The 68,835-nt window shown below is 45.8% G+C and overlaps 6 protein-coding genes and 1 non-coding gene across 12 annotated transcripts in view; 3 read left to right on the forward strand and 4 right to left on the reverse strand.

The window, feature by feature from the left end:
- Positions 1-1,566, reverse strand: part of coro1b (coronin, actin binding protein, 1B) — a 12,339-nt gene extending 10,773 nt beyond the window's left edge. The window contains exon 1 of one of the 2 annotated variants that reach the window (XM_030338150.1): positions 1,026-1,563. The gene's annotated coding sequence lies outside the window, so the exon portion shown is untranslated. Of the gene's footprint in view, positions 1-1,025 lie in introns of both variants that reach the window. The other variant, XM_030338151.1, reaches the window with a different exon arrangement.
- Positions 1,567-4,656: 3,090 nt separating this feature from the next.
- Positions 4,657-4,748, forward strand: trnar-ucu (transfer RNA arginine (anticodon UCU)). Its single transcript is given in 2 exon segments — positions 4,657-4,693; positions 4,713-4,748. It is a non-coding gene; the product is annotated as a tRNA-Arg (tRNA).
- A 345-nt stretch (positions 4,749-5,093) lies between these two features.
- Positions 5,094-29,941, forward strand: LOC115529385 (oxysterol-binding protein 1). 3 transcript variants are annotated; one of them, XM_030338073.1, is made up of 17 exons: positions 5,094-5,450; positions 6,051-6,224; positions 6,388-6,596; positions 7,038-7,212; positions 7,344-7,455; positions 8,303-8,486; positions 10,233-10,350; positions 10,727-10,784; positions 10,893-11,057; positions 11,996-12,241; positions 14,407-14,527; positions 14,760-14,863; positions 17,922-18,017; positions 21,650-21,864; positions 24,953-25,194; positions 25,879-25,917; positions 26,057-29,941. In XM_030338073.1, exons 2-17 carry the CDS (start codon positions 6,088-6,090, stop codon positions 26,197-26,199), a joined length of 2,364 nt encoding a protein of 787 aa, XP_030193933.1. In that variant the 5' UTR covers positions 5,094-5,450; positions 6,051-6,087; the 3' UTR covers positions 26,200-29,941. The 3 variants fall into 3 exon arrangements, with proteins under 3 accessions (XP_030193933.1, XP_030193934.1, XP_030193935.1); XM_030338074.1 differs by having other exon boundaries at positions 5,094-5,407; XM_030338075.1 differs by lacking the exon at positions 25,879-25,917.
- Positions 29,942-30,594: 653 nt separating this feature from the next.
- LOC115529452 (N-acyl-aromatic-L-amino acid amidohydrolase (carboxylate-forming) B) lies at positions 30,595-34,060 on the forward strand. The gene is made up of 7 exons (XM_030338196.1): positions 30,595-31,022; positions 31,372-31,635; positions 32,138-32,333; positions 32,507-32,600; positions 32,713-32,820; positions 33,190-33,302; positions 33,688-34,060. Exons 2-7 carry the CDS (start codon positions 31,379-31,381, stop codon positions 33,934-33,936), a joined length of 1,017 nt encoding a protein of 338 aa, XP_030194056.1. The 5' UTR covers positions 30,595-31,022; positions 31,372-31,378; the 3' UTR covers positions 33,937-34,060.
- Positions 34,061-38,227, reverse strand: LOC115529487 (claudin domain-containing protein 1). The gene is made up of 4 exons (XM_030338255.1): positions 37,368-38,227; positions 37,128-37,235; positions 36,732-36,869; positions 34,061-35,683 (listed from the first exon to the last, which is right to left on the reverse strand). Exons 1-4 carry the CDS (start codon positions 37,660-37,662, stop codon positions 35,463-35,465), a joined length of 762 nt encoding a protein of 253 aa, XP_030194115.1. The 5' UTR covers positions 37,663-38,227; the 3' UTR covers positions 34,061-35,462.
- Positions 38,228-38,355: 128 nt separating this feature from the next.
- On the reverse strand, positions 38,356-44,609 carry LOC115529394 (mucin-5AC). Of its 3 annotated transcripts, none has more exons than XR_003973521.1 (8): positions 41,626-41,860; positions 41,460-41,524; positions 41,156-41,334; positions 40,491-40,655; positions 39,989-40,179; positions 39,263-39,324; positions 38,960-39,111; positions 38,356-38,869 (listed from the first exon to the last, which is right to left on the reverse strand). XR_003973521.1 is itself a non-coding variant. In XM_030338091.1 (8 exons), the coding sequence occupies exons 1-8, from the start codon at positions 44,459-44,461 to the stop codon at positions 38,781-38,783; spliced, it is 2,148 nt and encodes a 715-aa protein (XP_030193951.1). In that variant the 5' UTR covers positions 44,462-44,609; the 3' UTR covers positions 38,356-38,780. The 3 variants fall into 3 exon arrangements, 2 of the variants coding, with proteins under 2 accessions (XP_030193951.1, XP_030193950.1); XM_030338091.1 differs by lacking the exons at positions 40,491-40,655; positions 41,156-41,334; positions 41,460-41,524; positions 41,626-41,860 and adding exons at positions 42,090-42,158; positions 42,654-42,832; positions 42,958-43,022; positions 43,115-44,609 and having other exon boundaries at positions 38,356-38,863; XM_030338090.1 differs by lacking the exons at positions 40,491-40,655; positions 41,156-41,334; positions 41,460-41,524; positions 41,626-41,860 and adding exons at positions 42,090-42,158; positions 42,654-42,832; positions 42,958-43,022; positions 43,115-44,607.
- On the reverse strand, positions 44,494-58,351 carry LOC115529918 (sericin 1-like). Its single transcript, XM_030339065.1, has 5 exons — positions 58,263-58,351; positions 46,835-47,046; positions 45,779-45,987; positions 45,052-45,613; positions 44,494-44,513 (listed from the first exon to the last, which is right to left on the reverse strand). Exons 1-5 carry the CDS (start codon positions 58,349-58,351, stop codon positions 44,494-44,496), a joined length of 1,092 nt encoding a protein of 363 aa, XP_030194925.1.
- Between the last annotated feature and the right edge of the window lie 10,484 nt (positions 58,352-68,835).

Raw genomic sequence — 68,835 nt, forward strand, 5'->3', positions numbered from 1 at the left:
ACTGCCTGAACCAGATGGTGGAGAAATGGTACTCATTTAGGCGTCTCTACCTGGTTACAACTCACAATGGCGCCATTCAAAGAGGCGTGTAATAGTAGACTTGTTTACGAGCTGAGACTACCACATGTGGCCCGTTATATAAAAGTAGCAGTGTTTGGAGAAACACCTGTGTGGGTCGTGCCATGGCGCCTCTTTGAAAAGGGTCCATTATGAGCTACCTACTGTGCTCTACTTGAGTTTATACACACAGCCAGCGTTGAGGGGATTTCTCGTTATGTCACTCTGCTTCCAATGTAAACAGATGTAGTTAAAGCTAACTTGTATAATTGTAAAAAATAAATGTACAAGCAATGTTCATTTTCATTGCTATCCATTGGGCCTTAGGGAAACTAGACCATCAACATTATTAGCTAAACAGGTTACTGTGCCACGGGCGGAATGCGTCTATACCACAGAGGGTACGGTAACACAATATTAAACCAAGAATAGGAGGGATACTTCAATCACACTTTGTACCATGTAGGATCACTTAAATTATTGCACTTTGTTGTTATTAACATTAATGTAACATACACATGATGTCACATACAGTAGATATGAGTTTATTTTCCTGAACATAAAATAGAACCAGAGGGAGGGCAGGGCATCGCACATGAGCAAATGAGGGAGGAGTGTAACGCCAGAACCAGGGGATGCTGCTGTAATGCTTGGTAATGTAAAAACTGTGGCAACATATTGTGCCTAAGCTTTGGCACAAGGCGGCCATTTCCATAATTGCAAATTCCTAGTATTTGGAGAGGTGCAACAGTGGAAAAAACATGAGACATAGGAAGGAATTTGTACATTAGACTACACACGAACGTGGGGGGGGGGGGGGCGGGCGGTGGTTGCAAAGAAGGGGTCCTTCAGGAAATTCCAATGCCAGTAACAAAAGAAGACGAATGTGTGATATTTTGTCTAGGGCTGGTTAATCAAGGCACACAACAAAAGCCACACAACGCACGCACATCACTCAAATACAATACCTTGATTGAAAGTAGCTTATCTCTGTTCAGAGAAAAAAAGAGAGAGAGGACGAGGAGGAATGTGTGGCTGTGCACAGGGGAAGGCCAAATCAAATAATCCAATGTCGCAACCACCAGCAGTAACTTAATCCCTTCCTATGTGGTGCAGACTACAGGCTCCCACCGACCCGACGCGACCGATGTTAACACAGATACCCCGGTCAGCGGCGCGCGTCTAGCCGATCAAACTGCGCTCCGAAAAACACGAATTCCTCCGCTGCGCGATCCGATTTAGCACGTATCCTCCCGCGATAGGTCTGTCGGGAATAAGGCATGTGTGGTCGGGGCTGGACAAGCTGACCTTACGGGGGTGCGTGTCGCGGTGTAAGAACCTACAAGCAGGGTGTGCGGTGGCGGGATAGACGCGGACCGAAGGATGGGTGTGCACCGAGGGGTTGGTTGATGCTGACGGTACGCACTTCGCCTTCGTTCTGGTTGAATTGGCGTCGGGTTGTTATGGATGGACAAAAAAAAAAATCCCGGAGACTTCCGCTCATGACAGGATATTCTTTGTTGAGGAGGACGGCGTTGTTTATCTCACCGGTGGCTCTGCAGATTGGCTGGGGGTGGGAACAAAAGGATACCTGTAGTGCGGAATCCCATGGTATTACAGACCTAAATAAACAATCCTTAATCTAATTATACATAAGACTAGACCTTATAGACCCGTTTTGGGTGATATATTTGTACTCTTGTAAAACCTTATGTAATGTGTTTTTATTTACATTCTATTTCATTTAGATAAGGCAGCTGAACAAATTCGGAATGAGGTTATTCTCAACATAGTGCCCTTATAGTAAATCATTGCGTATCTAACGTTTTATACGAATGATTGGGGAACCCTTTCACATGGGTGCTTTTGCAGATTTGCATTTTCTGTACAATGTGATGGAATGTCTCTAATCCTTATACCATATCGCCCCCTGGTGGTGGATAAAAAAATACAACGATTTCCCAAACCAAAGCCTAATAACAGAACGTTTACACTTTAATAATTGTCTAAAGTACTAAAAACAGCAAATGAAGCTCGTACAATGCCGTTCAATCTTGAAAATAACTGCCCATCATTTATGTTTTTGTATATTTCGAAATTAATATTTGATAGTTAATAGATGATGAAATCTGGCTACAAATTGAAACCGCTCCTCCCAATGCAACAGGTGGCGCGCCAAGGAAGCTGCGTGTTCGTCGAGGTAAAGCATCAAGATATAGAGGCGAAGTCACGCCCCTTCCGGTAGAGCTCATGGGATTTATGAGATTGAAAAATATGAATGGGTGTCAATGGAGAGAAAATAATTATTTTCTGGTCCCAGTCTTTATATGCCCTGGATTACACATATGTTGTTTGTGGATTTAAAGGATAATTTTTCATGCAAAGAAAACTAAAAATTTTCGTGAAGAAGTTTGATAATTTTAGGTTTTATGTGAGGCCGCTTTGTGAACTACAGCTCTTCGCTGCTCTCGACGCATATGATATACGTCACCACACCCGCATTTGTAACTCGGCACAGAGATGGCACATAGAGATGGCACATAACTAAAACTCTCCACATGCCCCGACTTATAGTGGTTTTCACCTCTTTCTATGCTTTTATCCTCGCCTTGAAAAAAAGTGGTGAAGTGGAGCAGAGAGATCGCCGTCTCTGTGCCGAGTTCCAAGTGCGGGTGTGGTGACGTATATCATATGCGTCGAGAGCAGCGAAGAGCTGTAGTTCACAAAGCAGCCTCACATAAAACCTAAAATTATCAATCTTCTTCACGAAAATTTTAAGTTTTCTTTGCATGAAAAATTATCATTCAAATCCACAAACAACATATGTGTAATCCAGGTCATATAAAGACTGGGACCAGAAAATAATTATTTTCTCTCCATTGACAACCATTCATATTTTTCGATCTCATAGGTCCCATGAGCTCTACCGGAAGAGGTGTGACTTCGCCACTCAAAAAACATGCTGATTTTCATCGTATCGAATCCTGGTAGATCCTAATTTGTTATGATCATAATATGACTAATGTACATTCATATTGTCAGAAACATGTCCAGATCCTTATGCAAACGAATAATAATGTTGTATCAAATATATATCGTATTGTAATAAAGAATGATAAATAAAGTTAGTCGACGTAAAGTGCCATAAATACCGTAATATAAATCCTGATCTCGTCGTAATGAGTCCCGGTCGTTCCTAATTCGTTATGATCATAATATGACTACTGTACATTCATATTGTCAGAAAAATATCCAGATCCTTATGAAAATGAATAATAATGTTGCATCAAATATATATCGTTGCCGGTCGTCGCTGCGTTCACCAATGAAACTAAACCATGCCGGTGTGTTTAGTGCCCGTTTTATTAAAGCATTAAGAGGCCATGTTAACAGTGATTATAGAGACGTTAATATCACTGTAAAACATAGTGTCTAAGTGATCAGGTTCCTTATAAATGCTGTCCAAGCAATAATGATTAATACTGTCTGTTGTGCTTTGTTTGTTATGCATGGTAATATGAACGCATTTTACGCTCTGCATTTAAATTCCATACCATTTTGATTATCAAAAGCATTGACAATTAATAGGAAGTTATGTAAAATGTATAAGCTAACCATTGTGATTAAGTAGGCTGGTATTATGATAAAGGGTATATAACTTGATTTGATTTTTTGTAACTTCAAGCTCCCCAGTGGTATATTGTATTTGAATAAACAACATTTGTATTTTTTCATATTAATACAACTTGATTATAAATAAAAAACAGCACAATCAACTCTCACTCAAGTGGTTTTCGTGCATTTTTGTGACTGGAACTGTACAAAAATGCAAAGCAGTTGCAACATATTGTTTATTTGATTCAAATGAGACTTTACACCAGCAAGAGCAGTTTGTCTTCTGATGGCCCCTCGTCTCTCTAATAGCCCTTGCTGGGAAACAGTTTTCTTTGCACTCGGCTCTTCCCCCGTCTCTCCCGCTCCGATCTGTTGCCCTGCTGTTGGATTCAGAGCCAGCGGGACCGATCTGAGGTTTCAGAAGATAAATTGTTATAAATTCAAATTACCTATCGTCGAAGCAGACTTTTGGCATTTGTCGGATATGTTAACGTGACATCTGCCAATTTATTTGTATTGAAAATAGTTAGAAAGGACTGACTTACCTCGGAAATGTTGGTAAGAAGTGAAGTGAAGTTAAGTGAAGTAATGTAGGCTAATCAAATGAAAGGTGTGAAGATTTTCGTAATTTCGTAATTTTGTAATGTCACTCTTCAAATCAAAGTACTGAAGTGAAGTGAAGATTTTCGTAATGTCACGCTTGAAAAATGCAATTTTTGGTAGCGATACGAGCGCTGATTGGCCAGCGCTCGTATGGCCACGAGGTCATTCTTCGTAATAACAGCGATATACGATTGCTGATTGGCCAATTTTTGGTAGATGATACGAGCGCTGATTGGCCAATTTTTGGTAGATGATAAGAGCGCTGATTGGCCAATTCTTGGTAGATGATACGAGCGCTGATTGGCCAATTCTTGGTAGATTCGAGCTCGACTCACAGGCGACTGGCTACAAATAGAAACCTCTCCTTCCAATGCAACAGGTGGCTCCGTGGCGCAATGGATAGCGCATTGGACTTCTAGGCATTCACTAGCGTTGTGATTCAAAGGTTGTGGGTTCGAGTCCCACCGGAGTCGCATTTTTTGTTTTTTGTTTTTCAGTGCTTAGCAAAATACAACAATGTCATTATATGAGGTTACCGAGAAATCCGCCCCCATCCAAAGTATCGCATCTACCTTTTAAAGATAAAAAAAAAAGTATGCACGCTATAATTCCCAGTCAGTTCAATGCACATTTATTTTGACCTAATCATTGGATTTTTAAATGTACGAATTCGTTTTTAAAATGACTACGTATTACGGGAGCTCTTTTTCCACAATTTATTGTAAAATAAAAAAAGGTCTTTATTACAGTCTCTTTTGGATCTCAATGCTCCGGTTAGGATGATGATGACGTGGAACCTAAAGCTGACGGTCGGTTTCCAGCCCGGGCGGAATAGTCGAGCACCGGGTGTAGCCGAGCTAACATTAGCATAGTTAGATCTAGCTAGCATGTAGGTTGTACCATTGCGCACTGTTCTGTGTGTTTGTCTTAGGAAATTCGTGTTCAACGCGATTCCTTCCGACCCGAGGCGTCGCGGTGCATGTCGGCGGACGCCTTATGACAGTTGTCCTCCAAGTCGTCGATTTGATCCGTGCAGTGTTCGCCGATGAGCTAGCTAGCCTATGGGTGTCAAAGTTAGCCGTGCCTTCACCGGGTGCCTGGTTGCCTGAGCTCGAATTACGGACACGTCAAGGTAAACAGCGCTGGGCCTGAGCTCACATTACGGACACGTCAAGGTAAACAGCGCTGGGCCAGGAGGAGGGAGGCTAGCCAGGGAAGCTAGCATGGATTTGAAACGTCGGATAACTTTTACAAATCTCTAGCGATAGCGGGTGTTTAGTCGGCACTTGTTAACTTTGGCTGATGTTGAAGTAAAGGTCATTCGTGTGTTTTCTACCACGACTGCTTGCGTTGACAAATCGTTACAATCAATAGCGACTTCATTCAAGTATAAGGCTACATCGTCTCTGTAATGGATGACACACTGTTTTAAGTCCACTCGGTCTTTATTAAAGATGTTGTGGTCTAGTATGAGAGAAACCAATAACCATGTATTACGAGTAACTAACGAGCATCGATGTGTACGTTTTAACCATATTTGAGAGAACAGAAGCACTTGGTTTATACTTCAACTCCATTTGTGTTACAGGGACAGTACTGGTAAATGCATTATAGTAATCAATACCGATCCTTACCCTTTTGACTCGTCTAAGTGCACTGGTCGATAATGGGCTGTCAAAAGCCTCCTGTCATGTTCATGTCTGCTGTGTCAAATGGCCCTATTACTCGTAACCTGTTCAACCTCCTCATATGTAAAATGTGTTTCTTTATCAAAGGTTCCCCAACCTGTCTTTATAGTACCTGGGGGCAGTGATGTCGGAACCGAAGCCCCCCACTCCCACTCCAGCCGGCGACACATACAAAGGCTGGGTGTTCAAATGGACCAATTATATCAAAGGTTATCAGCGGCGGTGGTTCGTTCTGAGCAATGGACTGTTGTCATATTACAGGTGAGCAACAGCTCTAGTTCACACCTTTTCAGCATTTAAGCTTTTTTTTTTTTTGATTTTGTGAGTTTGACCCAAGGTACACATTTGACGAGTTGGACGGGTGACCATATCGCTAACCCTCTTGAGGTCAACGGTATTTAACGGTTCCTTTACGGCGACCCAGGACCCAGGCCGAAATGGGGCACACGTGCCGGGGCACCATCAACCTGGCGACGGCCTCCATCGCCGTGGACGACGCCTGCAACTTTGTCATCTCCAACGGCGGCACGCAGACCTACCACCTGAAGGCCAGCTGCGAGGTGGAGCGCCAGCGCTGGATCACAGCCCTGGAGCTGGCCAAAGCCAAGGCGGCCCGCATGCAGGCTGAGTCAGGTAGGGAAGGCCTTGTTGTCCCTCAGAGAGCGACGTGTGCACGCACGCAGGTCGAGGCTGCGAGGGAAAGGCCTTTTCCTGCACACAAACACACTTTCACCTGTACAAACACTTTCACCTACACACACACACACACACACACACACACACACACACACACACACACACACACACTGCGTTCACTTACGCCAAACCTGTTTGTCTATAAATATTCAACGTCTGACTCACATGTACTAGTCAGCTGAGGCGGACCATAACACTCGTGTAACCTCGTTATGCGATGAGTCACCTAAAAGGGAAACGGGGCCTTTCTCTAAACGTCTGAAGCAAGCAAAATTGGAGGAACCCTAACGACCAAAGGCGCCCTAACGTGGCTCCGCCACGGCCGGATGTCGAGGTCCTCTTCCTCATTTCCTCTTCCGATCGCCCGCAATCCCGCAGACGACTCCGGCGACGACTTCTCCCTGTCCTGCCCCCCCGCGCCCCACGGGCAGAGCGCCGCCGCCGCGTCGCAGAACTCCGAGGTCCAGTCCACGCTGCGCACCCTGGCCAGCAAGGTGGAGGATCTGAGCACGTGCAATGACCTCATCTCCAAGCACGGCTCCGCCCTCCAGAGGTTCCTTTTTAGATCTCTTTGTATCTCTGAGATGTGTGTGTGTGTGTGTGTGTGTGTGTGTGGAGATGCATTATATATACATAGCGGGGACCAGAGGACGTCCCTAATGAGACTCGTACATTTGTCTTCAGATCTTTGTCGGAGCTGGACAGCCTACGTCTCACTGGAGAGGCCGGCGACAAGATTCGACAGGTCACTGAGAGAGCCACGCTGTTTCGCATTACCTCCAACGCCATGATTAATGTGAGTGCATGACCCCCCCGCCATCCCCATCTATATATAGGTCAGCAGTTTTCTCAAGTGGCTGGCCTCTCTTCCAAGACTTCATGCCTCATCTGCATTTTAAACTACTGCCGTAGGATTTGGGTATCGGGTCACACCCAGGGCAGGTTGGGTTTAAAGGCGTGCTCAGCATAATCAGGCTCTGCTGACTTCAGACCTGCGACGCAGTGTGTTCTATGTAGCTCTCGCTTTGTTTCTCAAATCCAAGTGGACGTAGCCCTTTTATTTTTCTCTGCCCAAATCAATTTGGTCCTTCAAGAAAACCTTGTTTCGTTATCTGGAAATTCACCTTTGAATGTCCTCCGTTTATCCCAAGGTAAGACGATAAAGAGATAAGTCAACCGCAATAAACGGTGTGTATGCGCAGCATTAGCTATCCTTGCTACACCTGTACATATATTTTGGTTCTCTGGACGCAAAAAGACAAAAAACGTGAACTGCATGCTCACCGCACACACACAGACGTCACATTTACATTTAGGGCACTTAGCAGATGCTTTCATCCAATGCGACTTACAATAAGTAAATTTGACCGAAGTAGGAGAAATTAAATATTTCGCTCTCGGTAAAGTAAGGACGTTCATAGAACCAAGTGCCAAGCACTAACGATTACTGGGTTAACCCATTCCCCGTACACAACAAAGACAGCTAGGATAAGACGCTAAGCACTATTTTTAAGTGCCTGGACGTACAACATACAGAAAGCTTATAAAAGGTGTGGGCGGGTTAGGGGGAGGGGGTAGGCAGAGTCTGCAGAGTCTAGGTGAACTCCGGACACGTGGCTAACGGTTGTGATTGGTGGGCGCAGGCGTGCCGGGACTTCCTGGCGCTGTCGCAGGCCCACAGCAAGCGGTGGCAGAAGGCCCTGCAGGCGGAGCGTGACCAGCGGATCCGCCTGGAGGAGACCCTGGAGCAGCTGGCCAAGCAGCACAACAACCTCGAGCGGGCCTTCCGCGGGAACTCGCAGTCCAACACCACGCTGGACAGCAAGGGTAGGCCCGCCCTCACCGGTCGGCCCTGACCATGGCTCTTGTCTCTCGCGCTCGCTCCCGTTCGTGCGTCATTTCTCTGTCGCTGGTATCCCGCTCTCTTCTCTCTCGCTCTGTCTCGCCCTTTGCCTCTGTCTCTCCTTTATCTTGCTCTCTGTCTCGCCCTCAGCCTCTATCTCTTTTTTATCTCGCCTTGCTCTCTCTGTCTCTAGCGCTCTCTTTTCTTTCGCTCTGTCTCGTGTCTCTCGCTCTCTTGCGTCTCTCGCTCCCTTGTCTCTCACTCCCTTTTCTCTCGCTCTTTTGCGTCTTGCTCTTGTCTCACTCCCTTTTCTCTCGCTCTTTTGCGTCTCTCGCTCTCTTGCGTCTCTGGCTCTCGTCTCACTCCCTTTTCTCTCGCTCTCTTGCGTCTCTCGCTCTCGTCTCACTCCCTTTTCTCTCGCTCTCTTGCGTCTCTCGCTCTCGTCTCACTCCCTTTTCTCTCGCTCTCTTGCGTCTCTCACTCTCTCGTCTCTCACTCCCTTATCTCTCGCTCTCCTGCGTCTCTCGCTCTCGTCTCTCACTCCCTTTTCTCTCGCTCTCTTATCTCGCTCTCTGTCTCGCCCTCTCTGTATCTTTGTTCCTCACTCTCTCTCTGGTGCCATCTTGCTCTCTGTCTCTTGCTCTTTGCTGTCTTGTCGCTCGCTCTCTGTCTCTCTCACACAGTTTCTGTCGCATTCTCTCCTGCTCCGATCTGTCTTGCATTGATATGTTATGTGTCCACACAGCGAAATGAAATGGAAGCAATACAAAGTCAACATTCATCAGAGAGGTTTTATTTGCCCCCTGCAAACATTGTTAATTGTATGTGTAAACAAGTGACTGTCATGCATATGTTGTTACACAGAGTCTGCGTCTTGTCAAGCGAGACGGACCCTCCCGCTCATGTAAATCGCTCTCCAGATAGGGCTCAAGGCAACAGGCAGGGTGATTGAATCAGGCCATAATGGCCTTGATTTTGGTGGGCCTGCAGGCCTTCCGACCATTCAGTTGTTATCAGTTGAGCTGGAGGCCCGCCTCCCATCAGCAGTCAAGCTCGGTGCGTCCGCTCGAGTCTCTGTTTGCTTTGGCTACAGACGTGATTATAGCTGTCTCTGCCTGCTCTCGCCATTTTCAACACATTCTAGAAACTGGTCATGGTCAGGTCAATAGATATGCTCCCTCTGATTTAAAAGACTTCATATGAAAACTTCATTAGTTTTAATAATAATTGCTCGACACTTAACTGCTTGGTAGGGGTGTGCTTTTAGTTTCTGATTAGACGAAAGAAACGGCAATGTGAACAGCGAGGCCACGTCTGGGAATTTAATCCTCTGATCTGGATTCAGCTTCTTTACTCCTTGAAGTGGAGGGCATCTGTCACCAGATGTATATCCACCCAGTGAGCGCACGAGACAAGCACCGACATATTGAACTCCTCCATAGACCTGAGGTGACCTCGTTCATCTCCTACTCCTTTCTCCTCGTCCTCCTTCTCCTCCTCCTCCTCCTCCTCCTTCATCTTCTATTCCTTTCTCCTCCTCCTTCATCTTCTACTCCTTTCTTCTCCTCCTCCTTCTTCATCATCTCCTCCTCCTCCTTTATCATCTCCTCCTCCTCATCCTCCTCCTCCTCCTCCTCCTCCTCCTCCTCCTCCTCCATCATCATCATCATCATCATCATCATCTCCTCCTCCTTCTCATTCTCCTCCTCCTCCTCCTCCTCCCCCCCCAGGTTCGGCGGGGCCCGGGAAGGGCGAGGCGAGCGACGACGACGACGACAACGAGTTCTTCGACGCCATGGAGGAGGCCCCGGAGTTCATCACCGTTCCCGCCGACCCCCAGTTCCACAAGTCAGTGTAGACCCCCTCTCGCCCCCCTCACCCACGCCCCGCCCACCTCGAGACGTGTTTAGACTCACATTGACGCCGCCCCCTCTGAGACGGGTTTAGATGCTAGCGGTCGCTCGGCCAGCCGCCAAAGTGAAAGATCTAACGGAGATAGAGCCCGCTCACAATGCCCGGGTTTAGGCAAGACGTTCAGTCACACGTTTAGGTGTTTATTTCCTGGAGAGGCCGTTTCCTCCTCGCGTTTTCATGGTGGCCTAGATTCTGATCAGAAATATATCCTCGGATGACCTCGTCTTCGCTATTCGTGGGCCTGATGTGTACCGTTTGTTCTAAATTGAGTATAAACCCCAAAACGTGTTGTTTTGTTCTTTCCCTGAAGACGCTCTAGCAGTAACGTCAGCGGCTTCAACAGTGAAATGGGTTCAGATGACCAGTCGGTAGGTAACACCCTCCCTCCCCCCCCTCCCACCAGTCCCACCTGAATCTATGGCCTCTCACCGGCTGCGTGGGTCACACTAAAACCCTGCCCTTTGATTGCTCCACAGCTCAACGAGGAGCCCCTCTCGGCCAACCAGGACTCGCCGTCGCTGGACCTGGTGCCGGTGAAGAAGAGGCGCAGCCGCATCCCGGATAAACCCAACTACTCCCTGAACCTCTGGAGCATCATGAAGAACTGCATCGGCAAGGAGCTGTCCAAGATCCCCATGCCGGTCAGTCCCCCCCCCCGCCCCCGGGTGGCGCTCTTTGAGTTAACGATGGGTGTGTCTGAAGGCCGAGATGAATGACACACCCGCGTTCGCCCCTGTTGTTCTACTTCTGGGAGAAGTCGTTAGTTGTTGTCCGATGAGGGTTGTGTGGTAATCATTTGCTAATGGCCTGCAATTAAGGACCGCACCCCTATGCGCAATATTTCTAGCAAGCAAGCTTTTTTTCCTATTGTAATGTAATCTGCGGCGGGACTATTAACTGCGAGGTACATGTACAGTTGTTCATCCTTCCATTTATTTTCTTCATTTTGCTGCTGTGATGATTGCACTGCGTTTCTACCAATCTTAACTCTCTCCCGTCTTCTCTGTCCTTGTCTTCTGTTCTGTCTCCTTCGCTCCCTGTCTCCTGTCTCTGTCTCACGCTTGCCCTCTCCCTCTGTCTCTCGATCTCTGTCTCTCGATCTCTGTCTCTCTTCCGTCTCTTCTCTCTCCTATCCGTTTCTCCCCTCCCCTCTCACTCTCCCCTTTTTCCTCCCGCCCCCCTCTCTCTCTCGCCCCCCCCTCTCTCTCTCGCCCCTCTCTCTCTCGCCTCCCTCTCCTCTCTCTCTCTCGCCTCTCTCTCTCCTCTCTCTCGCCTCCCTCTCGCCCCTCTTTCTCTCGCCTCCCTCTCTCCTCTCTCTCTCTCGCCTCCCTCTCGCCCCTCTTTCTCTCGCCACCCTCTCTCCTCTCCCTCTCTCGCCTCCCACTCACCCCTCTTTCTCTCGCCTCCCTCTCTCCTCTCTCTCTCTCTCTCGCCTCCCTCTCTCCTCTCTCTCTCTCGCTCCTCTTTCTCTCGCCTCCCTCTCTCCTCCCGCTCGTCCTCTCCTCTCCTCCCTCCCTCCCTCCCTCCCTCCCTCCCTCCCTCACCCACCCACCCACCCTGCCCTCTCCCCGTCCCTCAGGTGAACTTCAACGAGCCCATCTCCATGCTGCAGCGGCTGTCCGAGGACCTGGAGTACCACGAGCTGCTGGACAAGGGCGCCAAGTGCGGCAGCGCCCTGGAGCAGCTGTGCTACGTGGCGGCCTTCTCCATCTCCTCCTACTCCACCACGGTGCACCGCACGGGCAAGCCCTTCAACCCCCTGCTGGGGGAGACCTACGAGCTGGACCGCGGCCGGGAGAGTGGCTACCGCTCCCTCTGCGAGCAGGTGGGGGCGAGAGGGGGAGAGGGGGGCTGGGGGGGGGGGGCTGGGGGGGTCGGTTCATGGAGTGCAGATTCACCGTTTGGTTGCACGGTAGATTCATCTCGAGGGCGTCCCTCGGTCTTTTGCGATGTTTGCACACGCGGCTTTTTCGTTAACCTGAAAGCGTTCGTATTGGTAGGGCCCTATCGTTTAAAAGATGCTGAAATCCTGGACGGATTCGTGGAATTTGGAACTACAATGGAATTAACTGTCAAACTTTGAATGCGGTAGAATTCTAACTCTTCTTAAAAACAAAGATTCAACCTTAACGCCTATATTCAGAGCAGGGCAATTCAGACTATGTACAGGACTATGATGAGTCAGGAGATATCTTTTTTTGCCAATTCTGTCAACATACTATTGGTTTAATCTGTAAAAAAATGTGGGCTGACCACTTAAAGTCTAAAGACCATGGGAAGATCAAGGAGAAGCATCGTGTTGGCCAGAGCATGCCTCCTCAAATGTCTGTACATGTCCCATTGTGAATGTTCATATGGAAATACACCTTAGCAGCAGCAGGGGGCAGTGTACACCAATACAGTAGCAGCGTTGGAGGCAGTGGCGGCTGGTGATCAAAAATGTTGGTGGGGCACAGTAATAGACTGGGGGTTTGGGGTCCCCCCCCCCCCCCCCCCCCCCCCCCATAAAAAAATTGAATTTAATAGATTTGATTTCCTGTATTCTGGTGCATTTTGGGGATGGCCACTACCTATTTATCTACTATTCATTCAGATTCATAGCGTACATCCTGACTTGCAGGGCCTGGACAAGCTTACACTGCATATACAGACCTACTTTATGGCCATTCCACCAGCCATTGCTATTTGACCCATTGTTGTTATTCTGATATTGAGACAAATCATGATCACTGTCCTATAGCGTCCATTTTTTGTGAGTCTCACTCTCAATGTCTACTTCAAATGCAGTTAGAAATATGGGACAGTTGCTTCCTTTTATTTATTTGTTAGAGGCCGAAAGACTAAATTAATATGTAACTTACTTGCTCCTTTTAAGTATAACATTGCTTTGGGAGTCCAATTCCTCCACTGAAAAGGGTGGAAAGTGCTTACAACTCTCTGCTAGTTAGCGATCTATCTATCCTCTACATGTAGTTGTGTTGCGTGAATGCTGCTGAGGGAGGTAGCCTATTTGATTGATTCGCTGAATTGTCCAATCATGTGGTGATAACAAAAAAGAAAAGCGATACCATTGGCCCGGGGCGCACACTGGTGCGACCCGATGGCGAATTTTCTTGCGCCAATGAAAAGCTGTCTCTCCTTGATATACAGCAAAAAGTTAGCGAGCTTACATTGACTTCAACGTGGCCGGCACCCCTGACTTGGATGAGGGCTTTATTTCAAATGACCAATAACTAGCCTAGCCCAGATCATTGACGTTCAGACGCATTTAAATGGTTGCTGGCAGTGACGAGCATGTCACACAATTAACCGAGGATAAACGCTATGTATTTTTGTTGATTTGTTTTGTATTGATAATAGTTGATCAATAGTTGCCAGATATAATCAAGTAAATATTTCACCGAGGGGTGGCGCCCTTGCGCCCTCTATTGACCCACCGCCACTGGTTACAGGGCAGTGCACGCAAAGCTGACATAGTTGCCATAGCACGCGAGGAGATGGCATGAACAAATGTCCCGTAGCAGGTGTGATGAGAAATGGGTGTCTCTTTAGTGTGTGTGTGGGGGGGGGGGGCTGGAGGAGTTCTTTTTTTTGCGGTGTCTGTTGGCACCTTGAGATGTGGCGGAACAGGGTACAAAGCCAGGGCTTCTGGAAGAATGCCTTCCGTCTCCAGTGAGTTCTCAGGAAGGAGCTCTCTGCTGCCAGCCCGTCACACTTAAACGGATGGCACGCAGTCAAAGAAAACACTGCGCGACACGACCTCTGGCGAAACCGCCCAGTGGGGGAACTGGTATTGTGAGATGTCAGCAAGGTGGGATGAGCTGTGTGCGTGTGCGTGTGCGTGTGCCTGTGCGTTATTTGCAGGTTTTTTTTCGCCTTAAGCTTATCTCGATCAACGAGCGCGACTCGTCTTCCTTATGTATTTGAGCCTTCTCTGTGTTGCCGTTGTTGTTGTTGTTGATGTCGCTGCGGTCTGTCGTTGTCGCCCAGGTGAGCCACCACCCGCCGGCGGCCGCGCACCACGTGATCTCTAGCCGGGGCTGGACGCTGCGGCAGGAGATCACCGTGGCCAGCAAGTTCAGGGGCAAATACATCTCCATTATGCCCCTAGGTAAACGCAGTGTGTGTGTGTGTGTGTGTGTGTGTGTGTGTGTGTGTGTGTGTGTGTGTGTGTGTGTGTGTGTGTGTGTGTGTGTGTGTGTGTGTGTGTGTGTGTGTGTCACTTTATTGGATCATGTGCACTATGACCTCCCCATGGTTGCTTCAAATAGCTCAGACGTGGTGCCTACCGTGTGCTCTCTGTGAACAGCGCACCCTCAAACTAATTAGTGTGTCTCCACCAGGAACCATCCACGCCATCTTTGAGAAGGGCGACAATCACTACACCTGGAAGAAGGTCACCACCACGGTTCACAACATCATCGTGGGCAAGCTGTGGATCGACCAGGTGGAGACAGACAGACAGACAGACAGACAGACAGACAGACAGACAGACACAAACACTTACACAGTCTGACCCACCCCTCCCTTCTTCGCTGAGACATGGCGGAGAGCCAGACTTGATGAACTCTCCTTCACCCTGTCCATCACACACACACACACACACACACACACACACACACACACACACACACACACACACACACACACACACACACACACACACACACACACACACACACACACACACACTCATACAATCACACACACACACACACACACACATTCATACAATCACACACACACACACACACATTCATACAATCACACACAGACACTTATACAATCACACACACACTCTTATACAATCACACACAGACACTTATACAATCACACACACACTCTTATACAACCACACACAGACACTCTTACACAATCACACACTCTTGCACAATCACACAATTACACACACACATAAGCCGCGTTTACATGGACACATCTGATCCGCATAGATTTCTATGCAGAATAGAAAATGATCATATATACGCCTCATTCGGAATACAATTATCTGTTCGGCATAGAATTCTATGCCGAATAGAAGAGGTGGTGTAGTCCGTTTTAATCTACATGCAGTGATGTTGCTAGGTACGCGTCCTGCGTCCCTGACGCATTAAAATCTGAAAGGACGCACTAAACTCACTATCCATGCGTCCCGGGGACGCATCTCATTTTCCCCATGAAAAACGATACATTGTGAACATTAAACAACTCGTGTTTAATCACAGTAACTGGCCAAAGAAACCTTCTTGTGAGCAGATCGGACAAGCGCTGTTTCAACCCTCTGCGCATGTACTCGGCGCAGATGTGATCCCCTGTACAAGGTATCGCGACATGCTAATTTAGCCGCTACCAAAACAACTAGCTCGTCACCGCTGATTTCATTTCAACAATTAAAAATACGAACTTCATAGTAAATAAACCCACGTTTCCACTGCTCGATGCTGTGCTCATTCGTGTCGAATGAGCAAATCAAACAGGATTTTTTTGCAATCCTTCTGATTGAATATATGTACATTTATGACAAAATCGTTAGGACTAGGCTTGTGACACACACACACACACAAATGTGGCGCTCGCGCGGTAATAGCTCATTGGCGCCACCTAGTGATCATTATGTGCAAATGCACAGCCTCTCATTAAAATGACTTAGGGGTCATTTGACCCCTCTTGCGGCGCTAGGAGTAAGTAAAAATGGCCCGGCGTTTCTAGTGTTAAACATGAACGGTTGAGTACTCCAGCTCTAACCATATCATACCACCATCAAGGAGTTTAACACTATTAATTTAATTTAAGAAATAGAATAATAATAAAAAAGAAACACATTTTTTAAACTGGGGAGTCGGGACCCATTGAATTTCTCAGGGACCCACCCAACTCGCCTCCTGTGGGTCCCGGGGACTCACTACATTGAAAACCTATCAACATCACTGACATGTATACACTTATTCCGAATAGATTGGGGTTCAGCTGCAGTAGTTCGCAATTGGTCCACTGAGCTCCGTCGGTACTTTTATGCACACCGAACTTGACCGCTGTCAAGGAAAGTGGATTTATTACCTGATTCACGTCTTTGTTACCACTCAGTTAGTAATCAGGTAAGCGTGTCCGGTTACTTAGCGACGGGACATGTGTGTTTATTAATGACGTGTTCGCGTATCGTAGTGTCCGCGCGCGTCCGAGATAACTGTAAATGCGTAAGCTACTACTAGTACTTTTGCAGGCTGAACGTTAAAATACTTCTTAACTTAGAGAGATGGCAGCTGCAGTAGTTCGCAATTGGACCTTCGAGAAGACAAATGTCCGCTTGGAGGTGGGGGTAAATATAAAGATCGGACAAGAAATTGACTTTTTGCTGTCCTCCTCCTTCTTAATTGAAGGAGCAGGCAGAGAAAAGCTCTCTCCTGCTGTGCTTTCATTAAAATCAAATTCCCAATGCCAAATAGTGATAAGACGTCCATTATGTAGCCGCCGGTCCAGAGATGTGTCAAGTGTATACTGCCATGTATACAGTACATTCTGATCACATTTTAGGAACAGATCTATGCCGCATAGAAATCTATGCGGATCAGATGTGCCATGTAGACGCGGCTATTGTTACACAGAGAGAGACTAGACACAGTCTGACCCGCTCCTCACCAATGAGTCGCTGAGACATGGCGGGCGCTAGACATGACTTGGATGCAAAAGTGAAAGTAGGGTTGATGGTCCGATCTCTCTCTCTCCCTGTCCATCTCTCCAATCTTTCTGCCTCTATCTCTCACCCTCTCTCCCTCTGTCTCTCTGTGTATATCTCCCTCTGTCCATCTCTCTCCCTCTGTCTATCTCCCTCTGTCTCTCTCTGCCTCTGTCTCTCTCTCTGTCTGTCTCTGTCTCTCTGTCTGTCTCTGTCTCTCTCCCTCTGTCTCTCACCCTCTGTCTCTCTCCCTGTCTCTGTCTCTCTCCCTGTCTCCCTCTGTCTCTCTGTGTCTCTCACCCTCTGTCTCCCTCTGTCTCTCTCTCTCCCTCTGTCTCTCTGTCTATCTCCCTCTGTCTCTGTGTCCCTCTCTCTCTGTCTCTCCGTGTCTCTCTCCCTCTGTCTCTCTCTCTCTCCCTCTGTCTCTCTGTCTATCTCCCTCTGTCTCTGTGTCCCTCTCTCTCTGTCTCTCCGTGTCTCTCTCCCTCTGTCTCTCACCCTCTGTCTCTCTCCCTCTGTCTCTCACCCTCTGTCTCCCTCTGTCTCTCTCCCTGTCTCTGTCTCTCTCCCTCTGTCTCTGTGTCCCTCTCCCTCTGTCTCTCTGTGTCTCTCACCCTCTGTCTCTCTCTCTCTCTCTGTCTCTCTCCCTCTGTCTCTCTGTCTCTCTCCCTCTGTCTCTGTGTCCCTCTCCCTCTGTCTCTCCGTGTCTCTCTCCCTCTGTCTCTCTCCCTCTGTCTCTCTCCCTCTGTCTCTCTCCCTCTGCCTCTCACCCTCTGTCTCCCTCTGTCTCTCTCCCTCTGTCCATCCCTCCAATCTTTCTGTCTCTCTCCAGTCGGGGGAGATCGACGTGGTGAACCACACCACCGGCGACCGATGCCACCTGAAGTTCGCCCCCTACAGCTACTTCTCCAGAGATGTGGCGAGGAAGGTGCGTTTCACTTTATCTTCTTCACAGGCTTCCTCAATCTTTTCTCTTTGCAGTAATGTTCGCGTGCCAAAGCATTTTTATTGTGTTCCCACTTCTGCGTTCCACTACCTCCGGGCGTGCCAGTCAAATATTTTGTGAAGACAGTGATCTGTCTGTGAAACTGGCGGGGAAACCATGTGGGTTAGACCAGCTCGGCTGGCCTGGTTTGGAGAATGGGAGGGGTTTTGGCAGTGAACTACTAAGTACTATTCTTGTAAACAATCTGAGAGGTACGGGATGGAGGTCCTTTTATGTTAGTTGTAGAAAATATCGTTATCAGGGTGTCATTTTATTATTAACATTCTTAAAATCCCTATTGATCAGCATTGAGTAGAGATTATCTAGGATATTTTAAAGTACGAGCTTGTTGAAGATACTAAAAATGGTATGAAGCCTCTGTTTGGCTTTGTGGCCCCGCGATGTTCCTTTTCTGTATGCATAAACTAGACTTCTTCCAGAAGCTTCTTTTCAACAAATAGCTATTTATTTATTTCAAGTCAGACAGAGTGTTCTTACTTCTTGCCACATAATACCACGTGTTCTCCAAGAAACAAGTCGGAGACACACGGGATTTTCTCTTTTTTCTTTTTTTATTATAAGGAATTGATTCCAACCGAGGCAATACATGCGTATAACATAACATTGATTTAAAGAGCCCATGCCATTAAAATCACATTTTTCCTATTGTTTGTTAAATAACATAGGTCTGAATAAGTTTGTGAGCTGTGGTAAGTTTGAAATCTATGCAGTTTGTCTGCTGAATGCAATAGGCAATGAAAGGAAAAAGGCAGAAGAAATGAGCCGATCTGGATAAGGTGACACTGTGACGTAGCGTTGTCAAATTATTATTCATGGCCCTGCCCACTTGGTTGGTTCGTAACCACCCACAAGAATTCTGAAGGAGTCGTGATTGAGCTAGTGCTAAATGCTAATACGTGTACGGTAGTTGCTTAGTTCGTAGTAACAGGCTAGTTACAGAATTTTGAATGCAATGGCAGAACGACATCGAACTACATGAACTGCGACATGCTGCCTACCGCAGGTTGCCGCGAGGCACCACCGCCGCGAAGCACCACCGCCCGGCAGCGGGCAGCCGGGCGGTGGTGCCTCGCGCCGGCAGCAGGCAGCAGGCAGCGCAGGGTTCTGTCTACTACAGATTGATGTGGAAGTGGAAGAACCCGAGAAGTCGGAGAACCCGACGAAGTCCTTTGTGATTCATTATATCGTCTGGACGTGCACACAGCTTTTGGCCGTGATAATATGTATTATTTGATATAGATATCTATGTATTATATGATATTATTTAGATATAGAGCTCCAGGACTGTAACGCAAGTGTTGTACACTTTTTTGTTATTTGGATAACCGTTCTGCTGTTGGTGTGATGGCGCATAACACGTCGGACTCTCATCTATGGTATTTCTACAACTAGACCCGTAGTGGGGGTTATCTCAGCCATGGTTGAGAATGAATTGGGGGAAAGGAACTTTGGCTTTGACTCCCTGAAGTCATGAACCACGACATGGAGGAGAAAGGGATTGTTGACCGCGGTCGTCTCCCGCCGGAGCCTCGCTGCCGATGGACCACCGCCTCGGCTTCAGGATGCGGTGATTAGCGCTGACCGCTGCCGAGGCGGTGATTAGCGCTGACCGCTGCCGAGGCGGCGGGAAGCAGGGCTCAAGCGGGATACATTCGCGGCCAACAATCCCTTTCTCCTCCATGTCGTGGTTCATGTAGCCTACTTCAGGGAGTCAAAGCCAAAGTTCCTTTCCCCCAATTCATTCTCAACCATGGCTGAGATAACCCCCACTACGAGTCTCGTAGAAATACCAGAGACGAGAGTCCTACGTGTTATGCGCCATCACACCAACAGCAGAACGGTTATCCAAATAACAAGGAAGTGTACAACACTTGCGTTACAGTCCTGGAGCTCTGCTCTATATCTAAATAATATCATATAATACATAGATATCTATATCAAATCATACATATTATCACGGCCGAAAGCTGTGTGCGCGTCCAGACGATATAATGAATCACAAAGGACTTCGTCGGGTTCTCCGACGTCTCTGGTTCTTCCACTTCCACATCAATCTGAAGTAGACGCGGTCGTTTGAGATTCATAATAACCTATCGTCTGGAGGCTCACACAGCTTTTGGCCGTGATAATATATATTATATATTATATGATATAGATATCTATGTATAATATGGGTTTCTAAGAGCCATTGCGATACATCCACCGTAAACAGAGCGCATGGTACTGTCAGTGGCTACAAGCTGCTCAGGGCCACACCCCCACCCCCCTCCTTGACCTGCCTTGACACTCCCACCGTATACAGAGCGCATGGTAGTGGCTACAAGCTGCTCAGGGCCACACCCCCACCCCCCTCCTTGACCTGCCTTGACACGCCCACCGAAACAGCGCGTTTGGGGGAAGCTCAATGTGCGACTGTTTCGGAGTGACTGTAACTCTGCACCACGGCTGAATTTCGGGGACGTCTTTGAATACTGTGTTTGTGGCCCACTAATACCTATATTAAAGCATCATAAAATAGAATGGCATGGGATCTTTAATTATAATAACTATTTTTAGTACGGTACGCGACACTCGTCCCTGTTGACTTTGGTGAGGCAAGAAGATGAAATGTAACAGCGGACCTGGTCTCTCGCATAAACATTCAGACAATTTCGCAGATGCTGTTATCCAATGATTCATACCCACATTCACACACCGACGGCGGAGTCAGCCACGCACGGCGACACCCAGCCGGGCGGGAGCAGTTAGGGGTTGGGAGTCTTGCTCAGGGACACCTCGACACGCTGGGCCTCGAACTACGATCCATCCGCTTATAAATCAACCCGCTCTACCTGAAGGCTCAGTTATGCTTCCGCTTCGACGCAACGCAATGACCATGCATACGCTTCGACGCAGTCGGGATCTTGTTTTGGTTCTGCGTCGGGTTTTAGTGAGTGGGCCAATCACAGATCTTGCGGCCTCGACGCTAGGTTACAATTTTTTCGGAGGCGCATGTCAGGCCCTTGTGGTGGACGCAAGGAGGGTCCACAAGGACATAATGGTACCGTAAACTCCCTTGTGTTGCGTCGACCTGGAACCATAACTAAGCCTTTAATAGAACCGACTGATATATCGGCGGGCCGATATTAGGCATTTTCCAAACTATTGGTGTCGGCCACTACATTAAGATTAAAAAAGAAATTAAAGATGATTTTTATTATTATTTTTTTGCTAATGTGTTTTGTTCAAAGGACTTTGTTTCATATCTTCAGTTTATATTTTTATACATTTTATTTATCAGAACTTTAATACATTTTGGTTTTGACTTTTCTGTTGCGACAATTAAACAATAAAATAAAGTTTAGATTTAAACTGCATTACCTTATTATTTTAGTACCTATCTTTTGTTACGGGTTTCTGGGAATTCTTTTTTAAATATATATCGGCCGTTATATCGGAATATCGGATTTCTAAATCACCAGATATTTGTATCGGCATCGGCCTTAAAAATCCTTTATCGGTCGGGTTCTAGCCTTTAAGCCAACTCCTCTCCCCCTCCCCCCCCCCTCCCCCAGGTGACCGGGCTGGTGACGGACAAGGATGGCAAGGCCCACTACGTGCTGTCGGGCACCTGGGACGAGAAGATGGAGTTCTCCCGCGTCATGCAGAGCAGCCGCGGCAGCAGCAGCGGCAGCGGCGCCGCCGGGGAGAACGGCGCCGCCGAGGCCAGACAGAAGACCGTCTACCAGACGCTGAAGGCCCGCGAGATCTGGCACAAGAACGCCCTGCCGTGAGTGTGCACCTTAATGTGCTCGTGCGCTTTATTTTTGTTTAATTGCCGCTTGGAGACACTTCCGAGGGCCAGCAGTGATATATCTGTATTTTTATTTATACCTCGGAAGTGTTCGAAGTGCCACTTGGAACCTTTGGAGACGGAATCACGACAAGTCCAGAAATGCACGGAATGGTACACTTGGTGACACCGTCTTAGTTTTTTAACGGAGCGTCATCCGTCTGTGTGAGCCAATGAGCAGCGAGCGTCATCCGTCTGTGTGAGCCAATGAGCAGCGAGCCAGAGGTGATGATGGGTTTGCTAAAAAGAAAACGCGTGGTAGGACGCTGAACTTTGACCTTTAACCTTCATTTAAGAGGCGTGGGCTTGGGCGGGAGTAAACCCCTAGCTGGGGTTAAGCTGTGGACCGGAGTTCCATATACATCTCATCTCTCTACCTAATCCCCCCCCCCCCCCCCCCGCACGGACGGCACCACGATCTGTGTGCGTCATTCTGATTGTGTGTTGTGCGGAGTTAAATGTATTCATTTATAACTTACTGAATTTATTTTAATAATGATGTTTAGCAATATTTTTATTTTAAATATAGTTGAATAATACTTATTTGCATTACACACACAGACACAGACACAGACACACACACACACACACACACAGTATTGGATTACACAACGTTCGGAACTAGGGATGTTATCCGACGACCGTTTGACCGATGGTTGACCGTATCAACGTTAACCGATCAATCTCGGGTTAGGGTTAGCGGCGTCTCTTCGGAGCTGTCATTTTCTTAAATGAGCCGCGGCAATGTTTCCAATGACCTCCTAACGCTGCCCTCTTCCGATTGGCCCCTGGTGAATCCCGGGGCAGGGTCTCAACGAGGTCCGCGCCCTCTCAAACCATTGTGGGCGTTCGAGCCCGCTCGCTACACACGGTCAACCTGCAGATTCACACACGGGTCGTGCCGCAGTTAGAGCCACTGCCTCTCACGGAGTGTGTGTGTGTGTGTGTGTGTGTGTGTGTGTGTGTGTGTGTGTGTGTGTGTGTGTGTGTGTGTGTGTGTGTGTGTGTGTGTGTGTGTGTGTGTGTGTGTGTGTGTGTGTGTGTGATAAGCAGAGTTACGAAATAGCAGCCGGCTGGCACGGCTCGAAATGGCTGCTATTTGAAATGGCATATTTTAATCTGATACGTTAACCGGTTTCAATCGGTGGTCAGTCAAGAATATTTTACATTTTCGCCATCGGAACGCTGCGTGACGCTGTTTCAGATGGGACCCTTTTCAATGTTGCGCTTCTAAACACGAATGGTACGACTTAGGGCTGCACGATTTGGGGAAATAATCGAATGGCAATTATTTTGACCAATATTGCGAATGCACTTTAATTAAATTTATTGAGTTCCTTATGATGTGTATTATTCACAAAAAAATAAATAAATCATTCTTTAGTATGACCAACACAACATTTGAAGCAGTCAACATAAAAACTGCTCTTTCCTTTAGGCCAGGCTGATGTGTTGAGATTAATTGATATTATAAACTTCTTTATTTAACTATTGATTAAAATAGTTAAATTAAAAATAAATTAATCGTACTGAATTGCAGTCAGTAACATACAAACCATAAAGCCTATGGAAGCCTCGAGACTCGGGACGGATTTGTCAACGTGCTGCGGCATCACTTACTTGATGTTGTTTTGATTGAAGATCGGCGGGTTGCAGTGGGTGCGTTCCTGAATGAATGAACGAACATGTGTGTGTGTTGTAAGCGTATGTGATTTCAAAGTAACAAACAAACAAACTCAAAGCCGATGCATGCATCCAAAACTATCTGTTCAAAACCAATTACAGAGTCGCTTATTCGCGTCAAATACTTTATTTTATTTTAAAAACTTGGGAATTAATACGGCGCGTGTAAGTCTACACTGACTTGTGGAACTGGGGGTCGGCGGGAACGGTGATGAACTCCAGGGCCTCCTCCATGGCGTTGAATAACTCGGCGGCGTCGCTCACCACGCCCTTCATGGGCCCCGCCGAACCTGGGGGGGGGGGGGGGGTGGAGGAGGAGGAGGAGGAGGAGGAGGAGGAGGAGAAGAAGAAGGAGAAAGGAATAGAAGATGGAGGAGGAGAGTAAGGGGGAGCAGGAGGAGAGTAAGGAGGATGAGAGTGAGGAGGAGGAGAATGAGGAGGAGGAGGAAGAGATGAAGGAGTAGAAGATGAAGGAGGAAGAGAATAAAGAGGAGGAGGAGAAAGGAGTAGATGAAGATGGAGGAGGAGAAAGGAGTAGAAGATGAAGGAGGAGGAGATGAACGAGGTCGCCTCAGGTCTATGGAGGAGTTCAATATGTCGGTGCTTGTCTCGTGCGCTCACTGGATGGATATACATCTGGTGACAGATGCCCTCCACTTCATGGAGTAAAGAAGCTGAATCCAGATCAGAGGATTAAATTCCCAGACGCTGCTCACATTGCTGTTTCTTTTGTCTAATCAGAAACTAGAAATTGCTCCCCTTTCATGCAGAACATGTTTCGTATGCATGTTTGGTTGTGTTTTATTATGTTAACTATTTCTATTGTTATTCTTTCAAGTTTAAGGTGGCCTCTTTGTCATCAAATACATTCCAGAGATTTTTGAATGAAGATACTTTCTGTTTGCTGCTAACAAAAGCGCACCCCTACCTAGCGGTGAAGTGTCAAACAATTATTATTACAAATAATGAAGTAGTCATTTGAAGTCATTTAAAGTAGAGGGAGCATATGTTTTAGCACCGGAACCGTTTAAAAAGTACAGAGTAAGCACTGGTATCGGATAAAACCCAAACGATACCCAACCCCCCCCCCCCCCACTGCAGCTAAATTTTAAATACATTGCACAAACAAAAAAGGCCTTTTTAACTTTACCTTTATTTTCTTTTTTAACACATTGCACTTTCGAAAATGCTCTTTTAACTTTGCCTTACTGTAAATAAAAATTGCATATGTTTTCTATTAATTTATTTTATTGTATGACAATGTTTATATGTGGAGCACTTTGAGTCTGCCTTGTGCATGAAAAGTGCTATATCAATAAAGTTGCCTCTCCTTGCCTTACAGGGAGCGGGCAGAGACCATGTACTTCTTCACGGAGCTGGCTCTGACGCTGAACGAGGCGGAGGAGGGCGTGGCCCCGACGGACAGCCGGCAGCGGCCCGACCAGCGGCTGATGGAGGCGGGCCGTTGGGACGAGGCCAACGCCGAGAAGCAGCGGCTGGAGGAGAAGCAGCGCAGCGTGCGCCGCGAGCGGGAGCGCGAGGCCGCCAGCCTGCGCACCTCCAGCCAATCGGAAGAGGGTACTGGTGAGAGACGCCGCCTTTTTTTTTTTTTTTCTTAAAGTGGCGGTCCCTAGCAGGGCTGCTCGGCTATGGAAGAAATTATAATCACGATTATTTTGGTCAAAATTGAAATCACTATTGTTTTTGAGGTTGATAACATGCAGCGTTTATTCAGCATTTCTCTCCAAAACAACACTCTGTACCTGAGAACTTTGAAACTTTCCCTTTTAAAAAGTTCATAGAATAATGTACAAATATCTATACAGCTGTTCTGCAACTTTCTTTTATTGATAATAGTTTCGGTAATTAGTTTGGAGATCGATCCAAAAAAACCAAACCACGATCAAAATTCGATTAACTGCACATCCCTACTCCCTAGTTGGGGAAGGCCCAGCCCTCTACGTGATGTGTCGTTTGCCTTTGTCAAAGGAGTACTGCTGGAAGCTGCGATGTCACTATACGTGTCGTAGAGACGAGCATGGCCACTCTTGTTGCGTGTGACTCTAAGTTTTAAGTTTACACCACTGACGTCCAATCAGAGTGGGCCGCAAGCCTTCTGAGTGGTGGAACTGGCGATGGTTCTGTTGACTTCCTCTGCTCTGGTCCTTTTGGGTTCATTGTTCATGTGTGTGTTTCTTTCTACCGTCATCGGCAACATTTGAACGGTGTACAAATCGATATCCCCCCCTCCCCCTTTTCTCCCAAAAGCTGTCGAAGAGGACATCTTTACTGACCCCGCTCTGAAAAGCAAGTATCCCTTATTTTCCTCCAATATCCCCCCCCCCACCGACCCCACCGCCTTTTTCTGCCACCATGTGGTGTCCTAGCAACCCCTTTTCCTGTTTGTTTTTTTAATGCATCCGTTTTCTTTTTTATTTCCAATCAGGCGTCCCGCACGACAGCCACAAGGCGCTGTGGTTCGACCGCTGCGACGACCCCATCACCGGCGAGCCCGTGCACATCTACAACGGGGGCTACTGGGAGGCCAAGGATACGGGCACCTGGGAGGGCTGCGGAGACATCTTCTAAACCCCCCCCCACGCCGCCGCCGGACCCCACCCCACTGTCACACTTCCACCGCCACCAGGGGATTCTCCACTCCAGCCCCACCCCCCCGAAAGGCAGCTCTCTGTTCTAGGAGAGCTTGAGGACCCCCCGGTTTTCCTGCCTGGTCCTCATCTCTTCAACACGCCAAACCCCCCCCCCCCCGAACCCCTGACCCCCATCAACTATGTCCTAGGAGTGGGTCCTAACCCCATCACCTATGTCCTAGGACTGGGTCTTTACCCCCCCATCACCTATGTCCCAGGAGTGGGTCCTCACCCCCATCATCTATGTCCTAGGAGTGGGTCTTTACCCCCCCATCACCTATGTCCTAGGAGTGGGTCCCAGGAGTGGCTCCTGACCCCATCACCTATGTCCTAGGAGTGGGTCCTGACCCCATCATCTATGTCCTAGGAGTGGGTCCTGACCCCATCAGCTATGTCCTAGGAGTGGGTCCTGACCCCATCATCTATGTCCTAGGAGTGGGTCCTGACCCCTACCATCTATGTCCTAGGAGTGGGTCCTGACCCCTACCATCTATGTCCTAGGAGTGGGTCCTGACCCCTACCATCTATGTCCTAGGAGTGGGTCCTCATTCCCATCACCTATGTCCTAGGAGTGGGTCCTGACCCCATCATCTATGTCCTAGGAGTGGGTCCTGACCCCTACCCCCTATGTCCTAGGAGTGGGTCCTCATTCCCATCATCTATGTCCTAGGAGTGGGTCCTCATTCCCATCACCTATGTCCTAGGAGTGGGTCCTGACCCCTACCACCTATGTCCTAGGAGTGGGTCCTCATTCCCATCACCTATGTCCTAGGAGTGGGTCCTCATTCCCATCACCTATGTCCTAGGAGTGGGTCCTGACCCCTACAACATATGTCCTAGGAGTGGGTCCTCATTCCCATCACCTATGTCCTAGGAGTGGGTCCTGACCCCACCACCTATGTCCTAGGAGTGGGTCCTGACCCCTACCACCTATGTCCTAGGAGTGGGTCCTCATTCCCATCACCTATGTCCTAGGAGTGGGTCCTGACCCCTACAACATATGTCCTAGGAGTGGGTCCTCATTCCCATCACCTATGTCCTAGGAGTGGGTCCTGACCCCACCACCTATGTCCTAGGAGTGGGTCCTGACCCCTACAACATATGTCCTAGGAGTGGGTCCTGACCCCATCACCTATGTCCTAGGAGTGGGTCCTGACCCCATCACCTATGTCCTAGGAGTGGGTCCTGACCCCATCAGCTATGTCCTAGGAGTGGGTCCTGACCCCATCAGCTATGTCCTAGGAGTGGGTCCTGACCCCATCAGCTATGTCCTAGGAGTGGGTCCTGACCCCTACCATCTATGTCCTAGGAGTGGGTCCTGACCCCTACCATCTATGTCCTAGGAGTGGGTCCTGACCCCTACCATCTATGTCCTAGGAGTGGGTCCTGACCCCTACCATCTATGTCCTAGGAGTGGGTCCTGACCCCTACCATCTATGTCCTAGGAGTGGGTCCTGACCCCTACCATCTATGTCCTAGGAGTGGGTCCTGACCCCTACCATCTATGTCCTAGGAGTGGGTCCTGACCCCTACCATCTATGTCCTAGGAGTGGGTCCTGACCCCTACCATCTATGTCCTAGGAGTGGGTCCTCATTCCCATCACCTATGTCCTAGGAGTGGGTCCTGACCCCATCATCTATGTCCTAGGAGTGGGTCCTGACCCCTACCATCTATGTCGCAGGAGTGGGTCCTCATTCCCATCATCTATGTCCTAGGAGTGGGTCCTCATTCCCATCACCTATGTCCTAGGAGTGGGTCCTGACCCCTACAACATATGTCCTAGGAGTGGGTCCTCATTCCCATCACCTATGTCCTAGGAGTGGGTCCTGACCCCACCATCTATGTCCTAGGAGTGGGTCCTGACCCCTACCACCTATGTCCTAGGAGTGGGTCCTCATTCCCATCACCTATGTCCTAGGAGTGGGTCCTGCCCCCTACAACATATGTCCTAGGACTGGGTCCTCATTCCCATCACCTATGTCCTAGGAGTGGGTCCTGACCCCACCACCTATGTCCTAGGAGTGGGTCCTGACCCCTACAACATATGTCCTAGGAGTGGGTCCTGACCCCATCACCTATGTCCTAGGAGTGGGTCCTGGTATCCTTGTGTGAACGTGGAACCATCGCGTTGCGGGGGTGGTGGTGGTGGTGGTGATGGTGATGGTGCGAGTGGCGACTTGTGCTGCGCTTTATATCTGGTCTAAATCCCTTCTGGGAGGAGGAGGGGGGAGAGAGAGCGAACGTCCTGAAATAGGTCATCCATACTCCTCCCTTGCCATCGCCCCCTCCCCCCTCGGTGGATCCTCCATTGTAATCAGTGTAATACCCCCCCTCCCCCCCCCCCCGTGGCCGGTAGGCCGTCTGGGGGGAGGGGCTATAGTTCAGTAATTGACTAAAGACATTAATTGGTGGCCTTCGTGACGATTGCAGCGGGCGTCTCTTTGTTTGCTATTTTGTTATTCTTAATGATTTTGTCGCCTGACGAAGGCAAAAATTGAAGGTTTATGGTTTGGTCTTCCATCTTTTCTTTTTTTTTTTTTACCTTCTCGAGGCAGCATGCTCTACAAAAATCTGAACTTTCATCCGTACTGCTAACCTCTCTCTTTCTCTCTCTCTCTTCAGAGTCTGATCTGTTCATGACGCCATTGCCTCGTGAAGTCGGGGGGTTTGCCTTAGAAACAATTTGTCCCGCGCATTCGTTTTGTTTATGTTTTTTATGAGAGGATGGATGAGATGGGCCAGATTGTCTGTTGGTCGGTTTGTTTGGTTGGGGTGAAAGAAGATATTCATGTTGAATATTATATTATAAAGGAGAACAGAATTAGGTAAAGAGTTGGCTGCAGCGCTTGCATTTTATCGCAAAGAGGAAATAATTAAGAGAGGAATGAATGAGATTTGAATGAAGTGCCATTTTACACTGTAGAAGAGTACAAGTGTGCGTGCGTGTGTGTGTGTGCGCGTGTGTGTGTGTCAAATACATTGACCGAATAGATTCCTTTTAAAGTCGAGGCGAGTGCTTGGACAGTCTAAAAGGACCCAAGCAAGAGCGGAATGAACAAGTTTTAAATGCATCGGTAAATACAACTAACTACACACACACACATCCGAATGCTCTGGCGATTTCGTGCATATGCAAAATGTGTGTCTTGGAACACCAAAAAAAAGAAAAGATATGGGATATACTGTGTGTGTGTGTGTGTGAGAGTAATTTTGTTTAAGTGTACTTAATGAAGTGAATAAAGAAACAAAGACTTTAAAAAACCATTGAAAATAACTATGATTTTATAAATGTATAGAAAATGGTAATATTCAACTCTAATTGTACGGTAGCTCATTCTTGTCCAACTGTTCCTCTGCAGAGGAATTTCTGCGTTTTCACAAAAAAAGGGAGTTTCCAGAACTTTCTATATGGAAGTGTACACATGATCTTCAGTATTTTGACTCGAGAAAGTGACTTTGCTATAAACACCTGCTGGTATATCAGAAAATAATGCTTTTCGTACTCTGATCTTCAATTTTGTTTGACTGTGTTTTACATTATTAACGGATAACACAATTGAAGGTTGTTTGCCAAATCCTGTAGAAATGTAAGTTTTTTTTTTTTTGTTCCAGTTCAATCTGTGCAACATTGATGGGAACATGTAAAAGGTTGAAAATAAAATCACAAAAGAGAACTATTCTACTTGTAAGACTCCCCTTATAATGATGTACAATTTAGTTTATCCATGCACCAAAGGAAAAGTCATGTTTATTTTGGTCCATAGTGGTTTAACCAGTTAGCGTCTTGGGTATGTGCTTGAAATCCAATACCTGACTACAAATATGATGTCCTGCATAGAAGTTGAGCATTGTGTGTGTGTGTGTGTGTGTGTGTGTTCGCTCTCCCGCAGTGAGGCCAACCTATTTATTTTTAACCCGTGTTGTTCTCGTGAAAGGGGCTCATTGCTCGAAGCTACCCTCCTATACATTGCACTGCGCCCCAAATAGAGAGGCCCTCCATAGGGTTGTATGAGTGTATGGGGTTTAACGGGTGTACAGGGGAAGAGTGTGTGTGTGTGTGTGTGTGTGTGTGTGTGTGTGTGTGTGTGGGGAGGGGGGGGGGCGGCAACCAGGCCTGCCGCTCCCTATACGCAGAGTGCGTAGGGTACCAAGTACCTGGGGGGGGGGGGGGGGCACCAAAAAGTAAGGTTTGTAAAAAAAAATATATATATATATATACTACATTATTGAATTTTAAAAATATATAAATTAGTTATGAAGAGACCGTTGTTTTTTCCTAATTGTATAACTTATAACTCAATGTCGGCAAATTAGATGTTTTTACTTAATATATAAAAAAGAGGCTCCCCCCCCGAAACGGCCAGCAGCGGCCCTGGGAGCAAGACACAATATAGGAAGACAAACCTGCTGTACATTAGTGATCTGTGAGTGGGGAGGGGGAGCAAGGGTTGGCGATGTGCAACGCTGACTCAGCGAACCGCATGAAAGCCTCCGAGGAGGACCAGCGTGCAAGTAAAGTGTGTGTGTGGTGGTGTGACGGCCAAGTGTGTGCGGAGAAACAACAGTGGGGTATGGGGTGTTCAGAATGCCTCGTCATTCCTTATCGAACCGGATGCCCCCTGCGCGGCCGTTGGTGGAAAAGCGACCGCGCAGCACTGGGACTCGGGATGGTGTGTGTGGGTCCAGAGAGTTGAGGGAGACGCCTGAGTTGGGGCGAGCTCCTCCAGTTGCTCCTGTTGTCGAGGAGCGAGGCGGCAGAGGTTTGTTTTGCATGTCGTCACACTCCAGCACGCTCGACGCATGACACGAGAAAGCCCGGGAACATCACGCATGTGTCAGCGGGACGGGAAGCCCCCCCGAGGCCCTACTACTACTATGTTCTAGATGCGCTCATTGAGGTGCTCATTGACGTAGGCCTAGTCCTGACCGCTTTCCAGATACAACACATTTCTACCATTAAAACTTTTAAAGAAAGAAGGAAAATATATTCTATGAATGCTCGGGCCTGAATTAACTGAGGGCTGTCAATCAAATCGTGGAATTGATTTTAAACAGGGCTACTCTAAAGTTGATCTCCCCTTCTTTTTCTCGCGTCCGTTCCCGCGGTAGGCCTACGATGGAGCGCGAGCGGGTGTATTTGCCAGCGTTGTCCCGCGTGGCGGTGTGCGGTGGGACGCACGGGAACGAGCTGTCTGGGGTGCACGTGGTGCGGGAGCGGCTAAAGGAGAAGCAGCAGAGGGTCGATGATGATGAAGAAGAGGATGAAGATGTCGTGTCGGTGTCGAACATCTTGACGAACCCTCGCGCGGTCCAGCAGTGTCGCCGCTACACCGAGACGGACCTGAATCGCTGCTTTACCCGCGCAACCCTCAGGTAGGACCTACACGAGCCCGGATGGGATTAATTAATTGATTATTGATTCACGACTACCGTATTTAAAGGGCTTGTACATCGGATTGCATCATGGGATTTTTTTGTTGGCGAAACGCCGCCATTTGGAGAGGACTCAAGCGCCCTTGTAGTAGCGTTAAGGCTACTGTAGGCCTACAATATACTTTAACCTCGGCTAATAAACTCGCCACGTCTCGCTTGTGAAAAGCTGTAGCAATTACAGACGCAACGTCTTCCCACAGGGAGAGACATTCCTATGATTAATGACTAAACAATGACCAACAAAACTTTACTAACAACATAATAACTAACATTCGAATGCTTTCAAAATGGAGGCGGTTTATGGATATGACGTTGGACTATAGCTGTGAGAATGAGACTAATTCATAAAAAGTTAGGTTTGGGTTGTATCCCTAATTATTTTAGCTACTTAAAGGTTAAGCTTGTTGTTTATAATGGTTTCTGTTGGTTTATTTCATTGCAGTAGTGCGGTTTCTGACCGGACCCCATATGAGATCGCCCGGTCCCAGGAGCTGAACATTCTGTTGGGCCCAAAGGGCAGCCCGCAAGCCGTGGACCTGGTGTGCGACCTCCACAACACCACGGCCAACATGGGCGTGTGTGTCATCGCCTACTCGGACACTGACTGGATCTGCCTGCATATATTCAAGTATTTACAGGCAAGCACATTTAAATCCATCTGACATCAGGATGAAGGGTTACACTTTCCCTATCCCTAAGGATCATACTTTTTAAGTTGCTCATTTAGATTTGTGTACGATTCATTCCGATAAATCATTCATGGTTTTGGTTTGTTCCTTTGCTCAAGTGAAAGTCCTATTCTGTGTTTCAGCACCATATGTCCGATGTACCAGTTAGATATATCCACTTTGATCTTCCATGCAGAGAAGCGTACTCCCTTGACTCGCTAGGCAAACACGGTTTTGGTGAGCGAGCAAACGCATTCATTCATTCGTTAGTGTCTCCCCTGTGGGGCCTGTGATGTGGTCGGGCCTATTACCTGACCCGTTTGTGCGCTGATCCATTCTTTGATTGTAGCTCTGGAGATCGGTCCTCAGCCCCACGGGGTAGTGCGATCCAACGTCTACACGTACATGAAGACTGGGGTGGAGCTCATGTTGGATTGGGTCCGTCTCTTCAACTCAGGTATTCTCTTTTGATCACTATTGCTACGGTTTTATATCAAATATCTCCGGCCAAGGGTCGATTCAAATGATGCCCATTCACATTTGAGACAGTCCGATACTAGTAAAAAATATATATGAACGGACGCCATTGCGGACGCCACGGATGGATCGCAGCGCCCCGGGCTTGATTCCTGCCTGTGGTCCTTTACTGCATGTCCTCCCCTCTCTCTCCCATACCTGTCCTGTCCATCCTGTCTATCTTAATCTATCATAAAAGCATAAAAATGCAAAGAAAAATCTTTAAAGAAAACTTCACCAGTTATGAATGTTCCTCGTCTTCTCGGGGGTTCCGGTTCATGCTGGTTGACGCGTCTGTTCCCTCTTTGAGGTACCGTCTTCGCGGGAGGTCTGGTCGAGGTTTACACCATGGTCAGCGCTATCGACTATCCCAGAGAACGGCAAACACACAACATCATGGCAGCCATCCATCCTGAACTCCAGGTGCCGTGTGCCTGGCGGTAGCCAATCAATGATAAGATATCCTTAAGTCGGGCCGGTGAAGTGAGTCCGATGACCCAGGACGACCGCCGTAACCCGCGGTTTGATATCCGACAAGGCTTCTGACGACCAGCCGTGTGAACGGTCGAGGCACGAGATCAGATCCTGCCGATAAGGTCGCATCGGGATTCGGATCGGATTTGAGAATTGCACCTTTTAATAATAGTTATTTTATCTAATTTGACCTAATTTGATCCTTTTCTATTTATTGTCAGAGTTGACAATAAAGCTGACTTTGAACTTTGGACTTTGATGCATTTTCAAAAAAAAATAAAACTCAAATTCTCCAGCACTAATTCTCAGACTCGCCCCCCTTCCTTCCTCACAGGACCAGGACTTCTGCCTCCTCCGTCCGAACGACCCCCTGTTCGAGACCTTCTCGGGGGCCACCCTGCGCTACCAGGGGCCCGAGCCCCTGTACGCCTTCTTCATCAACGAGTGTGCCTACTACGAGAAGGGCATCGCCCTCTCCTTGGCCCGCCGGCGGAGCGTGGAGGTCCCCCCGGTGCAGATGAAGAGCGGCCTGGAGCACCCAGGGGACCCAGGTACGTCTGAGGAAGAGGAAGAGGAGGACTAGCGGCAACGACTGACCCAACGACTGACTGTAGGGGGTGTAGCCGCGCTGTAGCTACATTGCCGCGCGGGGCGAAGACAACCTGGTGTCGGCTGAAACGGCAGCAATAAACCGAAACAAGAACATATTTGGTGTTGTAATCTTTACGTTTTTTTTTATTGAAACAGCATCGCAGTGTGTTCAATCTGCTCACACATACATGCACACGCACGCACAAGCTCAGAAGGGGAAACTATCAATTGCACATTTCCAAAAATATTTCTGTCAAATTTGCCCGACATCTATGGCACACTGAAGCCAAGTTCAACGATTTGCCTGAAGTCAGAATGCCACTCATTCCTTTAAAGGGGAGTATGCAGTTTATACTACAAGCTATTTATATTTCATTGACAACTGATTCATCCCAACTCATAGCATGTTGTCAGAAGCACTAACGGTGCTCAGTTTCATTAGCTGAAAGCATTATCCTGCTTCACCTAAAAACGTGCACAGCACTTACTTTCAATCACAAGCTTCCAACTAATTAATGTCAACCATAAGCACCTGTGAATGTAACACTTTCTCAACAACGCATTTGTTAATTTGTGTTTTAAATTAACTGCAATAACCGCAATATAACCCAAGAAAAGTACAGTAACCTTAATGATAGAGCAACAAACAGTAATTCATCTTTTTCAGCCTTTGAAATACATTCATGGAGCATAAAATTACCTGCCGCTTGAGGAAATACAAATTCTCCAAAGCTTGCAAAAGTACACTCGAATTGAAATCTGAAATATATAAAAACAAGACCAGGATATATATATATATATATATATATATATATATATATATATATATATATATATATAATTTAAATGATTCCTTTTTACAAAACAAAGATTAATAATAAACAAATACAATTTACCAAAATGCAAAAATTATTGGAATAAATAAAGACTGTTATTAAGATTTCGGGAAAGAAGTCAAATATTTAAATAATTGAAATGGGATTAACGAATCACTGAACATATAATAGTAGATCACGACTTTATCAAAACAGACGATACCATCCTATCATTCAATAATACAAAAGCAATATCAAAACTAAGGGGGAGGTAGAAACCAATATTGACCACAGCTGTACTGAAAGTTGAAAACCAGATAGACTGATGTCCCATGAAAAATATCTCCTTTTATTTTTTGCCAGAACACCCCTAGATGTTACCTTACTAGATCGATATCTAGATCCCCCGCAAGGACAATTAATCCTATACTAAATCCAGTAGGTCCAATTACTATATATATATATATATATATATATATATATATTCTAACAACTATACTGCCCACTTGCTTTAGCACACCAGAAGCTACCTCGATAAAGCTAATCTAGCTAGCTCCGAATTAGCATAGGACCGTAAACAAGGTCCAAAACAGCGCTCAAAATACCCAGAATAACAATACAAATAATATACCAAGAATAATAATTACAAAACAAAGTGAGGTCCCCCCTGGAGGTCTTCACGGGGGGGGGAAGGGGGGGGTGTTCACGCCACGCGGTAGGCCGTCATGCGGTAGTAGTTCTGACCGTGGCTGCGCGCCGCCCAGATGAGGAGGGCGGCGGCCATCATGTGCAGCGGGGAGGAGACGAGCGCCAGGTAGAGGGACCAGCCCAGCGAGCCGTCCACGCCGTCCGGAAGCACCGACACCCGGTGCAGCAGGTCCATGCCGGCCAGGAAGCAGCACACCGTGGCCAGGGTGCACAGGCCTGGGGACGGGGGACGGTAGGTGGAGGTTGTGGTGGGGTAGGTGAAAGGGGTTGAGGTTGTGGTGGTGGAAGGAGTAGGTGGTGGAGTTGGTGAAAGGGGGTGGTGGTGGTGGAGGGGGTTGAGGTTGTGGTGGTGAAAGGGGGTGGTGGTGGTGGAGGGGGTTGAGGTTGTGGTGGTGGTGGGGTAGGTGGAGGTGTTGGTGGTGGGGTAGGTGGAAGGGGTTGAGGTTGTGGTGGTGAAAGGGGGTGGTGGTGGTGGAGGGGGTTGAGGTTGTGGTGGTGGTGGGGTAGGTGGAGGTGTTGGTGGTGGGGTAGGTGGAAGGGGTTGAGGTTGTGGTGGGGTAGGTGGAGATGGTAGGTGGAAGGGTTTAACGTGGTGGGGCAAGGGGTGGAGGTAGTTGTGGTGGAAGGAGTAGGTGGTGGAATGGGCGGAGGGGGTGGTGGTGGTGAAGGGTTGAGGGGGTGGTGGTGGGGTAGGGTTGAGGGGGTGGTGGTGGTGGGGTAGGTGGAAGGGGTTGAGGGGGACGTGGAGACGGAGGGGAGGGGGGGGGGAAGGGGTGGAGGGGGTGGTGGTGGGGGAAGGGGTGGGGGCGGGGGGGAAGGGGTGGGGGGGGAGGGGTGGAGGGGGTGGGGGAGGACACAAGAAGAAACAAAGATTTAAACTCAGTGAAAGTCGGTTTCAGCTACCCAAAGATTTGAAATAATCAAGGCTGCCATGTTTCTTTGGGCGATCGCAGTAAACCACTGTTCAGCCAGCTTTAGGATCTATTTTTGATTCAGTGGGCGGCACACTCTTCCCTTTTTTAATTTGCATATCATCTCTCAAAACTGTTTATAGATGATATAAAGCTGTGCCTAACTTAACATCTCGCCAAAGGACTACAGTTGAAAACTAGCCTGCTGGCTAACCCTGGCACATATACAGAAATGTAGATTAATGTGCACCGTCTTTTGAACAAATAAATGAAATGATGAACACGTGTCAATGTGCCACCGCTTTATTTGACAGGCCAGACACCTGCGCAGGTGTGATGTTGTGGAGGCTTACCGGCCAAGAGGTGGAGCACCCCTAAACCGAGGGTGGGGGAGATGCTTCGACACAGACAAGCACAGCACCCGATTAAAGCGGCCATGACCACCAGGCCATGGGACACCAGAGGCAACAGGAACTGGCACCTCCATAGGTCTACACACACACACACACACACACACACACACACACACACACACACACACACACACACACACACACACACACACACAGTAAATTAGACATTTGTGTGTGTAAATAATGGCGCCTAATGTTCAATGAAGAGGCAGCAGATGACACTTGAATTAATTAAGAACTCATTTTAACTCGCTCTAATCGAGCACTGTACCCGGGACAGCACAATGCTGTACAAGTCTACGATGACAATATAGTCGCTCTGAATTGAATACGTACAGGTGCGCAACATGTCCTCGCCGCTGTTGTGGTTCCCGGGCTCTTTGTACTTGGGGGTGAACTGCTGAGCCAACGTGAAGCTCCGACACTCCATCACCAGCTTAATATCTGAAATGAACCGATCATAAGAGTTTTAATTTATGAGACACAAGTGTGACCGTGTATTTGGTGGTGCAGGTGTGTGTGAACGGTTAGTCTGGGGATGGGGGGGGGGGGGGGGGGGGGGTGTAAGCGTAGTACCTTGCGGCTCCTTGTGCCAGTGGGCGCCCTCCGGCACCAGGACGCATCGCCACCAGAGGCCCAGAGACCCGTTCAGGCGGAACAGCGTGTCGCTGTACATCTTCTCGTCGAACTCCCCGTCCTTGAACTCTTCGTGCATGGAGCGCAGGTCGGACACGTTGGCCTCGCCGCGCACCCCAGGGCTAGAATACTGAAACCAGTGCTGCGTGCCCACCGCCACGGCCAGGTACACAGTGGCCAGGGCGCTCAGCACGCAGCTGATCACCAGCGCCGTGGCGTAGCGGTTGTCCACCATTGTTTACCCAGCCGCGAGAAAACGCAAACAGGGGGGGATTAGGGGAGATGTGGAGCGGGCGAATGCGCGGGCTTTGAGTGGATCAAGTGGCCGTGGGTTTTCCCATCGCAGTCCCCTACAAAGCAGCCCCGACTTAAAGATATCCCCGAACCCCTTCCTTCCGCGCGTGTATAAAAAAACAAAAGTAGTGATACCTATTTGCTGTGCTATGACTGAGACATGAGGTATTGTTACCCGCCTGAAGCCCTGGTGTCAACGGTGTCAACACTGCTCATTCGGAACCTGTGGCGCAGCTCGGCCGAGCCATCTGTTCCCTTGCCCCACTTCAGCAGCCCGCCGCTGGGCGCTTCTGCCGCTGCGGCAAGAAAATACAATTTTGATTGTATTTGAAGATTTAACTATGTATATATATCGGCCAACAGAGGCATGTGCTGGTCCGAATTACGCCGCGATTATGTCGGATCGATTACAGCCCCAACACAGTACCGTAGTAGGAGAGGCAACAGGGCTTGTGTTGCAAACACTAATCCATGCTTTTTCCTTTTCCGGGAATTGCCGGCGGGAGGGGAATGCTGGGTACTGCAGTTTCTAATTCTATAACGCTCTCATACGGAGACGGCTACATAAATATATCAAAGTGAATTAGGAACAGGTTCAAAGTTCTAACCATCAATAAGAATAAGAATTTCAAAATGAAAGTGTGTTATTATTCGTTTTATTGCATGATCCTACTTGTGCAAAAAATTAAAAAAGAAAAACATAACGATGGCTTCATTTATAAGGATAATGGTATTTAAAGGCAATATAATCTCACAAAATACAATATGGTTGAATAATCCAAATGAATAGGCCGAGATGCATCACACTGATAACTTGAATCAATGGAAATATTTCTTATCCTTCAACGCCCATCCAGTATAAATTCCTTACCTGAGAAAGTCACATTTATCATACATTAACTCCTTTATTACATATAATTTGGACTATGCATACCTTCTTTAATACACCCCAATATATCCTATCAACACCTCCTGTCGGTCCGATAATTAATCAGACATTTTTATATAATTATACATTTATCGTGCATCCCAAGGTTGAGGCAGACGGACAAACCGACACTAACTCTGTCTGAGACACCAGGATAGAGCCACTAACACTAATGCAGTGAGTACGCTGCTCTTGTGGATGACTCCGGTTGAAACTGAAACTGAAAAAAACATAGAACAATGTAAAAAAAAAATAGGAAAAGGTTCAGAGATAGAATTGAGAGGGCACTGATTGACCATGTGTTTCTTACCTGTTAGGCCCTGCACAGTTATACTGCTGGTCTCAATGTTGAAGGCTGTGATGCTTTGCGCTGCAGTGGTGAACACATTTAAAATCTGAAGGCCATCAGGAACTGAGTTTGAATTGAACCAAACGTTCAGGGTGTTGATGATCGACCCATTGCTGAGGAGGGAGAAGAGAGGACAACATGATATTCGTGATTATGATATATGTATCAAGCGTCCTTGAGTTTGAAAGGCACTACATAAATTGAATTTGTTATTATGATTATTATGTGTGTTGAGTCATCGAGTAGTCACAAATGGACGCTTACCTGAATGATACCACGTTTATGCTGTTAAAGGAGCCAAAACTCCGACTGAAAAAGGGTTCGAGCTGTGGAAATACATAGGAAATAATTTGCTGAATCCTGTCGTGAACCAAATACTTAATTGTCTTTCAAAATAAGATAAACAGATCGATATAGATCGGCTTCTGCTGCCTTGGTACGTACTTTGGCATTGTCATAGAAACAATAACAAAGGCCTACACAAAACTTGGATAACAGTAGTCAGTCCCTCCAGAAAAACGTGATTATGCAATCGCATAATCAGCCAAAGTCTGCAAATTCATGCGGGGGCCGCATTTCGCACTTTCACCGCATAAACTGCAGATTTCTGCGCAAAATAAGAGGGGCTTGCATGATTTCATAATCCCTGCATTTTCATTGCAAAAAAGTCACATATATCTTAGCAGAAAGTTGAAAAATATTGCGTTTACTTCACACAAGAGCAGCCATTTCCCCCTGTTGCCATGGGAACGTTATGAAGTGACGTAATAATGCGACGTGAACGATTGAAAAGCCGCATTTTTCGCAAGTTCCTGCAATTTTTGAAAGTTCCCGTAACTTCATCCCATAAAATTGCATAAAGATGCCGCATTTTTTAAGAAAGCGTGCCGCATAATCAAGGATTTTTGGCCGCAACAATCACAAAAAAACGCCGCATTTTTCTGGAGGGACTTAGTAGTAAATTAAAAACATGTTTCCATGTCTACTTACTTGCGATTTTAAGAGAGTTGCCCGAGCAATAAACGCAGCAGAAGATGAGTTCAATAGATCATTTGTGAAGGTTTCTCCTGCCGATCTGAACACCACCTGCCGGGAAGTGAGTTGTGGTGCAGCGGTGGCAACGGGCCCTGCGGATGCCGTCACAGCGGCAGTCGGGGCTGCAGTAGGAGCATTTGGTTCTCCTGCAATAGCAAAACATGAAGGGTGGAACGTTTTGGAACCAGACTTGCTTCTGAGATTTCCCAGGTTGGTCCGAAATGTATTCTCACAGAGAATTTCACCCGCTAATAACCAACTATGCTAAACGGCTTTTAGATATTAGCCCTACAGCAGCATTAACTGAAATGTTGTTATAAAACTCCTAGAATTTAGGAGGGATGGAATTTTACTAAAAGGAATTAAAATAACCTCAAAGTGTTTCAAATAAATTAGAATTTGCGTTTGCACAAGTGTAGCGCTTAGTAACTTGATGATCCTCCAGTGGTTGTCGAACCTCCAATGGTTGTTGATCCTGCCGTTGTTGTTTGTCCTGCAGTCATTGTGGATCCTCCAGTGGTTGTTGATCCTCCTGTGGTGGTTGAACCTCCAGTGGTTGTTGATAATCCAGCAGTAGTCGTTGGAGAACTGGTAGTTGTTGTAGTAGGCCTAGTTGGAGTTTCTGCAAAAGCAAAATTTGAAGGTCAGAAAAGTTTGAACGCTATTTGTAATGATTTAAAACCTCTTTAAAACGGTAACTCTGAAATATATAGTGAAACAATGTGGTTAAATTCATCATATCTGTTTTACGATATCCAGCCCTGAAATTATTATGCCTTGGTAAAACATTCAGTGGTTGCTCCCTTCAAACAATATCCCTCTTTTTATGAGTCTTTCGTCAGATTTCTGCTTACTTAAAGCACCTTGAACTGACATTTTGTTTGAATACTACTAGAATGTAGAAGACATGGAATTTGCCTCAGAAATGTGTATTTACCAAAGAGTAGCACTTATTAACTTGCATTTCCCCTCAAAGTCCTGTCAAGCAAGTAAAACCAAAGTAAAGGGTATCTAATGAAGCACCACATTTTTACAATTGGCTGTCTGTATTCCCTGTGGTTGCTGTTATCCCAAATTGTAGGCGAACAATGTTATGAAAGATCCTGCAAAGGGTTTACATACGTGTGATCGTAATGCTTTCCGTATCTACAGTGAGGTTAGAGGTTATGTTTGGGTTGTTCAGTCCTTCGACCAGGGTACTTCGAACATCGTCAGCCTGTGGGATCGGTTGTGACGAAGTAGTTGGCTGAAACTCAAGCTTTACTTCTGCTTCCGTATTGGTCGATCGAGTCGCAGAGATCCTTTGTTAAAAAAAGAAAATATTGTTAGGTCTTGTCACATAGTATGTGAAAGACGGTTCTTGATAATTGGATTCTGTAACATTCAGGGACAGATTGAAATGAAATAATTCCTCAGTTAATATTACCTGAATCCGATGACAATTGTCCGAATGAACCGGTCGCCAAATTGAGCTTTGTAGATTGCGTTAAACTGAAAGCAAAATAAATGAATTCAGCATTCTAACTTTATATTTATTCGAAAAATGCGAATTAAATGAAAGAATAGTTCCAGTATTATTAATTTTTACTGACCGTTATCACAACTTCGGTCTCAAGTGCTTGATATTCGGGTGAGGTATTATCATTATAAGCAGGAATAAATGTCTGTATTATCACTGCGGTGAAAACAAAAACTGGATTGGTAATTTTTGGGGCTTCAGTGGTTGTTGAACCTCCAGTTGTTATTGATGCTTCTGTTGTTGTTGATGCTCCAGTGGTTGTTGATCCTCTTGTGGTGGTGGAATCTCCAGTGGTTGTTGATCCTCCAGTTGTTGTTGGTACTGAAGTGGTTGTTGATCCTCCAGCTGTTGTTGTTCCTCCAGTGGTTGTTGATTCTCCAGTGGTTGTTGGTACTGCAGTGGTTGTTGATCCTCCAGCTGTTGTTGATACTTCAGTAGATGTTGTTCCTCCAGTGGTTGTTGATTCTCCAGTGGTTGTTGGTCCTGCAGTCATTGTGGATCCTCCAGTGGTTGTTGATCCTCCTGTGGTGGTTGAACCTCCAGTGGTTGTTGGTAATCCAGCAGCAGTCGTTGGAGAACTGGTAGTTGTTGTAGTAGTTGGAGTTTCTGCAAAAGCAAAATTTGAAGGTCAGAAAAGTTTGAACGCTATTTGTAAGGATTTAAAACCTCTTTAAAACAGTAACTCTGAAATGTATAGTGAAACAATGTGGTTAAATTCATCATATCTGTTTTACGATATCCAGCCCTTATTATGCCTTGGTAAAACATTCAGTGGTTGCTCCCTTCAAACAATATCCCTCTTTTTATGAGTCTTTCGTCAGATTTCTGCTTACTTAAAGCACCTTGAACTGACATTTTGTTTGAATACTACTAGAATGTAGAAGACATGGAATTTGCCTCAGAAATGTGTATTTACCAAAGAGTAGCACTTATTAACTCGCATTTCCCCTCAAAGTCCTGTCAAGCAAGTAAAACCAAAGTAAAGGGTATTTAATGAAGCCCCAAATTTTTACAATTGGCTGTCTGTATTCCCTGTGGTTGCTGTTATCCCAAATTGTAGGCGAACAATGTTATGAAAGATCCTGCAAAGGGTTTACATACGTGTGATCGTAATGCTTTCCGTATCTACAGTGAGGTTAGAGGTTATGTTTGGGTTGTTCAGTCCTTCGACCAGGGTACTTCGAACATCGTCAGCCTGTGGGATCGGTTGTGACGAAGTAGTTGGCTGAAACTCAAGCTCTACTTCTGCTTCCGTATTGGTCGATCGAGTCGCAGAGATCCTTTGTTAAAAGAAGAAAATATTGTTAGGTCTTGTCACATAGTATGTGAAAGACGGTTCTTGATAATTGGATTCTGTAACATTCAGGGACAGATTGAAATGAAATAATTCCTCAGTTAATATTACCTGAATCCGATGACAATTGTCCGAATGAACCGGTCGCCAAATTGAGCTTTGTAGATTGCGTTAAACTGAAAGCAAAATAAATGAATTCAGCATTCTAACTTTATATTTATTCGAAAAATGCGAATTAAATAAAAGAGTATTATTAATTTTTACTCACCGTTATCACAACTTCGTTCTCAAGTGCTTGATATTCGGGTGAGGTATTATCATTATAAGCAGGAATAAATATCACTATTATCACTGCGGTGAAAACAAAAACTGGAGGGGTAATTTTTGGGGCTTCAGTGGTTGTTGAACCTCCAGTTGTTATTGATACTTCTGTTGTTGTTGATGCTCCAGTGGTTGTTGATACTCCAGTTGTTGTTGATCCTCCAATGGTTATTGATCCTCCAGTGGTTGTTGATCCTCCAGTGGTTGTTGATCCTCCAGTGGTTGTTGATCCTCCAGCGGTTGTTGATCCTCCAGTGGTTGTTGATCCTCCAGTGGTTGTTGGACCTCCAGTTGTGGTTGAACCTCCAGCTGTTAAACCCTCAGTGGTTGTTGATCCACCAGTGGTTGTTAATCCTCCAGTGGTTGTTGATCCTGCAGTGGTTGTTGATCCTGCAGTCATTGTGGATCCCCCTGTGGTTGCTGATCCTCCAGTGGTTGTTGATCCTCCTGTTGTTGTTGATACTCCTGTTGTTGTTGATACTCCTGTTGTTGAACTTCCTGTTGATGTTGATCCTCCAGTGGTTGTTGATTCCACATCTAATGTTGACACTCCTGTTGTTACTGACCCTCCAGTAGTTGATCCTTCTGTGGTTGTTGATCCCCCAGCTGTTGTTGACCCTCCAGCTGTTGATCCTCCAGTTGTTGTAGAACTGCCAGTTGTCGATCCACCAGTTGTTGTTGAAACTCCAGTGGTTGATGACCCTTGAGTCATTGTTGAACCAACAGTTGTGGCTGAACCTCCAGTTATTGATGAATCTCCGGTGCTTGTCACACCTTCCGTAGTTGATGATCCACCAGTGGTTATTGATCCTCCAGTGGTTGTTGATCCTCCAGTGGTTGTTGATCCTCCAGTGGTTGTTGATCCTACAGTGGTTGTTGGACCTCCAGTTGTTGTTGAACCTCCAGCTGTTAAACCCTCAGTGGTTGATGATCCACCAGTGGTTGTTGATCCTGCAGGGGTTGTTGCTCCTCCAGTGGTTGTTGATCCTCCAGTTGTTGTTGATACTCCTGTTGTTGGACTTCCTGTTGATCCTCCAGTGGTTGTTGATCCTCCAGTGGTTGTTGATCCTCCTGTTGTTGTTGATACTCCTGTTGTTGAACTTCCTGTTGATCCTCCAGTGGTTGTTGATTGCACATCTAATGTTGACACTCCTGTTGTTACTGACCCTCCAGTAGTTGATCCTTCTGTGGTTGTTGATCCCCCAGCTGTTGTTGACCCTCCAGCTGTTGATCCTCCAGTTGTCGATCCACCAGTTGTTGTTGAAACTCCAGTGGTTGATGACCCTTGAGTCATTGTTGAACCAACAGTTGTGGCTGAACCTCCAGTTATTGATGAATCTCCGGTGCTTGTCACACCTTCCGTAGTTGATGATCCACCAGTGGTTGTTGATCCTCCAGTGGTTGATGATCCTGCAGTGGTTGTTGATCCTCCAGTGGTTGTTGATCCTCCACTGGTTGTTGATCCTCCAGTGGTTGTTGATCCTCCAGTGGTTGTTGATCCTTCAGCTGCTGTTGGTCCTCCAGTGGTTGTTGAACCCCCAGTGGTTATTGATCCTCCAGTTGTTATTGAATCTCCGATCGTTGTTGATCCTCCAGCTGTTGATCCTCCAGTGGTTGTTGATCCTCCAGTGGTTGATGATCCTCCAGTGGTTGTTTGTCCTCCAGTGGTTGTTGATCCGCCAGTGGTTGTTGATCCTGCAGTTGTTGAACCTCCCGTAGTTGTAGATACAACAGCGGTTGTTGAATCCCCAGTTGTTGTTGATCCTCCTGTTGTTGTTGATCCTCCATTTGTGGAACTCCCAGTGTTTATTGATCCTCCAGTGGTTGTTGATCCTGCACTGGTTGTTGATCCTGCAGTGGTTGTTGATCCTCCAGTTGTGGAACTTCCAGTTGTTATTGATCCTCCAGTGGTTGTTGGTCCCCCTGTGGTTGTTGATCCTCCAGTTGTGGAACCTCCAGTGGTTATTGATCCTCCAGTGGTTGTTGAGCCTGCAGTTGTTGTTGATCCGGCAGTTGTTGAACCTTCCGTAGTTGTAGATACAACAGCGGTTGTTGAATCTCCAGTTGTTGTTGGTCCTCCAGTGGTTGTTGATCCTCCAGTGGTTGTTAATCCTCCAATTGTTATTGATCCTCCAGTGGTTGTTGATCCTGCAGTGGTTGTTGATCCTTCAGTGGTTGTTGATCCTCCAGTAGTTGTTTGTCCTCCAGTGGTTGATGATCGTCCAGTGGTAATTGATCCTCCAGTGGTTGTTGATCCTCCAGTGGTTGTTGGTCCTCCTGTGGTTGTTGAGCCTGCAGTTGTTGTTGAGCCTGCAGTTGTGGATCCTGCAGTTGTTGAACCTCCCGTCGTTGTAGATGCAACAGCGGTTGTTGAATCTCCAGTTGTTGTTGGTCCTCCAGTGGTTGTTGATCCTCCTGCTGTTGTTGATCCTCCAGTTGTGGAACCCCCAGTGGTTATTGATCCTCCAGTGGTTGTTGATCCTGCAGTGGTTGTTGATCCTGCAGTGGTTGTTATTAATCCTCCAGTGGTTGTTAATCCTCCTGCTGTTGTTGATCCTCCAGTTGTTGAACCCCCAGTGTTTATTGATCCTCCAGTGGTTATTGATCCTGCAGTGGTTGTTGATCCTCCAGTTGTGGAACTTCCAGTTGTTATTGTTCCTCCAGTGGTTGTTGATCCTTCAGTTGTTCTTGATCCTCCAGTGGTTGTTGATCGTCCAGTGGTTGTTGATCGTCCAGTGGTTATTGATCCTCCAGTGGTTGTTGATCCTCCAGTGGTTGTTGATCCTCCAGTGGTTGATGATCGTCCAGTGGTTATTGATCCTCCAGTGGTTATTGATCCTCCAGTGGTTGTTGATCCTGCAGTTGTTGTTGGTCCTGCAGGGGTTGTTGATCCTCCAGTTGTGGTTGTTTGTCCTCCAGTGGTTGTTGATCCTCCAGTGGTCGATGATCCTCCAGTGCTTATTGATCCTCCAGTGGTTGTTGGTCCTCCTGTGGTCGATGATCCTCCAGTGCTTATTGATCCTCCAGTGGTTGTTGGTCCTCCTGTGGTTGTTCTTCCTGCAGTGGTTGTTGAACCTCCCGTACTTGTAGATACAACAGCGGTTGTTGAACCCCCAGTTCTTGTTGGACCTCCAGTGGTTGTTGATCCTCCAGTGGTTGTTGATCTTCCAGTGGTTGTTGATGCTCCAGTGGTTATTGATCCTCCGGTGGTTATTGATCCTCCAGTTGTTGTTGATCCTGCAGTGGTTGTTGATCCTCCAGTGGTTGTTGATCCTGCAGTTATTGTTGTTGTTCCTCCAGTTGTCGAACCGACAGTGTTTATTGATCCTCCAGTGGCTGTTGATCCTGCAGTGTTTGTTGATCCTGCAGTGGTTGTTGATCCTCCAGTTGTGGAACTTCCAGTTGTTAATGATCCTCCAGTGGTTGTTGATCCTTCAGTGGTTGTTGACCCTCCAGTAATTGTTTGTCCTCCAGTGGTTGATGATCGTCCAGTGGTTGTTGAGCCTGCAGTGGTTGTTGATCCTCCAGTTGTGGAACCCCCAGTGGCAATTGTTCCTCCAGTTGTGGTTGTTTGGCCTCCAGTGGTTGTTGATCCTCCAGTGGTTGTTGATCCTCCAGTAGCTGTTTGTCCTCCAGTGGTTGATGATCGTCCAGTGGTTATTGATGCTCCAGTGGTTGTTGATCCTGCAGTGGTTGTTGAACCTCCCGTAGTTGTAGATACAACAGCGGCTGTTGAATCCCCAGTTGTTGTTGGTCCTCCAGTGGTTGTTGATCCTCCAGTGATTGTTGATCCTCCGGATGTTGTTGATCCTCCAGTTGTGGAACCCCCAGTAGTTATTGATCCTCCAGTGGTGGTTGATCCAGTAGTGGTTGTTGATCCTGCAGTGGTTGTTGATCCTCCAGTGGTTGTTGATCCTGCAGTTGTTATTGATCCTCCAGTGGTTGTTGATCCTTCAGTGGTTGTTGATCCTCCAGTGGTTGTTGATCCTTCAGTGGTTGTTGATCCTCCATTAGTTGTTTGTCCTCCAGTGGTTGATGATCGTCCAGTGGTTATTGATCCTCCAGTGGTTGTTGATCCTGCAGTAGTTGTTGATCCTGCAGTGGTTGTTGATCCGCCAGTTGTGAAACTTCCAGTTGTTATTGATCCTCCAGTGGTTGTTGATGCTCCAGTGGTTGTTGATCCTCCAGTGGTTGTTGAACCTCCAGTTGTGGAACCTCCAGTGGTTATTGTTCCTCCAAGGGTTGTTGATCCTGCAGTGCTTGTTGATCCTGCAGTGGTTGTTGATCCTGCAGTTGTTGAACCTCCTGTAGTTGTAGATACACCAGCGGTTGTTGTATCCCCAGTTGTTGTTGGTCCTCCAGTGGTTGTTGATCCTCCAGTGGTTGTTTGTCCTCCAGTGGTTGTTAATCCTCCTGCTGATGTTGATCCTCCAGTTGTGGAACCCCCAGTGTTTATTGGTCCTCCCGTGGTTGTTGATCCTGCAGTGGTTGTTGATCCTCCAGTAGTTGTTTGTACTCCAGTGGTTGATGATCGTCCAGTGGTTATTGATCCTCCAGTGGTTGTTGATCCTGCAGTGGTAATTGATCCTCCAGTTGTGGTTGTTTGGCCTCCAGTGGTTGTTGATCCTCCAGTGGTCGATGATCCTCCAGTGCTTATTGATCCTCCAGTGGTTGTTGGTCCTCCTGTGGTTGTTGATCCTCCAGTTGTGGAACCTTCAGTGGTTATTGTTCCTCCAGTGGTTGTTGATCCTGCAGTGCTTGTTGATCCTGCAGTGGTTGTTGATCCTGCAGTGGTTGTTGATCCTGCAGTTGTTGACCCTCCCGTAGTTGTAGATACACTAGCGGTTGTTGAATCCCCAGTTATTGTTGGTCCTCCAGTGGTTGTTGTTCCTCCAGTGGTTGTTGATCCTCCAGTGGTTGTTTGTCCTCCAGTGGTTGTTGATCCTCCAGTGGTTGTTAATCCTCCTGCTGATGTTGATCCTCCAGTTGTGGAACCCCCAGTGTTTATTGATCCTCCCGTGGTTGTTGATCTTGCAGTGGTTGTTGATCCACCAGTTGTGGAACTTCCAGTTGTTATTGATCCTCCAGTGGTTGTTGATCCTCCAGTAGTTGTTGATCCTCCAGTAGTTGTTTGTCCTCCAGTGGTTGATGATCGTCCAGTGGTTATTGATCCTCCAGTGGTTGTTGATCCTGCAGTGGTTGTTGATCCTGCAGTTGTTGAACCTCCCGTAGTTGTAGATACAACAGCGGTTGTTGAATCCCCAGTTGTTGTTGGTCCTCCAGTAGTTGATGATCCCCCAGTGGTTGTTGAGCCTCCTGCAGTTGTTGATCCTCCAATTGTGGAACCCCCAGTGTTTATTGCTCCTCCAGTGGTTGTTGATCCTGCAGTGGTTGTTGGTCCTCCAGTGGTTGATGGTCGTCTACTGGTTATTGATCCTCCAGTGGTTGTTGATCCTGCATTGGTTGTTGATCCTCCAGTTGTGGAACTTCCAGTTGTTGTTGGTCCTCCAGTGGTTGGTGATCCTCCAGTTGTTGTTTGTCCTCCAGTGGTTGTCGATCCTGCAGTGGTTGTAGATCCTGCAGTGGTTGTTGATCCTCCAGTTGTGGAACCCCCAGTGTTTATTGATCCTCCAGTGCTTGTTGATCCTGCAGTGGGTGTTGATCCTCCAGTGGTTGTTGATCCTCCAATGGTTGTTGATCCTCCAGTAGTTGTTTGTCCTCCAGTGGTTGATGATCGTCCAGTGGTTATTGATCCTCCAGTGGTTGTTGATCCTGCAGTGGTTGTTGATCCTGCAGGTGTTGAACCTCCCGTAGTTGTAGATACAACAGCGGTTGTTGAATCCCCAGTTGTTGTTGGTCCTCCAGTGGTTGATGATCCTCCCGTGGTTGTTGATCCTCCAGTTGTGGAACCCCCAGTGTTTATTGTTCCTCCGGTGGTTGTTGATCCTGCAGTGGTTGTTGATCCTCGAGTGGTTGTTGATCCTCCAGTTGGGGTTGGTCCTCCAGTGGTTGATAATCCTCCAGTGGTTGTTGATCCTCCAGTGGTTGTTGATCCTCCAGTTGTGGAACCCCCAGTGGTTGTTGTTCCTCCAGTCGTTGATGATCCACCAGTTGTGGAACTTCCAGTTGTTATTGATCCTCCAGTGGTTGTTGATCCTTCAGTGGTTGTTGATCCTCCAGTAGTTGTTTGTACTCCAGTGGTTGATGATCGTCCAGTGGTTATTGATCCTCCAGTGGTTGTTGATCCTGCAGTGGTAATTGAGCCTCCAGTTGTGGTTGTTTGGCCTCCAGTGGTTGTGGATCCTCCAGTGGTCGATGATCCTCCAGTGCTTATTGATCCTCCAGTGGTTGTTGGTCCTCCTGTGGTTGTTGATCCTCCAGTTGTGGAACCTTCAGTGGTTATTGTTCCTCCATTGGTTGTTGATCCTGCAGTGCTTGTTGATCCTGCAGTGGTTGTTGATCCTGCAGTGGTTGTTGATCCTGCAGTTGTTGACCCTCCCGTAGTTGTAGATACACCAGCGGTTGTTGAATCCCCAGTTATTGTTGGTCCTCCAGTGGTTGTTGTTCCTCCAGTGGTTGTTGATCCTCCAGTGGTTGTTGATCCTCCAGTGGTTGTTTGTCCTCCAGTGGTTGTTGATCCTCCAGTGGTTGTTAATCCTCCTGCTGATGTTGATCCTCCAGTTGTGGAACCCCCAGTGTTTATCGATCCTCCCGTGGTTGTTGATCTTGCAGTGGTTGTTGATCCACCAGTTGTGGAACTTCCAGTTGTTATTGATCCTCCAGTGGTTGTTGATCCTTCAGTGGTTGTTGATCCTCCAGTAGTTGTTTGTCCTCCAGTGGTTGATGATCGTCCAGTGGTTATTGATCCTCCAGTGGTTGTTGATCCTGCAGTGGTTGTTGATCCTGCAGTTGTTGAACCTCCCGTAGTTGTAGATACAACAGCGGTTGTTGAATCCCCAGTTGTTGTTGGTCCTCCAGTGGTTGATGATCCCCCAGTGGTTGTTGAGCCTCCTGCAGTTGTTGATCCTCCAGTTGTGGAACCCCCAGTGTTTATTGCTTCTCCATTGGTTGTTGATCCTGCAGTGGTTGTTGGTCCTCCAGTGGTTGATGGTCGTCTACTGGTTATTGATCCTCCAGTGGTTGTTGATCCTGCAGTGGATGTTGATCCTCCAGTGGTTGTTGATCCTCCAGTTGGGGTTGGTCCTCCAGTGGTTGATAATCCTCCAGTGGTTGTTGATCCTCCAGTGGTTGTTGTTCCTCCAGTCGTTGATGATCCTCCAGTGGTTGTTGATCCTCCAGTTGTTGAATCTCCCGTGGTTGTAGATACAACAGTGGTTGTTGAACCCCCAGTTGTTGTTGGTCCTCCAGTGGTTGTTGATCCTCCAGTTGTGGTTGAACCTCCAGTGGTTGTTGATCCTTCAGTGGTTGTTGATCCTCCTGTGGTTGTTGATCCACCAGTTGTTGATCTAGTAGTGGTGGTTGATAATCCAGCAGTAGTTGTTGGAGAACAGATAGTTGTTGTAATAGTTGGAGCCTCTGCAAAAGCAAAATTTGAAGGGTGGAAAAGTTGAAAAGCTTTTTCTAAGTATTTAAAGCCTCTTTAAAGCAGTAACCTTGAAACGTATAGTGAAACAATGCGGTTCAATCCATCATATCTGTGTTACCATACCCTGCCCCGAATTGATTATCCCCTGGTAAAACAATCAGTTGGGGTTTCTTTCAGATAATTTCTTTCGTGACATTTCTGCCTATGAGATTCCCAAATGGGTCAGAAATTATAATCTCACAGCCCATTGCACTCACTAATAGCTGACAAGTGGCAAAGCCGTGTCAAAAGAAGTTACACTCTTAAAATAGCTATTACATATTACTTAAAGCACCTTTATCTGACATTTTGTTTGGTACTACTACAATGTAGATGACATGGAATTTGCCTCAGAAACAACAACACGGCTTCCAGAGGTTTCAAAGAAGTGTGTATTTACTAAAGTTTATCGCTTATTAACTTGCAGTCTTTAACAAAAGTTAAAGAATGGCTACTTTTTATTTCCCCTCACAGTCCTATCAAGCAAGTAACACCAAAATAAAGGATATTTAATGAAGCCTGTAAATGTTACAATAAACTATTAACTGGTGTTGCTGTTATTCCAAATTGTAGGCTAGCGATGTTATGAAAGATCCTGCAAAGTGATAACCTACTTGTGATCGTAATGCTTGCAGTATCTACAGGGAGGTTAGAGGTTGTGTTTGTGCTGTTCAGTCCTGTGACCAAGGTACTTCGAACCTCCTCAGACTGTGGGATTGCTTGTGGAGAAGCAGTTGGCTGAAACTCAAGCTCTATTTCTGCTTCAGTATTGTTCGATTGAGCCACAGAGATCCTTTGTTAAAAGAAGAAAAAATTATTAGGTCTCGTCACATAGTATTTTTCCTTCATGAAAGACGGTTCTTGATAATTGGATTTTGTTACATTCAGGGACAGATTGAAATAAATTAATTCCTCAATTAATTTTACCTAAATCTGATGATAATTGTCCGAATGAACCGGTCGCCAAATTGTGCACTGTAGATCGTGTTGAACTGAAAGCAAGATACATGAACTCAACATTCTAACTTTATATTTATTCGAAAAATGTGAATTTTAAAAATAATCGTTCAAGTATTATTTATTTTTTCTTACCCTTGTCTCAATTCTGTCCTCAAGCTCTGTATATTCGGGCGAGGTATTATTATCATAAGCAGCAATAAATGTTTCTACTATTTCAAATTTGAGAAAAAAATTAAAAAGGGCTCCAGTGGTTGTTGATGCTCCAGTGGTTGTAGAAATACAAGCTGATGTTGATGCACCAGTGGTTGTCGACATGCATGCTGATTCTGCTGATATGGTCATCGGAGTGGAAGCCAATTGAAAGGCAACTTTGTATCATGCATTTGGAAAAACACATTACGACGTTACTTAATATGAATAGGAACTGAATTTAATCATGGTTAAACAGATCATGTATAAGTCATACACACGCTTTTATTTTCTAGAGCTGAGCCAGGATATTTTAATATTTGGATGATGGTTCATTAGATAGGTATTTAAATCTCAGTTTAGTATTAAAGTATTTGGTAAGTGTAAATTAAAAGATATGAGCAATTATGTAAGGCTGCGAGATTCCCTCAGGCAGAGAATGCTTCTCTTCGCCTCCTCCGTTGATGTTTCATTCCGAACATGTAATGACTGAATCATCCTTCATTAGTATTAGTGGTTTGACGACTGGCCGTCCAGTGTGAGAATTAGCAAAACCGACATAGACAGACGTTTAAAAAGCTACGTGGAATAAGGATAATATTTATTAAATGTTTTAGGGTTCTGCTCGGGATTTAGTTTTCCATGCTGGCACCAACTCGTCTGTTTGGTCCATTTGGTCCAAAGTAAAAGGATTGCAGCAAGAACCAGGGTTAATGGGTTTAAAAGGGTTTCAATAATGAATGTATTTAGAAGCTATTTCTAAGTTGGAAAAAGGCCCAAAAGCTCTCCCTACTAATTATAACGGGTCCGTATTTTAATAAACTCGAATAGAACAGGAGCAATTTTTTTCTTATATGGTGATCCGTCTCCTACAATAGCGCTTGCATGATTTCTCTTTTTCAGGTGAATAGTTCTTGTACGGCCGTGAAAATGTCGTAGAAGCAGCCCTAAAAGCTTCTCTTATTATTGTATGAACCTACCCAAAATAAAGAACCATGCAGATTTTCTCCTTCCCAAATCCATTCTGTTTTCTTTTTTACACTAAGGATGAAAGGAAACATTCAACATTATTAAATCAATCACATTTATATTGTAACTTATCAGTCAAGTAGGAGACTGAATGCAAGAGTGCAAAACTCTGCAAATAATAAGATCATGCAGTTCCTAGAGTGTAATTAAACGTAAAAAGATCAAGGACTCACCTTTAATAAAACAAGTTCCAAATGTATGTAGCGCCTTCTCAAATAAAAAAATATAAATCCTGACTGAATGCTTGGATTGGATCCCCTTGTCAAACTCTGTGCAAATTGCTAGTGAAATGTTTGCACACACACTTATATAGGTAGGTTAATATGACGTGCCAAGTGTTTTTTCTAACGTGTTTGTTTTTCCGGTCTGAAGACGATGAAAGGGTAATTGATATGATATGGACAGCTTGCAAAAATGTTGATCATCACAGATTCATTGTCCATGTGGATTAGATTATTCTATTGTTGAATTAAGGTGCGTTTCTGCATTCCTCATGCATGAGGAATCACAATCCTGCTGTTTGGTAATGCTGGTGATTAACTGATTGTCATGGTAATTGTGGGAGTGGCTCCCTTGATTGGGGTCACCTATGTCAAACAATAACTGAACGGTACAGGCTACCGTTCAGCCCAACGCTTGGGCTATCCCTCAACAAGTGAGAAGGACCAGTGGGGTGTTCCACAAAGCCGGTTTTATCACATAACCGGGTAATGCCGCTTTTCCACTGCATGGTACCAGCTCGACACGACTCGACTCGACTCGACTCAGCTCGCATTTTTTGCGTTTCCACCGCAAAAACGTGGTATCTGGTACCTGAAGTGGCTGCTTTTTCTAGTACCGCCTCGCTCTAGGTTCCAAGCGGCTGAGCCGATGCTAAAAGGTGACGTCGACAGACGGCCGGCCACTGATTGGCCAGAGAGTGTGACGAAGTCACGAGAGCGACATGGCAACCATGCTGGTAACAGCCATAGCAGCGCCGCAGCCAACATATTCCACTTCTTCAACTTCTTCAACATGCCAGCTAATAATACGAACACGAATACCATCGCATCGATGTCCTCATTTGTTGTTATGTGGGTTCTGTCCATGTGTGGGTTACGTAGGTGTTGTTTGCGTCGCGTACAAAAATACGTCACGGCCCTTTCGCGCAGCCGACCCCGCCCACGTCCAGGAGGTACTATTTGCGGTGGAAAAGGACCCGTTCTGCTACCGTGTCGAGTCGTGTCGTGTCGTGTCGAGTCGAGCTACATGTGCGGTGGAAAAGCGGCACAAGTTAACCCAGGGTTTTCGGTAACCCTAGGTTTTCCGTTCCAAAAGGATCACGGTATGTTAGTTGCTATAGCAACATATGCTCTGAATCAAACCTGGTCGGACCAGGTTTTGCGCAGGTTAAGTTTGAAACATATCCCGGTTTTGGGTATTTCAACCGGCGTTCACCGCAGATTTCATGTGTTCACAATGGCATGCCCTTTTGATGAGAGAACTGCTGATATCAGAGCGCAAATTATACGTGCAATCCACCGGGAGCGATTGATAAGACCACGGCTCGACATCTTGGCATAGGCTATTGGATGACTTTTTGCTGGAGTGGAGAGATATAGATTCTCGCGCAAATCTTTAATATATTTAAATAGCCTTACAAAGCCAACACTACCAATCGAGGACCTGGCCTCAGTTCACTCCAGACTATTTGCGTAGCCCTCCGTTTTTTTCAAATGGTAGTTTTATCTAGGCTATAATGCTGGAGATGCTGAGCACATCACAGTCGTTTCAGATGACCCATCCAAGATTTGTATCGGCCTCCTATCATACAAAGAGCAATAGGCTATTGTCTGAGTAGCCTACTATGCCGAGAGGCATTTACAACATAAAGTATAAAATAGTCCTAACGGACTTGCATCCACTGGAGAATGTTCGATCGTAGCCGGCGGCTTCATTACAAGCACTGATCCATCTTGATCTGTGAAGTTGATGAATTGTCACTTTTAGGTTGTCTACCCAGTTACCAAAAAAAGAAACATTTGGAATAGTATGCGCTGTGGCAAGCACACGGTTTGCATGTGTTACTTCGAAGGCAAAAAAATACAAGAAAGGAAAATACAAGAAAACACAAAAACCTACATTCAACCAGTGTGGGGTATGGCCCATGACTCTCTGAGGTGGTAGGTACCTCCAGGTAGCCCCTCCATGCCAGGGCGTCCTGAATTTATGTTTATTAACAGCTCCTCCACCGGGGTCAAGACAATTTGAGGGCCAAATCCAGTCTGCCGACTGTCGGCCTTTTCACGATTGGCTTAAAAAAATGGCTTATTTAAATTTATACCAATACGATGGTGGGAAAAGCTAACGTTTGTATGCTTTTTATACTTCATTTTTATACTTGATCCTCTGACCGCTTGGAAGCAATCGGAGTACATATTGTTTTAGAAGAAAGGGGTTATGTGGTAGGATCTTTAAGAATGCTTAACTGGGATATTTATATATTCATGGCTCAAATATTAAGGATCATGCTTTTGACGTGTAACTAACGCATTTACGCGGTCAGCGATCCGCTGCCAGGCTTTGGTTCTCCGGGTTCCAGAGGTTTTAGCGTTCCCTTTTCTTGTGATAATGTCCTTCTCGTCATAGCTCTCCAGGAGAACCTGGAGTTCCATTTCATTGAAATAAGCGGCCCGTTTCGCCATATCGATCAGGGTTTCCATGATCCATACATCACGTCTTTTTAAGTTTGGCGTGGACGCGCACAACCCTGTGTTACCCAACCCCGAGTTGATTGAACTAATGCATAACCGCTGCTGTGGAACCGAAAACTCTGGGTTGGTCGGCACAGGGTCAATCAACCTAGAGTTCAGCGTTAACTCAGTGTTTGTTAAACCTCCGTTCGTGGAACACCCCTCAGAGCTCGCCAGGAACCCAGGTGAGTCAGTACTCACGTGGCCGAAAGCTAGTTGCCTGCCAGCTGTGATTCACTACCACTTACCACTACCACTCACTACCACTACCATTGCTGCAACGGGCGGCGACGGTAGGTGGTTTCCCTAGCATCTGTGAACGCTCTGGCACAGCTGTGAGACGCAACAGCATCAGCATCACTTGCGTTTACTAACGTCAGCCTAACTGACTTAGGTTTGCGATTAGTTAGGTTTGCGATTATTTTTATTTTTATTTTTGTTTGAGAGTAGGCTAGAGTTACTGTGTTGTCATACTCCACTACTTCTGCACTGGAGTAAATCGTCTGAGCTTACAGTTTGCTAAGATTAACCGCTAACTGGATATTGCATTTTCTGTTAGTTTAATTTCTGTTTGATCAGTCTTTGTTTACCATCGGCTCAACTACTACTTGGAGATGGATAACTTAATTATAAACAGGCCTAAACAGGTAGTAATGTTAGTGAGAGTGAAATGGTCGCAGTTTTTGAAGTTGCTCTGATCATGAAAAGGAGAAGATGGCGAGTTAGAAAGCCGAGAATATGGAGCCGCAGTTGGGTACTACAGAGGCAGAAACAGGTTGCCTACGCCAATCTGCGTAGAGAGCTGGAAGTCGGGGATATGTCAGCTTTCTCAAATTTACACGCCTGTCCACGGTCCTTTTCCATCTTCTGGAGGATTTGGTGAGGCCTTTAATACAAAAGGCGAACACAAATTTCCGGGACTGCATTTCAGCTTGCGAGAGATTGATGAAAACTCCCCACTTCTTGGCAACAGGTAAGTGAACATTGTCATATTACAGTTGCTCTTAAAAACTGCAAGGCATTTGGAAATTGTAACAGATGAGCGCACAAGTTTATAGGTCCATATCTATACCTGTTAACTGCGAGCACTCTTGGGCTGGCTGTAATGCATGCTCTCTGTTAATTGTTGCGCAGATTCGTAACCAATTGAAATTCAAATGGGCCCACAAAAAAGGCCATGATAACGATAAATTCCACAAAATCATGTATCAATAATAATACTTCCTTTTACAAACTCAGTCAAAGCAATTCATGATCTAATATTTCTCGGAAGTCCTAGATCCCCCCCACTAACAAACAGCCTACATACAACCAATCATATAGTGCTGCTGTCAAATGCATATCTCATCTATTGGCTTTTCATTTAGGCCTATAAGTATTCCTGGTCAGTTTCACGTCAACCACAGTAAAATAGACTTTCTCTAGGTGAGAGCTTCAAGAGCCTGGCCTACCTGTTCCTTATGGGGCACTATAATGTTTCAGAGATAATCCAAGAGACATGCAGCACCATCTACAGTGTCTTAAAGGATGACTACCTGAAGGCAAGTTCTTTATCGTGTGTAAAATAGCATTTAGTGACACTTTTCACTTTTGGATCAATGTATCTAAGGTGTAATTGTTGTTACAAAAAAAAGAAAAGAAAAATACTTCATGAACCAATATCAATGTGTTTACCAAGTACTCTTTGCACCTCTCATCTTGTACTTTAAACAGCAGACCTCTTTAACATTTTACTCACATCATGTCAATGAGGTCTGCTGTTTAAAGTACAAAATTCCACATGAAATGTAATCCAGTTTCAAAGGTTTACTGAAAAATGTGCGCTCCCGTGCCTAATGAAGCTGTCATCAAAAACAAAAATTGCGCATGTATTTTTAATACAGCATCACATAAATTAAATTATTATTATTAATAATATGTACTGTAAATTATTAGGAGTTATAAAAACATAAAACTTGCAAAAATATAAATCAATTATTTATTATGCATGTTATATAACTGTTTAAATAATCAAAAGTTTCGGTAAAACACAGAAGAGCTGAACAAATATATACCAAAATAAAATATATACATTAAAATATAAATAAAATAATAAATATATATATATATAATATATATAAAAAATCCATATAATCAGCGCCTTCATAAAAAGCAATAAAACCTTGAGATGAAAATGAGGCAAAGGTAAGAGAAGGGGCGATTCTCATTTGCAATAACCAATTCAAACTAAATATCTAAAAATGCTTTTTTTTTTAAATAGAGATTCATAAAAAATGGCCGAAATCAAGGTGACAGATATGTTTGGGGGGTAATAAGGGTAGGTGTGAGAGGCTTGGGGGGGGGGGGGGGGCCTTGGTTGGATCTATCTTTAAGTGAAGCCTGGTAGCAGGCTTCCTCCATTTGGTGCTCTAAGTCTAATAAAATGTTTTGGTCCTTGATTCGCCTCACTTTCATCTCGAGGTTCTTACAAAAAACAGTTATTGAGTCCTCCTATCTATGTTCAGTCCTACTCCTTAGAGTAGGACTGCACTTAGGACCCCGTCTTCTTCCTTTCTTTCTCTTTCCCGCCTCTTTCTTTTACCGCCTGCGACCTTCTGAACCTGAGGGGCGAGGCAGGTGCTGCCTCGCCCCTCAGGTTCACTGCACTCCTCCAGTTCCAGATCCTCTTCCTCATCCAGTCCGGCCACATTATCTGTTTCTCCTTCATCAATCTTTAAAAGAAAACGAATATATCAATTCAAATTAAACATTATTAAAAAATTAAATCTTTGTTTTTCAGTTCCCCAACACCACAGAGGAGTGATAGAAGGTGGCAAAGGGATTCCAGGACCAGTGGCAATTCCCTAACTGCCTTGGTGCCTTGGATGGGAAAGTCATTACAATTATCCCTCCACCATCCTCAGGGTCTACCTCCTATAACTATAAACATAGCTTCTCTGTTGTGCTGATGGCGCTGGTGGACAGCAACTACCGCTTCCTTTATGTGGTTGTGGGGTGCAACGGCAGGGTGTCTGATGGTGGGGTTCTCAGGGGCTGCTCACTCCAGCAGTCCCTTGAGCAGAAAACAGCCAACATCCCCGACCCTGCACCACTTTCTGGTACAGAGCTGCCCTCACCCTACACCATAGTGGCTGATGAGGCTTTCCCACTGAAGGAGTATATCCTGAAGCCCTACTCTAGCCGCGGCCTCATCCAGGAGCAGAGGATTTTCAATTACCGGTAGGGGATATAACAATTAACGGTTTCAATGACAATAGTGGTCGAATTTTTCATCCTTCTAAATCATAAAAACAGGCCTATTTAGTTATTTTTAAACATTTCAGCACATTGTAACAAAACAACTTTTAAAATGTTGGTGATGATTATCCTAATAGGAAGAAATAATACCATTATATCTCTGATTACAGGCTATCAAGAGCGCGGAGGGTGGTGGAAAAGGCCTTTGGCATACTGTCAAACCGCTGGCGTGTTTTCATAACAAAAATCCACCTGTAGCTGGAGACTGTGGACAAGATTGTCCTGGCCGGCACCGTGCTTCACAATTTCCTTTGTGACTAGTGTGGTGATGCCTACACCCAGCCTCCCAGCGAGCAGATTGGCCCTAGGCATGGTCCAACCCATGCCCAGGCTGCACTACCACGCAGCACAAACACCACTCTGCAGGCTAAGAGGAGCGGAGACATCCTCTGCATTACATGTGCACAGATGCTGGTGCTGTAGCATGGCAGTGGGACAAAATTTAATCATGTGTGTGGGTGTAATTGACAATTGTGTATTATATTTAACTGCTTTATGTTTCATATTCCAGCATCAATTGTATATAGTTGTATGTAGACTATTCTATTATCCATCTCCAGGTAGTAGTTGAGCCGCCGGTAAACAAAGACGGATCAAACAGAAATTCAACTAACAGGAAATGCAATGTATCCAACTAGCGGGTAATCTAAACAAACTGTAAGTGTTTTGTTCTTGTTGAAAGTAGTTCAAAACGGGTCACTTTTTTAACTCACTTTATTTGTTAAAGTATTTCGTTATGGTATCTATGAAGCGAAAGGGAGGGAATTGTATCTAACACACTTGGAGAAAAACACCGTAGAGCTATTTCAAGCCCCGAGGCTTAGGCACGAGGCTCTCTGCGGGTCTTGCCATGTTTCTGACCTCCTCTGGCTCCGGGCGCGGAGCTTGTATCAAGTAGGCGTGGCCTATGTGAAGTGGGCGTGGCTTATGTGGAGTAGGCGTGGCCTATGTGACGTCTTAGCTGCGGCTTCCGCGTCTGTCTTAAAAATGCTGCCTTCTGTGGCTGGGGTAGATATTACAGCTTGTATGTTTGATCCTGCTCCCTTGTTGCTATGCTGTGTGTAGTAATTACAGCTTATGTGCTTAATTTACGTAACATAAGCTCCAGCTATTTACTCCAATGCAGAAGTAGTGGAGAATGACAAGACACAGTAACTCTAGCCTTCTCTAGCAGTGATACAAAGGCCCATATATGTTTTATAAGTTTTACTTAAGATGTTCTAAATAAATACCTTTTCATCCACGTTGGACAGAGAAGCTCTCTTCCTGATATATGGCTCCAGGAAAGAGAGCCTACTTATGAGCCATTCCTGCCTGCCAGTTCCCCCACCGGCACTCCCTGATGCTGGTAGCGTTAAAATAATGTTAATCAGCTCAAGCCCAACCTTATCTACCATGGTTGTTCTGGAAACAAAGATAATACTGTTAGCATTTACAACTTGTATTTAATAAGCCTATATATTGGGCTAAGTAGGCCTACAACCTAAGCCATACCTTTATGAACAGAAAATAAAATCAGGAAAAGAAAAAGGAACAGAAAAGAAAAACAAAACATTAAAGGGGACATATTATTATGAAAACAGCACATTTCCTGGGATTTGGGGTGTTGTTGTGGGTATATGGTGCTCCCACACGCATACAAACTTTGAAATAAGTCGGTACATGATTTTTTGAGTGAGATACGCATTTCTGGAAGCAGCCCGCCTTCAGTTACCAAACGAGCGAGTCAGTTTCGGCGTATATAATATTCACATTTGGCTTCGACGTCGGCCGGCAGCTCCGGCGTGGGGAGCTCGGAGGCAGTCCGGCAGCTCAGCTCCCGGAGTAAAATCCTTTTCTCCATGTCGCGGTTCATGGACTTCAGAGAGTCAATGCCAAAGTTCCTTCCCCCCTATTCTTCTCAACCATGGCCGAGATATCCCCCACTTCGAGTCTTTACTTGTGGAAGTACCAGAGAAGTCAGACACAGTCTTTATTATTCATAATATCATCCGAGGCGCACATAGCTTTTGGCTGTGGTATTAGATAGATTATATAAATACCCGTATATAATATTATTATGTTATATTTTATAATATTGATATAGAGCTCCAGGAGTCCAGCGAACGGCAGCAACCCCTTCTCCTCCATGCTGTGGTTCAGACAGCTCATTGGTCAATGGGCAGCAGCTCATTTGCATCAATGCAACAGACACCATGAACAGCGCATTCTGAAGGGACTGAAACAGAGGGGAATAGTGGTAGACGATATTTCTTTTCCTAAAAGCTATTTCCAGCAAACAGCTTCGAAAACATGTTTCCTGGAACTCAAATACTATGTTTACTTGTTGGGAATACACCATAATATGTCTCCTTTAACGTTAGCGTTCTGCTGTTGGTGTTATGGCGCATAACACGTCGGGTTCGCGGACGTCTCTGGTATTTGCACAACGAGACTCGTAATGGGGGTTATCTCAGCCATGGTTGAGATATGTGACACTCACAGCTTTTGGCCGTGATAATATGTATTATATGGTCTAGATATCTATGTAGGCTATGATAGGATATTATTTAGATATAGAGCTCAAGGACTGAGCACCCGGAGTGTTCTAGAATATTTACAGAACACGGCCAAAAGCTGTGTGAGCCTCGCAATTGAGATGTATCCACTGTAAACAAGAGTGCATGCTACCGTGGCCGCAAGCTCCTCAGGGCCACACCCCAACACCCTCCACCTTGACCCGCCTCTAAAAATCGGACTTGTAGTGGCTGTAATTTTGCACCAAGGCTGAATTTCTTGAACGTTTTCAAGTACTGTATTAGGGGCCCACTAAGAGCTACATAAAAGCATTCATAAAGTAGTGATATATCCAACCTATTTGCTGTGCCATGACTGAGACATGAGGTTTTGTTACCAAAGACCTCAGACTTCAGCACTGGTGTCAACACTGTTCATTCGGGACCTGCGGCGCAGCTCGGCCGAGCCATCTGTTCCCCTGCCCCAGATGGAACTTCAGATGGCCGCGCTTCCGCCACTGCGGCGAAAAATATTTGAAGAATTAACTATGTATATATATCGGCCAAAATCGGCATGTGCTGGTCCGAATTACGCCGCGATTATGTCGGATTGATTACAGCCCCAACACCGTAGTAGTACGAGAGGCAACAGGGCTTCTGTTGTTAACACTTATCCATGCTTTTTCCTTTACTGGGAATTGCAGGCGGGAGGGGAATGCTGGGTACTGCAGTTTCTAATTCTAAAGCTCTGATACAGAGACGGCAATTTGAATAAATCAGAAGAATTAGGAACAGGTTCAAAGTACTTACCATCAATAAGAATAGTAAAACAAACAATACAAGTTTATTATTATTTGTTTTATTGCTTCATCCCACTTGTGCAAATAATTCAAAATAACCTATAACGATGGCTTCATTTATAAGGATACTGGTATTTAAAGGCAATATAATCTCACAGAATACAATATGGATGAATAAGCCAAATGAATAGGCCTAAATGCATGCATCAGAAAAATAACTTAAATCAATTGAAATCTTTCTATATTCCTTCAAAGCCCATCCAGTATAAATTCATTACCTGAGAAAATCACATTTACCGTACTCCCTTAATACATATCATTTGGAACATACACATCATCTATAATGCAGCCCAATAGATCCTATCGACACCTCCTTTCCGATAATTAATCAGACATATATTTATCGTGCATCCCAAGGTTGAGGAGACGTACAAGCCGACACTAACTCTGTCTGGACAGAGACCAGGATAGAGCCACTAACACTAATGCAGTGAGGACACTGCTCTTGTGGGTGACTCCGGTTGAAACTGAAACAAAAAAAACATACAACAATGTAAAACAAGAGGAAAAGGTTCATAGATAGAATTGAGAGGGCACTGGTTGACCATGTGTATCTTACCTGTTAGGCCCTGCACAGTTATACTGCTGGTCTCAATGTTGAAGGCTGTGATGCTTTGCGCTGCAGTGGTGAACACATTTAAAATCTGTAGGCCATCAGGAACTGAGTTTGAATTGAACCAAACGTTCAGGGTGTTGATGATCGACCCATTGCTGAGGAGGGAGAAGAGAGGACAACATGATATTCGTGATTAAGATTATGATATATGTATCAAGCGTCCTTGAGTTTGAAAGGCACTACATAAATTGAATTTGTTATTATGATTATTATGTGTGTTGAGTCATCGAGTAGTCACAAATGGATGCTTACCTGAATGATACCACGTTTATGCTGTTAAAGGAGCCCAAACTCCGACTGAAAAAGGGTTCGAGCTGTGGAAATACATAGGAAATAATTAGCTGAATCCTGTCGTGAACCAAATACTTCATTATTGTCTTTCAAAATAAGATAAACAGATCGATATAGATCGGCTTGTCTTGCCTTGGGAAGTACTTTGGCATCGTCATTGAAACAATAACAAAGGCTGACACAAAACTTGGGTAACAGTAGTGCATTCAAAACATGTTTTCATGTCTCCTTACTTGTGTTGTTATGAGCGTTGCTCGGGCAATAAACGCAGCAGAAGATGGGCTCAATAGATCATTCGTGAAGGTTTCTCCTGCCGATCTGAACACCACCTCCCGGGAAGTGAGTTGTGGTGCAGCGGTGGCAACGGGCCCAGCGGAGGCCGTCACAGCGGCAGTCGGGGCAGCAGTCGGGGCTGCAGTTGGGGCAGCAGTCGGGGCTGCAGTCGGGGCTGTGGTAGTCGGGGCAGCAGTCGGGGCGGCAGTCGGGGCGGCAGTCGGGGCTGCAGTCGGGGCAGCAGTCGGGGCTGCGGTAGTCGTTGGTGATCCAGTGGTCGTAGTAGGAGCACGGGTAGTTGTAGTAATTTGGGCTGCTGCAACAGCAAAACATGAAGGGTGGTAAACTTTAAAGGGGTCCTTTGTGTAACGCTTTGGAACCAGACTTGCTTCTGAGATTTCCCAGGTTGGTCCGAAATGTATTCTCAGAGAGCACTTCACCCGCTAAAAAACAACTACGCTAAAACATTGGCTTTTAGCTATTAGCCCTACAGCAGCTTTAACTGACATTTTGTTATAAAACTCCTAGAATTTAGAAGAGATGGTGACAAGTGTCGCACTTATTAACTTGCAGGAATTACCAAAAGGTAAAGTGGCGCTACTAACTATTTCTTCAAATGATCATGTCAAGGTTAAACCCAAAAAGTTATTCCAAATTGGAAGCTAGCAATGTTGTGGAAGATCCTTAAAGTGCTTACTTACTTGTGGTAATGCTGTCAGGATCTATGGTGAGGTTAGTTGTAATGTTTGGGTTGTTGAGTCCTTCGACCAGGGTAGATTGAATTGCATTAGGCTGTGGGACCTCTGCTGCAGTTCCCCGAAACAGAAGCTCTGTTTCTGCTTCAGTATTGGTTGATCGAGTCACAGGGATCCTTTGTTAAACGAAGAAAATATTTGTAGGTCTCGTCACATAGTGTTTATCCTTTATGAAAGACAGTTCTTGATAATTGGATTCTGTAACATTCAGGGACAGATTGGAATGAATGAATTCCTCAATTAATTTTACCTAAATCTGATGACGATTGTCCTTATGAACAGCACGCCAAATTTAGCACTGTAGATCGCGTTGAACTGAAAGCAAAATACATGAATTGAGCATTCTAACCTTATATTTATTCCAAAGTTTCGAATTTTAAAAATAATATCATATATATATAGATAACATAATTTACTTTTACTGACCGTTTCCACCACTCTGCTCTCAAGCTCTCTAAATTCGGGCGAGGTATTATTATTATAAGCAGGAATGAATGGCTGTATTATCACTGTGGTGACAACAAAAACTGGAGTGCTAATTGTAGGGGCTTCAGTGGTTGTTGACCCTCCACTCGTTGTGGAAACTCCAGTGTTTGTTGATCCTCCTGTTGTTGATATTCCTGTTGTTGTACCCTGTGTGGTTGTTGATGACACTCCGGTTGTTGTGGATTCTCCAGTGGTTGTTGATCCTCCAGTGGTTGTTGATCCTCCAGTTGTTGTTGTTCCCCCGGTTGTGGTTGATCCTCCAGTGGTTGTTGATCCTCCAGTGGTTGTTGATCCTTCTGTTGTTGTTGATAATCCTGTTGTTGACACTCCAGGGGTTGTGGATCCTCCAGCAGTTGTTGGTGCTGCAGTCGTGGTTGAACCTCCGGTGGTTGTTGGTTCTCCAGTGGTTGTTGATCCTCCTGTTGTTGTTGAACCTCCAGGGGTTGTTGATCCTCCAGTGGTTGTTGATCCTCCAGTGGTTGTTGATCCTCCAGTGGTTGTTGGTTCTGCAGTCGTGGTTGAACCTCTGGTGGTTGTTGATCCTCCTGTTGTTGTTGAACCTCCAGGGGTTGTAGACCCTCTAATGGTTGTTGGTCCTCCTGTTGTTGTTGATAATACTGTTGTTGCCACTGCCGTGGTTGTTGATCCTCCAGTGGTTGTTTGTCCTCCAGTGGTTGTTGACCCTCCAGTGGTTGTTTGTCCTCCTGTGGATATTGTTTCTCCAGTTGTTGTTCCACCAGTTGTTGTTGGTCCTCCACTGGTTGTTGATCCTCCAGTTGTGGAACCCCCAGTGGTTATTGATCCTCCAGTGGTTGTTGATCCTGCAGTGGTTGTTGATCCTGCAGTGATTATTGATCCTCCTGTAGTTGCCGACCCTTCTGTGCAAAATTTGAAGGGTGGAAAAGTTTAAAGGCTTTTTCTAATGATTTAAAACATCTTTAAAGCAGTACCTCTGGAATGTGTAGTTAAACAATGTGGTTCAATCCATCATATCTGTATTACGATAACCAGCCCTGAAATGTTCATCCCCTGGTGAAATAATCAGTGGGCCCTCCCTTCAAACAATATCCCCTGGTTCATGGGTGTTTCGTGAGATTTCTGCTCCTGAGATGCCCAAATTGGTCAGAAATTATAATCTCACAGCCTCTTTCACTCACTAATAGCTGACAGGTGGCAAAGCCGTGTCTAAACAATTACACTCATATAATAGCTTTTAAATCTTACTTTAGGCACCTTTAACTGACATTTTGTTTGAATAATTCAAGCTGTTGTACCTTGTGTTGTTGATGATGATGCTCCAGTTGTTGTTGATCCACCAGTTATTGATCCAGTAGTGATGGTTGACCCTCCAGTGGTTGTTGATCTTTCAGTGGTTGTTGATTCTCCAGTTGTTGTTGGTACTTCAGTGGTTGTTGATCCTCCAGTGGTTGTTGGTACTGCAGTGGTCGTTGATACTCCAGTGGTTGCTGACCCTCCAGTGGTTGTTGATCCTCCAGTGGTTGTTGATCCTCCAGTGGTTGTTGATCCTCCAGTGGTTGTTGATTCTGCAGTTGCTGTTGGTCCTGCAGTCGTTGTGGATCCTCGAGTGGTTGTTGATCCTCCAGTGGTAGTTGATAATCCAGCAGTAGTTGTTGGAGAACTGGTAGTTGTTGTAATAGTTGGAGTTTCTGCAAAAGCAAAATTTGAAGGGTGGAAAACTTGAAAGGCTTTTTCTAATGATTTGAAACATCTTTAAATCAGTATCTCTGGTATGTGTAGTGATGCAATGTGGTTCAATCCATCATATCTGTATTACGATATCCAGTCCTGAAATGTTTATCCCCTGGTGAAACAATCAGTGGGCCCTCCCTTCAAACAATATCCCCTGGTTCATGGGTCTTTTGTGAGATTTCTGCTCCTGAGATGCCCAAATTGGTCAGAAATTATAATCTCACAGCCTATTTCACTCACTAATAGCTGACAGGTGGCAAAGCCGTGTCTAAACAATTACACTCATATATTAGCCTTTAAATATTACTTCAGGCACCTTTAGCTGACATTTTGTTTGAATACTTCTAGTTGTTGTACCTTGTGTTGTTGATGATGATGCTCCAGTTGTTGTTGATCCACCAGCTATTGATTCAGTAGGGATGGTTGACCCTCCAGTGGTTGTTGATTCTCCAGTGGTTGTTGGTACTTCAGTGGTTGTTGATCCTCCAGTGGTTGTTGGTACTGCAGTGGTTGCTGACCCTCCAGTGGTTGTTGATCCTCCAGTGGTTGTTGATCCTCCAGTGGTTGTTGATTCTCCAGTTGTTGTTGGTACTTCAGTGGTTGTTGATCCTCCAGTGGTTGTTGGTACTGCAGTGGTTGCTGACCCTCCAGTGGTTGTTGATACTGCAGTGGTTGCTGACCCTCCAGTGGTTGTTGATTCTGCAGTTGCTGTTGGTCCTGCAGTCGTTGTGGATCCTCGAGTGGTTGTTGATCCTCCAGTGGTAGTTGATAATCCAGCAGTAGTGGTCGGAGAACTGGTAGTTGTTGTAATAGTTGGAGTTTCTGCAAAAGCAAAATTTGAAGGGTGGAAAACTTGAAAGGCTTTTTCTAATGATTTAAAACATCTTTAAATCAGTACCTCTGGAATGTGTAGTGATGCAATGTGGTTCAATCCATCATATCTGTATTACGATATCCAGTCCTGAAATGTTTATCCCCTGGTGAAACAATCAGTGGGCCCTCCCTTCAAACAATATCCCCTGGTTCATGGGTCTTTCGTGAGATTTCTGCTCCTGAGATGCCCAAATTGGTCAGAAATTATAATCTCACAGCCTATTTCACTCACTAATAGCCGACAGGTGGCAAAGCCGTGTCTAAACAATTACACTCATATAATAGCCTTTAAATATTACTTCAGGCACCTTTAACTGACATTTTGTTTGAATACTTCTAGTTGTTGTACCTTGTGTTGTTGATGATGATGCTCCAGTTGTTGTTGATCCACCAGTTATTGATTCAGTAGGGATGGTTGACCCTCCAGTGGTTGTTGATTCTCCAGTGGTTGTTGGTACTTCAGTGGTTGTTGATCCTCCAGTGGTTGTTGGTACTGCAGTGGTTGCTGACCCTCCAGTGGTTGTTGATCCTCCAGTGGTTGTTGATCCTCCAGTGGTTGTTGATTCTCCAGTTGTTGTTGGTACTTCAGTGGTTGTTGATCCTCCAGTGGTTGTTGGTACTGCAGTGGTTGCTGACCCTCCAGTGGTTGTTGATCCTCCAGTGGTTGTTGATCCTCCAGTGGTTGTTGATCCTCCAGTGGTTGTTGATTCTGCAGTTGCTGTTGGTCCTGCAGTCGTTGTGGATCCTCGAGTGGTTGTTGATCCTCCAGTGGTAGTTGATAATCCAGCAGTAGTTGTTGGAGAACTGGTAGTTGTTGTAATAGTTGGAGTTTCTGCAAAAGCAAAATTTGAAGGGTGGAAAACTTGAAAGGCTTTTTCTAATGATTTAAAACATCTTTAAAGCAGTACCTCTGGAATGTGTAGTTATACAATGTAGTTCAATCCATCATATCTGTATTACGATATCCAGTCCTGAAATGTTTATCCCCTGGTGAAACAATCAGTGGGCCCTCCCTTCAAACAATATCCCCTGGTTCATGGGTCTTTTGTGAGATTTCTGCTCCTGAGATTCCCAAATTGGTCAGAAATTATAATCTCACAGCCTATTTCACTCACTAATATCTGACAGGTGGAAAAGCTGTGTCTTAACAATTACACTGTTATAATAGCTTTTAAGTCTTACTTCAGGAACCTTTAACTGACATTTTGTTTGAATACTACTAGTTGTTGTACCTTGTGTTGTTGATGATGATGCTCCAGTTGTTGTGAATCCTCCAGTTGTTATTGATCCACCAGTTGTTGATCCAGTAGTGATGGTTGAACTTCCAGTGGTGATAATGCCTACTATGGTTGTTGATCCACCAATTGTTGATCCAGTAGTGATGGTTGATCCTCCAGTGGTTGTTGGTACTGCAGTGGTCGTTGATACTCCAGTGGTTGCTGACCCTCCAGTGGTTGTTGATCCTCCAGTGGTTGTTGATCCTCCAGTGGTTGTTGATCCTCCAGTGGTTGTTGATT

This window comes from Gadus morhua, chromosome 17 (assembly GCF_902167405.1).
Source record: "Gadus morhua chromosome 17, gadMor3.0, whole genome shotgun sequence".
NCBI classification, from domain to species: Eukaryota; Metazoa; Chordata; class Actinopteri; order Gadiformes; family Gadidae; genus Gadus; species Gadus morhua.

Bases quoted from the DNA above. Each gene is read 5' to 3' on its own strand.
- LOC115529385 (XM_030338073.1), top strand. From the start codon at position 6,088: ATGTCGGAACCGAAGCCCCCCACTCCCACTCCAGCCGGCGACACATAC. The intron at 7,213-7,343 runs GTTCCTTTTTAG...ATTTGTCTTCAG, and splicing joins CACGGCTCCGCCCTCCAGAG to ATCTTTGTCGGAGCTGGACA. The intron at 25,195-25,878 runs GTGAGAGACGCC...TTCTCCCAAAAG, and splicing joins CCAATCGGAAGAGGGTACTG to CTGTCGAAGAGGACATCTTT.
- LOC115529452 (XM_030338196.1), top strand. From the start codon at position 31,379: ATGGAGCGCGAGCGGGTGTATTTGCCAGCGTTGTCCCGCGTGGCGGTG. The intron at 32,334-32,506 runs GCAAGCACATTT...TCTGTGTTTCAG, and splicing joins ATATATTCAAGTATTTACAG to CACCATATGTCCGATGTACC. The intron at 32,601-32,712 runs GTGAGCGAGCAA...CTTTGATTGTAG, and splicing joins GCTAGGCAAACACGGTTTTG to CTCTGGAGATCGGTCCTCAG.
- LOC115529487 (XM_030338255.1), bottom strand. From the start codon at position 37,662: ATGGTGGACAACCGCTACGCCACGGCGCTGGTGATCAGCTGCGTGCTG. The intron at 36,870-37,127 runs GTACGTATTCAA...GTGTGTGTGTAG, and splicing joins CGAGGACATGTTGCGCACCT to ACCTATGGAGGTGCCAGTTC. The intron at 35,684-36,731 runs GTAAGCCTCCAC...CCCCGTCCCCAG, and splicing joins GGTGCTCCACCTCTTGGCCG to GCCTGTGCACCCTGGCCACG.
- LOC115529394 (XM_030338090.1), bottom strand. From the start codon at position 44,461: ATGACTCAAGGGTCATCAACCACTGGAGTTTCAACAACAACTGGTGGA. The intron at 42,159-42,653 runs GTATGTAAACCC...TTGCTTTTGCAG, and splicing joins GGAAAGCATTACGATCACAC to AAACTCCAACTACTACAACA. The intron at 40,180-42,089 runs GTTCAACCACCA...TTGCTATTGCAG, and splicing joins ATTACCAACAACCACTGGAG to GAGAACCAAATGCTCCTACT.
- LOC115529918 (XM_030339065.1), bottom strand. From the start codon at position 58,351: ATGTGGCCGGACTGGATGAGGAAGAGGATCTGGAACTGGAGGAGTGCA. The intron at 45,988-46,834 runs GCATCAATAACC...TAACCACTGGAG, and splicing joins CAGGATCAACAACCACTGGA to GATCAATAACCACTGGACGA. The intron at 45,614-45,778 runs GCAGGATCAATA...ATAACCACTGGG, and splicing joins CTGGAGGATCAACAACCACT to GGTTCCACAACTGGAGGATC.